This window comes from Spermophilus citellus (genome assembly GCF_964194105.1).
Source record: "Spermophilus citellus genome assembly, chromosome: 8".
Classification (NCBI taxonomy): domain Eukaryota; kingdom Metazoa; phylum Chordata; class Mammalia; order Rodentia; family Sciuridae; genus Spermophilus; species Spermophilus citellus.
In genome coordinates, this window is record NC_138189.1 from 72,156,814 (window position 1) to 72,228,902 (window position 72,089).

Below are 72,089 nucleotides of genomic sequence, written 5' to 3' on the forward strand. Positions count from 1 at the left end.
CACAATAAGCAGAATTTCAGATTTTTCCCTAGATGGTCACTATCTGGGAGGACAAAATTCTCTACATATGGTGAAGAGCACATTAGATTTATGAACTCTACCTAAGCCCTCCTTTTCTGGGGAAGTTGGGAATGTTCCAAAGAGCCAGGAAGGAGCCTCCTGATGCCTTGTTTTTGCTGTGGCAGCTCTGAACCCAGAACTTGACTAATCACCTGGGCAGTGAACAAGTAGGAGTAGATGAGAGCCTTGCTACTGGCTCACTCACCTGCTAGCTCTGTGACTTTGAGGTTATTTAGCCTCTCCATGCCTCAGTTTCCTTATGAGCAGACTGTCTCTGAGGCAAACAGACAACATCAGACATCCCTTGATAAGGTACTGAATCACTGAGTATTAAAGCTCCTTGACTTATAATGGATTTTCCAAAGTATTCATCAGAAGTTGAAAATATCACAAGTCAAAAATGCATATAAGATTCCTGATCTACAGAACAACATAGGTTAGCAATACACTGCCCTGTAGAGTGTGAGCTGTCTTCCCTCATGGCCTCATGGCCTCATGGCTGATGAGGCCCAGCACGACAGGAGAGAACTTGAGTGCAATACTAGCCAGGGAAAAAGCCAGAATCCAAAATTCAAAATATGGTTTCTATTCAATGCATTTTGCTATCACAACATCCTATAGCTGAAAATTAGAAAGTTGAATCATCAGGAGTTAGAGTCTGTAAATGTCTTGATATACAGACATGATAATATAAATTATGATTATTCCTGGTGAAGACCTTGTAATTGTGAAGGTAAAATTCATTTGCAGACATTAGAGATAGAAAAATGCAAAGGGATGAGCAGGCAGTGCTAAGCCCCACTCTAGTGTGGTTTGGACCATAGGGACCTCATCACAGTGGGATTAGAGACTGAGCTACAGGTTGGGCTGGAAACTCTTTTTTGTTCTACCCTCAGATAGAGTGGGGGAGGAGGGGCTGCACTTTTCAGATGACAGGGATATCCCAGAATGTTGGGGTCACCTCCTACAATGCCATACTGCTTCATGTTGTTTCTCTTTTAGGCTTGCATTAAATGGGTCATGACTCAGCTTGGTAAATATTTACTCATGTCCAAAGTACTTGCCAGGTATTTTTCTTGGCATTGAAGAGTACACAAAGGTGCTTCAGTGATTGTGCTCTCTAGTAGAGGAGGTGATAGAGGCTCCTCAACAGTGTGCAGGCTCTTATCTGCAGAAGTGATTAAGTGAAGGACAATGCCCCTTAGGATTCGAAGATGATTTAGTGGATGAGGCACTTATCCTGAGTTTTGGCCGTGGTGGAGGGATGTTTCAGTGACAGGGACAGAAAGGTTAGGGAGAAGGGAGTTCGCTGGGGCTGTCAAATCTGCTTTCGCAAGGAGAGAAGCTGTAGTAACCATCATCAGGGAGGCTCCCTTGGTGCTCAGCAAGATTCTGGTGCTCAGGAGTGTTGTCCTTGAAGCTACAAAGAACAAAACAAACAAACAAACAAACAAAACTATCCAAATCAGTGGGATTCTAGGAATTAGATGTCCAATCTCTTTGGGATGGATGAACATCAAGGCCTATCTGAATTGAGTGGTGGCAGAGCTGAATAAGTCCATGTATCTAGAGAATAGGAAAGGAGATCAGAGAGCTAGTAGTCCAAGAGCAGGAGCCAGGGGCCACAGACCTCTTGCACTGGCTTTGTGGTGTGTGGGTGGCAGGCATGGAGGACCAAAGGGGATCCTGACTGGCCATAGGCTGGGTGTGTCTAGAGAGAAAAAATAGGGAAGGCAATGGAAGGCTTGAGACCACAAGGGTGGCCTCGGTGGGACAAGAGGGGTATGATGTTGATGCTCCAACATCACCATGTGGGTAAGTCACTGAGAGGTAGAACATGACTGATGTAGTCCATTTTCTGATGCTATAACTGAATACACAGCTATCTTTCTTCCTCTTCTTTTAAAGCACTAACATCATCATGAGGGCCTCACCCTCGGGACATATGTAATCCTAATTACCTCCCAAATGCCCATTACCTAACACCTAATTACCTCCAACTACCATATGAATTTGGGGACTAAGTTTCCATCACAGAAACTTTAGGGAGGCACTTTCAAACCCTAGCAGGGACTGTGGCCAGGAGGATGATGGAAGAGAACAATCAGGAGCAGCATCCTGAGCACCAATCACAGGGCACTCTTTTCTTAGTTGCTCTTCTTCCCCAGCTCATAAAATCCCTGCTCCATCCTTTCTACAGTGGCTCCTGCTGACCCCTGTGCTTGGGAGCTACAGCTCCACTGTTTCCTTCTTACACTTTTTTTCCTTTCTCTGAGCAGCTGCAGGGTGTGGCTCTCTGCACAAAAAAATGCAGGCAGCATCTGACTGATCCTGCAGCAACCCCAAAGCATATGCTTGCCCCAAGCTGGGGCTCCTTTCCTTTGGGCCTTGTGCTGTTGGGAGGCCAGGGCTTTGTGTAAGCAACATCATTTGGCTCAAGCTGATCTGAGTCTGGTTTAATTCCTGATAGCATGTGAATTTATAATGTCCTCTGAGAGGGGTTCCACTGCACCCATCCCTTCTCAGTGAGTATCATTTCCCAGACAACTAAAAGGCAGAGAGGCTGAACTTCTAGTTCCCAATTTTCCAGCTCAGGATGCTTACCTAGATTTTACCTGAATCAAAACACTGACATTGTGTAACATTCCTGTTTGCCCATGTGCTGATGTCTTGGACTTGGAAGGGGGACCACTAATGATACATTTGTTGAAAACCCCATCCTGAAAGCTTCCAAGAGTGGATATAGGCTGATGGAGGCTGGGATCTCACCCAACATCCACATCTATCTTTTCCTTGTTATTTTCCCCTATCTTAAGTCATATATTTTATTTCAAGTTTTCTTCCTTTAGAATTCTTTTTCAGATATTTTACTCTGATAGGGTGCAAGAGGCTTTCATCACTAAGCAATTTATTTTTTCCGCTTATGAAGCTGGGAATCTTGTATCTTAGTGATTTCTTCCCTCAATAATCCTTGAATAGTTTTTTCATGGAATTTTTACACATGATGGTGCAGATAAGACATCAGATTTCTGTCCAATTCTGTTTTCCTCTTGAGCAAACTGTTCTTTCTTCTTTGCAACAGGGTTGGTTTTCTTTTCATTCTTTGGATTCAGGGGTTCAACCAGAATGCATCAGGGAATTGTTTTGTTTTATTTCATTCATTCTATCTGGTTGTGAAACCTTTTGATTTGAAGATTTGAGTCTTTCACTTTCAAAAAATTCATTTTTAAAATTAGTCTCTCTCTTTTTTTCTTCCTGGGAAACATTTAATTTCATGCCAGGTGTCTTGCATCTCTGCTCTAAAGTCTCTTATCTTTTAAACTGTGATTTAGGCATCTTATCTTTTTGAAAGTTTATTTTTAGTTAACCAATAAGAATTCTATTTATTTATGGGCTACAATGTGATATTTCAATATATGTATACATTGTGTTATGATTAAATCAGGTTAATTATCATATCTACCTCCTCAAGCATTTATTATTTCTTTCATTCATTTGTTCTCTCAACAGAAGTCATCTCTCTGTTTCCTTGGCTTAACCTCTCTATTCAAGGTACTGAGTTTCTTTGGGACATGGGTTGGAACATTTCTTTGCCTAACATGGTATATCTTTCCTTACCATCTATACCAGGGAGACTGTGCACTTCTCAGAGGCAGAATGAAGCATGCAACCAACTATTCAAAGAGGTCCACAATGTCTGGATCAGTGAGCTCAGAGGACTGGGGAGCCCAGGAAGGTCAGTATGGCCCTCTGTATGTCACTTGGGAGGAAGTATTTTCCCAGAATTTATAAAATGGAGAAACCCTGGGAGGAACATGGCTTCTCAGCAGACACTGTGGTAGCTAGTACCTATGAAGAAATTTTAAAGATATACTTTGGAAAAAATGAAATCCTTGCCTATAAGTTACACTGCTAAATCTTACTAATTTGCCATTTTTAGTACTCAAAATTTTTTATTTTTCTTTTCTTGTTTAAAACTTTGATTTTTTTTTGTTCTAGAAGAAAACAATACTGAAAACTATTAAGAGGGAACTTTCAAAATAGTATTATCTTTCATTTGTAATTGGATACCAAGTATAACAAAGAGATTCAGCTATGTAAGTTTTGAAAGAGAGGTGGCAAGATATGTCACCTCTTTGCACATTTTAGATGAGAATGATCACTCCTGATTGCAAGTGAAAACTTCTTGGATAGTATTGATTATTTTGAGCCATCTTAGCCAGGATGCTTAAAGCCACATCAAATACCCCAGCATTAAGCCAGGTGCAGTGAGTCATGCCTATAATCCTGGAAGCTCTGAATCCTGAGGCAGGAGGATTGGGAGTTCAAAGCCAGCCTCAGCAATTTAACAAGACCCTGGGCAACTCAGTGAGACTGTGTCTCTAAATAAAACATAAAAAATGGGCTGGAGATGTGGCTAAGTGGTTAAGGGCCCCTGGGTTCAATCCCTAGTACTAAAACAAACAAACAAAGCAACAACACAGCATTAGCTGCTTCCCTTACCTTGGTAGCTGGTCCAGGGATTGGTACATAACCAAAATTAGGCAGTAAAAATCATTGCCAGATCTCCCTACAGCCATCAGGAAAGTCAGTCCTTCTCCCACTGCGAACCAGAATTATCAGGAAGGAAAATGTCCACTTTTAGGTTCCTCTGGCCATCTCCTCTGTCTCAAATCATCATGGAGTTGTGGGAGACCTTCCAAAAAGTAAGGCTAACATAGAGGAGATGATAACAAGATGGAATCCTAACAACACCATTGTGTTAGGTAGTAGCTACAATGAGCAGTGAAATGCAGGCAAGGTCACAAGTATTCTTTAAAATACTTTAGGGTCTTCTTTAATCTATTTCAAAGTAGACAAAGCAAAGGATGGTAGTTAATTTATAGAAAATAAACAGAGGCAAAGGAGCTAATGGGAAAATATGTCAAAAGCAAAGGATTAGTGGGACTAACTCTTGACAGGGTCCATTGATGTTGATGTGAAGCTAGGAATAATGGCTAGAGGTGTTTCCACTTGTCTGGGAAGGAAGATTCCTTTAGCAGTGCAGGTGTACTATGGTCACTTCTGACCAACTATTGACCCCAGTGCCCTCATTAACATAGGATTGACTTGTAGAGGAAGCCCCCCTAAATGGGATGGCTACCATGAGAGTTCTGGAGTTGAACACCTGATTGGCAAACAGTACAGAAGGTGGTCCCCAGTTCTCCTGGTAAACACCGCACTAGTAAACAGTAAAGTAATAAATTTGGAGACAGCATTGTCTCCTTTGTTGCTCAGAGATGGCCCCTCTCTCTCTTGAGAGTGAGTGCTTTCTGCTTAAGCTTCACTTTGCTTTTACTTTACTTATACCTGTAATAAAGTTCCCTTGCCTGGCTTTTTGTGTCTGACTTTAAATCTTCATTCATGAGAATACAAGAACAGAGGTTTGGAGTTTCAACTCCCTGTTTTCCCATGACAATTGGACCTGCCCTGACTCCTGGACCTCTCAGATTTAATAACCAATATCCTTTCTCAACTCAAGTTAGTTTCCTCTCAATTTTTTTCACAAAAGAATCCAGGCTATTATAATGCAAGCTCAGGTGCACACACACATGCTCACTAACAACACATCCTACTACAGTAGCCCCTCTTATTTATGGTTTTATTCTCTATGGTTTTGGTTTTCTGAGGTCAACTGTGGCCCCAAAATATTAAATGAAATACTCCAGAAATAACTACAATCTTTAAGTTTAAGTACATTTCATTGCAGCAAATCTTTATTCTTATAATCTTACTGTGATTAATTTATAAATTAAGATTTTTCTTTGTAATTTTATACATATAGGAAAAAACAGAACATGTAAGATTTTGTACTATTTGTGGTTTCAGGTACCTAAGGGGGAACTATGGTAACTCATTACATATATATTATTTAAATCCATAGAATGATCATAGAGCAATGCTAGATGAAGAGGTGCAAAAAATTGTAAGATCTACCATTTCCTTTAAAATAAGGTTTTTTTCTTCTTTATGAAACAAGATATAATGCAGGTTATACAATAAAAGATTCAAGTAGCAGATCAATATGGAAGAGGAGATTAGTGCCAGAATGTAAGCCTTCAAGACCTTTCCATTTGGGTTTAAGATGAAAACAGTGACTAGTTTCATTGAGTAAAATCAAAGGTCATTTTTCATTTCAAGTACTTAACAGAGTTATAAAATATCCAGCATCAGGCCTCATATGATCTCATTTTCTGCAAAGGGAACAGAAGTTCAGGATAGAAAATTCTCCAGGGAATGTCCAAAGTAAATTGTTAGCAGATCTGGAACTTGCTTGTTTTCTTATTCTGACAGAATGTTGTGTCACTATTTTGCATTTTGTTGGTATGGATTTAATCAAAGGATCTGCTATGAACATGATGAAACCACTGCTAAAATTAATATCAGATTAACATCATCATTATGATCATTAACATCAAATTATTGCTAAGTACTATATTATCCAAATGGAAGTCTAATTTCTACTTTACTAAGGTACAGGACATTAAATTGAATATGGTCATTGTGTTTGTTTGCAAGGACAGCCATGACCACAGATTGGATGTCTTAAACAACAGAAGCTTACTGTCTCACAACTCAGGAGACAGAAAGTCTGAGATAAAGATGTCCACAGGGTAGATTTCTTTGGCAACCTCTCTTTTGCCTGAAGATGGCTGTCTTTCCTGTGTCCTTACATGGTCTTCTTCTGAGTGTGCTCATGTAATCTCCTCTTTTTATTAGGGCACATCATGTTGGCTTAGAGCTCATCCTAATGACTTCTTTTTGACTTAATTCCCTCTTTACAGGCCATATCTCTAAACACAGTGACATTCCTGAGTTAGTAGGTCTTAAGATTTTAATATATAAGTGGAAGAAGGGACATAATTCAGCCCATAACAGTCATTTAAAAATTTCAAAATAATATAGAAAATAATACAGACATTACCAGAAAAAAATTGACTCTAAATTGAAGGAAAAAATATGAATGACATCACATTGGGCCCATGTATTATACTTCATATGCTGAGGACTTTGTCTCTTTATCTCCTCTCATTTGGTTTTGTTGTTGTCAAGGAAATAGTAATGTATATGAAAATATACATAAACTAATATGCATATTGTACTCATACATGACATGTTAACCTATTAATTATATATAATATATATACATTAATCATTTATTTGGATATTTAAACACTCTATGTCCCCGAATGTCACAGTTAACAATGAGCATACAGTTGATGCTAAGCAAAACACTTCGCTTTTATGAGACTTTCTGAACCCTGTTCTATGTGTGTAAAATATGAACATTATCTATCTCCCTGTGAAAAAGAGCAGTGGTAGCCAGGCATGGTGGCACAGGCCTGTAATCCCAGTGGCTTGGGAGGTAGAGGCAGGATTATTGCAAGTTCAGCCTCAGCAACTTAGTAAGGCTTTTAGAAACTTAGAAAGACCCTGTCTCAAAAAAAAATTAAATTAAAAAGGGGGAGGCCTGGGAATGTGGCTCTGTGGTTAAGCTCCCCTGTGTTCAATCCCTGGTACTAAAAAGTTAAAAAAGAAGAGGAGTGGTGACAGTGATGGATGTGTCATGGGGTTGCAAACCATAAAATGCACATCACGTAATAATGAGAGTTTTCCTATCCAGTGAGTACTGACATGAATGCTGTAACAATGCCAGGGTTCCCTGGCTGCAGAGAAAACCATGGCTCCATTCTTTGCAAAGGAATCCCTACAGGAAAGACTAGCAGGTAGCATAAAATTTCTATAAAGAAAAAGTACATCTTGATTTAAATTGGGGGAAAAACTCATCTAGCCCATGACCCATATAAAACAATTATAAGTCATTTATGTTTTATTTGTATGTTCCTATGAAATATTGCTGGAAATATTTATTGCACAATGATGGAAGTAACCCAAAGTAGTTCGAGGGGATGGGGTGCAAATCAGAAGCTAGAGAATGGCTGGAAAAAAAATAGAGTGAGAGGGTATTTCAGCAAGAATTGGTAATTTCTTTGACAGACCACAGACAAGTGCTTCCAAGCCTGGATGTCTTCTTCCCTGAGGAAGTTTCAACAAAAGGTGCTCCAAATCTATTTGCCAACAGTGACACCAAATATATTAACTTTTAACAGAGAATGGAGAGGAAGAATACAAGTTTTAAAGGGCTACTAAAATGGAGATTGCTAAAAAAATGTATAAGAGTTGCCCATTATTGCATTATTTAATTATGATATGAATGTAGTTGAGGTCTGCATTGAACATGCACTGAGGAAATCCATTTCTTGTGCTGCTTTTAGTCCTGAAATTGCAGTTTCCATGCTGGGACAAGACCATTGAGCTCACAGTGTTTATACAGTTAACAGGATATCTCTGTTTCCCAGCAGCCACTTTGTGTCAGCTTGAAGAAAAGTTTAACTGGGAAGATACCCAAAGATCAGCAGGAAAGACTCTATTTTTCAGAGCTGATGAATTCTGATCTGAAAGTGGAAGCTGTTTGACCATGACTGACTCACCCTGGATCCATAGGTTGGGTAACAAAATACCCACAGATCTCCTTTTGTGCACCAGGCACGGGGCTAGATGTCTGATGATAGCAACACGTGGGTGACTATACATCCAAATTGCATATTTATACAGTCGAATAAAATGTTTGCAGGATATGCAATGGGATGATGAGCAGCCCTGGGAGAGACCTGTTGGATTGGCAGGTCACAGGTAAATAGACCCCAAGGGACAGTGATGTCAGGCAAGGAGGAAAAGGCAGCATCAGTGAGAGAATAGATGGACATGAAAACTGCTGAATAAGCTTGGAAACAATAATGTTGGGAATGAAGTGGGGTTGAGGTGCAGGGGAAGCCGGGATCCAATCTAAAAGGTGGAAGATGCCAGGCCAGTCCTGTGGACTTCCTATTAAGGATAGGGAACAGTTAGAGTAAGCTATTCAGATCATGTTAGTTAATCAAACAAAAACTGCAGCAGACATTACCTTCAGCTGCTACTTTTCATTGGTGATACTTATTCGAATGTAATTAGTGTTACAATGTTACTACTTTGTGTTTAAATAAAAAAGCAATAACTAAGTAAATGCTAGTTAGTATATTGTAGGTAAATGCATATTTGCCTATAAACACACATGGAAATACATGTACATGAATTTTTTTAAGTATTCAAAAATATTTTATTTTGCCAGCACAGTGGCACATGCCTATAATCCCACTGGCTTGGAGGCTGAGACAGGAGGATTGGGAGTTCAAAGCCAGCCTCAGCAACAGTGAGGCCCTAAGCAATTCAGTCAGACCCTGTCTCTAAATAAAAATACAAAAAAGGTCTGGGAATGTGCCTCAGTGGTTAAGTGCCCCTGAATTCAATCCCTAGTAGTAAAAAAAGAAAACTTTATTTTGCTCATAGATATTTTATAAAGCAGTCATAAAACAAAAGATGAAAAAATAGCATTCACCAGTTAACATTCACAACCTGTCCCAGATACCTTCCTGTACTCTCTTCTTGGTGGAGTTGATTGCAAAATGCATGGACCACACTGTTTGGGGGAAAGGAGAGAAGGAAGGTAAGCTTTCCCAAGCACCACTACCTGTGGCCAAAAAAGAAGTTTACCAAAATTTGGGAAATACTTTTGCTATATTGTCTTGCATATGAGTGAAGCATTAAATGAATTGCTTTTCTATCAATTTCTTCCCTCAAGAGTTTTCTCCTGCAGTGTGAAGCTTTGGCACAGCAAGTTTAGAGACAGAACTTCCGGGGCTGGATGTGATAAAGGTCTCTAGAGGGACACACTGTGAAGACAGCCAACTGTGAAACCTCAAGGAGTTCTAACAGCATCACTTGTCTTGAGAAAGGCTTAAGCCCTGCACCCCCAAAATGCTAATACTCCAAGGCTGTATGTATGTTTAGTTTCTCCTGGTAGAGAACTTCAAAAGAAGATTTATTTAGGGAAATCTTTCCCATATGAATGTATTCCTTCTGCTATGGAGAAACAAATATCAAATCCAGCCTAATGAAACTGCATTAAGGAAACAAAACATCAGGGAAAAGGAAAACCCAGGAAGAAGAATAGGTTAGGGGGCTGGGCTTCTTGGAGGCAAACAGGGGAGCCAGTCCCTTTCTTTAAGTGGTATGTATCTGGCACTTGCTTTACCTCATCCTCTTAGTGAGATCTGAAGGAATAAAAGGGTGATTTCATGCTAATAGGCTTGAACAGAAGTGCATTATCTAGAATGGCATTTTCCTCAGGTAGGCTCTGGGTGTTTCTCTTTGCAGTCAGTTCATTTATTTTTTAAACATCTGCAAGACTACAGTGAAATGAACTCCCTCTTAATCATCATTATAGAGAATGAATAAATACATGCATTTATCTTGTACACGGAAATTGGCTGTGAAGCATTCTGTGATCCTTTCATTAGGTTGATGAGACCCCAAAATAGATGCCAAGTATGTTTATTGGAAACAAATAGGCCCACCTGAGGTGTAAACAATTCCAGTAAATGCAGCAGTTTGAAGAGATGGATGTGCATGTGTGTGGGTGTGTGCACACTCATGTGAGATTGGGAGGGGGTGTGCTGCAGGAAGAAAAGAAGCATGAACTAGTTTATTCTTACACCTGCCCTACATTCTTCTTTGGAATAAAGATGAAGACAGTGTAATTGTCCCTCTTTGATATAATCCTTGAGAGGATCTCTCCATCCTTCCTTCTAATGTTCTGGTTTGGAATTGGGCTGAGTAGATCTAGTCTTTCTCTATTTCATGACCTGCCCTCTCTGTGTAGTCACAGGTTAGAATTTCATTAATTATCATTGGGTTTTCAGTATGAATTGCCAGTGTGATTGGCAGAACTTTGGTTTCTGTGGACTCCACCCCCACCCTACTTTGTTTCCTATGATGAGGAAGAAAAAAAGAGGAAGAAGAAGTGGCTGAGATCTCACATCCCCCTTGAGGGCACACCCCAAATGACCTAAAGACCTCCCGCTAGGCCTCATCTCTTAGAGGTTCTACCAAAGGCACCAAGCTAGGGGCCAAGTCTTCAACACATGTGCTTTAGGAGGACATTCCAGATCCAAACCATAACAGTATTCTTTGTGGATAAGAGGAAACTACTATGACATGACAGTCAGGAAATTGATATTGATATAATCCACATATATTATCTAGTATTATCAGTTTTAATATGTACTCATTTTTGTAAGTTTAAGCCTTGTATGTGTAGATTTATGGATTGATCTCTTCAATCAGAACAGTTCCATCCTTTTCCCCTTTTATAAAAAAAATAATAATCTGTTCCACCCCGCCCCAAGTTGATCTTGCATTACTAATCCTGACAAACACTAATTGGTTAGAGTGATTATAAATGGTATTGTGTTTTTAATTTTGGTTTCTACATATTCATATTTACTATAGAGAAATATGATTGATATTATTCTGTTGATATTGTGTTCTGAAACATTGTTGCACTTACTAGCTCTAGGCATTCATTTTTGTATATTATTTACTGTATCCTGTGAAGACATTCACATCTCCTGAATTAACTGGCTCATGTTGACCATGGTTTTTGTATATTTTATGGTAGCAATAAGATTCCTCCTTTAAGTAGAGATGGGGATCTGAGTTTCAGATTTCTGTTTTCTTGCTCATTCTCCAACTTCCCAGGACTTGGGGGGAACTCTGTTTTGCTCACCCCTAGCTGTCTGCCCAGAAGGATCTCTGTCCCTCTTTCTCTGTTTCACTTCACTTTTTATCCTGTTCCCAGCCTTTCATGCCCCACTCTGTACTTGAAATCAAATATCTGAGAAAAGAATTTGCAGGGTGTGTAGATCAATCAGCTTTGGGGGCTTTTCTGGATTTGGATCCATCGAGCTTGCCTACAGGATTCTTACAGGCTTACTTGGTTTCACTGCCAATTCTTGCTTGCTTTTGGAAAGGTTTTTCTTTTTTACTCTGTGCTCCAGAGATGAAAGCAGCTGAAGGTCTCTTATTAACTCGGAAGGGATCATCCTGCCCTGGAATGTAGTGCATTCACACTTCTTTGCATTTTCTTTCTAATGGGTGTCACAAATGATGGTTTGGGAATAAACTAGGTTTTCCTTATTATCATATTGTGAGCAAGAGCTTCTCACAACCTTTGATTTCCTAATAAGCAGCAGAAGTCCCACTACTATTTAACCAGGAGCAGCAGTCAGTGACTTCTCTGCCACCCATAGTAGTGGAGTTTGGAAGCTACTGGTTTGGTTTTCAATAAGTTTGGTGAAATATATCACATATCCCCCATTATTTTGTCACTAACCCTACTTCTTATCTTTCTAAGTGCTGCTTCTTGGAAAAGATTCTTATCTTCAACTCACACCATGAAATTATAGGTATTCAAGGCTGGAGTATGATGCCCAATAATATTAGAACTTCTTTTAAGTATTGTCTAAATTCTCATTTCTCTATCCATGAATAAGATCACAATGTTAATTGGTGTGTCTTACTTCCCAATTTGGGTTGTGTAGCACATCTTCTAGGTAAGATGCTCCACTGAACACTGTAGATATGTGGATTATTTGGGAATAAACCTTACTTTTCAACAACTGTATAAAGCAAGTACCATCATGAAGCCCATTTAAAGGTGAAGATACATTTAAAAACTTGCGTAAGGTCATATAGCCAGAAAGTATAGCATCTAAGACAGTCTTTTTTTTTTTTTGGTCATACATAGTTTTCCTCATTTTGCCATTAGGTCCATGACCACATGATCATGCCTAATTTAACACTGTTTTGAAGAATGTAGTCAGGTCAAATCAATCACAAAGAGAAAACCTCTGGTTTCTACTGTGTTTTATTTTATTCACTTTAATTCAGAAACCTGTTTAGATAATTGCTGTTACTATTATGCTGTTACTATTATGATTATTGCAGTCAGCCCTCTGTATGGGTTCTACACCCCCAGGTCCAATGAGGCGTGTCTATAAAATATTTGAAAAATAATTGTATCTGTTCAGAACACGTACAGACTATTTTCATTATTCCTAAACAAAACAATTATAGCAAAAGTTTACTCAGCATTTATATTGTATTAGGGTAAGTAATCTAAAAATGAGTTAAAATATAGCAGGGTATGCCTGCATTATATACAAACACTATGCCCTTTTATATAAGAGATCTGCATCCATGAATTTGAGGGGTTCCTGGAATAAAGCTCCTGCAGCTGCCAGGGATGATTGTGTTATTCCTATTACTAAAACAATGACCATAATCTCATTACATCTCCCTTTATACCATGAACTAACAACCACCTTGACATTGGTATATGGTAAGATAAACTTTTTGTGAAAAAAAAAATTTGCTGCCATTTCTCAGGTTGGATTACTTTCCCTATCTCACTGATATCAGGTGAGGCTGTGTAAGTTGCTTTGGCCAGGAAAAATGTGGGCATAAGTGACCATGTTCTTACAAGCCAGAGGTGGCTTCACTTTCTCTTTTTCATGTGCCATGAGCCTGGAAAAATCCCAGTGTCTGCCTCTATCTATCTGCATTCCAGATAGATAGGAGGAGGATGCGGCAGTAGTGCTGTGGATGATGGATGTGTAACACAGTTGGAAGTAAAGGTTGGCTGTAAGCCTACAGGATTTGTGGAATGTTTGTTATTGTAGCATGGTTTATCTCAGCCTTATACAGATTTTCCTCCCAGGACATGTTTCTTTTTATAATTTTACTAAATTTATTACATCTAAAGATATATCTAAATTATATGATACATTGATTTTTAAAGAATGACCCAAGGACCTCCTGGAGGGGACCCATAACCCTTTTGGGATGATAGTAAGACAAAACCAATTTTAATAATACATTTTTATTTTTTAACCCTCATGTTTTTTCTTGAAGGTACAGTGCAGTTTTTCAGAGACTTCAAAATGGATTATGCTGATACCCAAAGGGATTTAATACTTATGTTCTTGTGTTCAATTTTAATTTCTTATATCAATAAATATAATCTAAATGAAATAGAACTTTTGGGGCCTTAAATAATTATAAAATAATTACAAAACCAATAATTTGAGAAACACTGATATAGTGCATTTTTTAGCATATTTATAATTTTCATGCAAGTAGTATCCTGTAACTTGCTTTTGAAACTCAATATCTTCTTGCTAAGGTGTACACAAATTGATGCATGTAGATAGAGTTCTTTCCTTTAGTTTTTGTACTACTTCAAAATAGTTCTAAAAATAGGAAAATATTCTTTTTTAAAGTTTCCAGAGTACATGACTTTATAAAGCATATACATTTGATCATCTTTCCAATAACATTTATTTGCCTATGAATAGTACATAGTCATCCTCCATGTCTGTTGGTTCCATATCTGCATATTTGAGGGGTAAGTAATCCAGAAAGTTTCAAAAGGCAAAACTTGAATTTGGTGTACACCAGGTGCAATGCTAAATTCATGCCAGTGAAGTGCTATGTGGGCAAACCCTGCTTTAGCTCCCCAGCATTTCATGGATCCTGTCTCTTAACAGCACTCATTGTTTGAATATTGTTCCCCTGAGTTTCAGTCATATACTACATACTATGTAGTTAGACCTATGATGAAAACAGACATTTTTCTTGTCATTATACCCTAAACAATTCACTATAACAACAATTTATCTACCCAGAATTAATGTTGTATTAGGTATTATGAGTAATCTGAAGATGATTTAAAGTATATAGGAGGATGTGCATAGGCTCTATGCAAATAATATACCATTTTATATAAGGGACTGGATAATCCATGAATTTTGGTAGTGGGGGTTCCTGGAAACCAAACTCCTGAGGACACCAAAAAAAGACTGTATTTGGCTCTGATTAAGGTTATATACTTTCCACTTCTGCCTTCCTTCCATGACTCAATGGGCATTTTCATATTCTTTCTCCCAACCATGGCCTCTCAATTTTACAGACAAGCTCCATCTGCTCTCATTCTCTCACTGAGGATTCTATGTTCTCTCCAGAGTCAAAGCTCACTAAAGACTGGAAACCTGTAACCGGCACAAAATTTGGAGCACATGAGGCCTTTGTTCTTCTTCTACTGTAGACATCTCCAACTCCCAATGTCCTCTGAATGCCAATTGTGGGTCATGAGATTATGTGATAGACAATTCATAAGACGTTCAAAGTAGTATAACAAACTCCTATGTACTAATTCAGTTTCAAAATCAACAATTCATGGTTTTTATTGGTTTGATTCATTTCTCTACCCACTTCTGAGTTATTTTAGTCAATTAATATTATACATAATATTCAATAGTTATCACTAAAATATATAGATTCTTTTTTCAAGAAAAAAAAAAACATAGTATAATCATATGCCCAAAGGAATAAAATTCCTTAATATCACTAAGTATCCAGTCACTGTTCAAACTTCCACAATTGCCTCAAAAATATTTTATAGCTAGTTTGTTGCAATTAGGATCCATTAAAGGTTCAACATGACAAACATGGTGTGGCTCTGTCTCAAATCCATCAGTAGTTTTCCTCATCCATCTTTTTCATATCTTGCAATATATTTGCTAATGAAATTGGGTTGTTTTCCCTATACAGTTTCCATAGTATGCAGTTTTCTGATTGCAGCCCTTGGGTATTTAACATACCCTTCAGTTCCTTGTATTTCCTAAGTACAGTCTGCCCTTGTGGACTAAATTTAGTCTGGATTAGATTCAGCTTCAGTATTTTGGGCAAGAATGCCAGAGTGTATAGTATGGTATACTTTCTATTATGGTATACTTTCTATTACACACAGGAGTCCTCTATTGTCTGTCTCTTTTTTCATAATGTTAATAATGACATTGGATCAGGTATTATCAGAATGATCCATCCATTATAAATTTTTCTGTAAATTAATAGTTTTAACTGCCAATGATGACCATCACCTGCACTCATTGTTCCATTAGGGGGTGTGAAAATGTTAATATTCTATACTGTCATTTCTTCTGAATTCATTAGCTATAAAGAAGTGCATGTTCATCATTACTGGGTTACTGTGAGTTGTGAGTCAAAAGCAAAAGAGGTGAACCATCTGCATGCTTCCATCCACATTGTGTGCTCAGTTCAACAAAGACACCATTATCCTCCGACTTTTGCTTGTGTATGTCTCACAGGTGTCCTGGAATGGAATCAAAAGGAATGGTGGGAGTGGAGTTTACTTCCACTTCCTTTTCTGTATGAGTGTCTTCACCAGCTACATCCATTACATCTGTCTACATAGATTCTCTTCGCTCACTTCCAACACCACCCCTTTCTTTGCTCCTTCAAGTTTTGTGAGAATCATGGGCCTCTAATGTTATCCGGCCATGTTGTTTTCCTACATATACTCTGCCTGTACTTTTTTATACAGTTGCTTTGTTCAGTCTCCAGTGACACAGTTTGAACCATGTGTCTCACATCAGGAGGTAAATTACTTTGGGCTGTGATCTTAAAAGTCCCCCCCAAAGCTTGTGTGTTGAAAGCTTGGTCCCCTACTGATGACACAATTGGGAGATGTTAAAAACTTTTAAGTAGAGAGCCCTGGCTGGAGGAAATTAGTCATCAAGGGTGTGTTGTTAAAAGGCACATTGGGACCTCTGCTCCTCTCCACCCTCCTCTCTCTACCGCCCCCCTCTCTCCTTCCTTACCACCATGAGGTGGACAGTTTTGCTCTGTCATGTGCTCCCTGCCATGATGTTCTGTCTTACTACAGGTCCCCAAACTAGTGACCATGGACTGACAATCATAAGCCAAAATCAAACTTCCTCCTTAAAAGTTGAGATTCTCAGTTATTTTGTTACAGTTTTGGAAAATTGGCTAACATACCATGTTCTCCTCCTCTTCCTTCTTATTTCTTTATTTTTCTGTCTAACTTAAGTGACTGAGGAAAGAGAAATGTTCTTCATTATAACAGTTCTGTGAGCTGACATAAGACTGCTTTCATAGGTTGATACATGCTTTGTGTTTAAAAGTAGATGGATGGGGCTGGGGATGTGGCTCAAGCGGTAGCGTGCTCGCATGCCAGGCGAGGGCCCGGGTTCGATCCTCAGCACCACATACCAACGAAGATGTTGTGTCCACGGAGAACTAAAAAATAAATATTAAAAATTCTCTCTCTCTCTCTCTCTCTCTCTCTCTCCTCTCTCACTCTCTCTTAAAAAAATAAAATAAAAGTAGATGGATGGAGCACTTTCTTAATGTGTGGGTTAGATGAAGTTTATTTTTAATCACTATTTTATTCTTTTCATATTTTTTTGTTTTACTGTTGAGAAGCTCTGTTACCTTCAGAAAGAGGTATATCAAAATATTTTACTTTGATGATAGATTTTTCTTCTTTTTCATCCATTCTTAATTTTTGTACTCAATATTCTAAAGCTATTTTATTACTGTCCCTATAATATATAATATTATTATATCTACTCCTGCCTTTCAAATCAGTTTCATTTGTCTACTATTAATATAGTGTTTCTTACTTATCCTCTACTGACACATGTTTTGGAATTTTGATTCTTAGTCAAGTCTTGAAATCCTTTTTCAAAAACTGGAAGATTCTTTGTATTTAGGATTGATTTTTTCTATATTGGACTCACTTCTACAATATTATTTTGAAGTATTTATTCCCTCCCCATTATTCTACCCACCTCCTTTCTTGCAATTTTTAAAGTTCATTGAGATTTCCCCTCTTGCAAAATTTCCCTCATTTGAATCTGTTTCTGTTAAGTAGATACTTCAGAAGTCTTAAAAATGAATATTTAATGACCAAAGTATAAAATTAACCATTATCTTTATCCTACTGAACAACAAAAATACCTTAGAATTCTTTAGTTCTAATCAATTATCTCCTTTCTTAGTGGTTCGCAAATATTGTCTAATATTTTAGAATATCTTAATATTTTATCACCTCAATTTAAATGTTTTCCCTGGCCATCACTTCTTTCTTCTCTTTTGTTAAAATAACTTCTGGAGATATATCTAACTTTCAAAATTACCTTTGGTAATTTTGGTAGCAGATTATCTAACAAATTCTGAAATATGTTAAGCCTTTTTCACTTCTTCCTCTTCTATTTCTTTTTTTTTAATTTTGTATGTCTTTGTCTCTCTATGTTGCAATCTGGACTATTTATAGATTTTTTCCAATTCTCTGGCTTTTACTTCATCTGAGCTTAATCTGTTGCTTAAGTCATCCATAGGGTTTCTAATTTCTATTATTAGATTTTCATTTCTAGGAAATGGTTTGTTACTTTAAAATGGGCTCTATTTTTTTTTTTTACAGTTTCATCTTCCTTTATCCTACTTTCCACCCCTTTTTTATGTCTTTACATATATTAAACATGTATTTTATATTCTGAAGAATAATTCCAGTATCTCAGGCTTGATGAATCTGATTCTGAAGTTCATTGTTTCTATTTATATGCATTCATAATAGTTTTTACCCTGAGAGATTTACTAATTTTTGAGAATTTTTAGGCCTGTATTCAGGGCATATCAATGCAGAAAGGACTTGTAGAGATACCTTTTTTTTGGTAGTCTCTCCTGAGCTGAGCTTGAGAGAGCCACATTTCACCCATTCTGGTGCACATCAATGAGGTGGTTTTCAACCAGCCTCCCCCTCAGCCTTGTATGCAGGCTACCTCTATTCTTCTGCTCTGGAGTTGCATGTTAAAATTCTTGTTTTATGTCAATGATTTTATTTTTTTTAATTTTTTTTTTAGTTGTAGATGGACACAATACCTTTATTTTATTTATTTATTTTTATGTAATGCTGAGGATCAAACCCAGTACCTCACACATGCCAGGCAAGCACTCTATCACTGAGCCCCAGCCCCAGCCCAGGTCAATGCTTTTCAAATAGAGTGTTATACCTCCTTTAATTGCTCATATTTATTTTAATGGATTACAAAGATTATTTTAACAAATAGATCAGAATGATATATTGTAAAAACAAAACATTTGAACACATCACAGATAAAGTTGTTTTGTATCAATGTGTATGCATGAGTGTTTGTGCATGCATGCATATGTGGGTGTTTTTTTCTGTGTGTGTGTATGCACATTTGTATATACGTACATTAGATCAATGCATAAAAAGTTAGAAAGACACTGCTATAGACCAACATGGACCAGAATATAATCCCAGGAAAAATTTCAACTCCCTGCAGATTTGTTTTCTTATTTCTGACTATCCTGTATCACTTAAGAAATCTTTACTACCTTATGATTATAATATTAATTTCCTATACTTGCTCTTTAAATTTAATTGCTTTGCTTTTCACCTTAGGTTTATAATCCACTGGAAGATGATTTTTCAGTGGACTGTGAATTAGACATACAATATAATTTCCCTGCATACATATCTCCCTGTCCCAGCACCATTTATTAGAAAGTCCATACTCTTCCAACCATTCTGCAAAGCCATCTTCATCAGATAAATACACACACACACACACACACACACACACACTGCATTCTTAAGTGGCTGATTGTTTCCTTATGGTATCATCTAATGCTGTCATTTTTCTATTTTTATTGTGTCATTCCTTGCCTTTCTTCCTCCCTTTTACCTAATTTTCTGTAAACAGGCTTGATTTTGATTCCAGCTACTATGGCTTAGATGTGTTTTTTTCACCCAAAGGTTCACTTGCTGAAAGTGTGAATCCCAGTGTGGCAATCAAGGTGGTGGAAACTTTAAGAAGTGGGGGAGAGCGGGAATTAATTTGGTCATGTGGATGCCACACTCATGAAGGAACTTATGCTGTCTCACAAGAATGGGTAAAGTCTTGTAAGAATGGGTTGTTATTAAGTGAGTTTAACTTTCTTAGTTCACTTTCTTGCTATGTGAATTCCCTCCCATGCTCTTCTGCCATGTGATGCCATTTGTTATGTTGTGACTTAGTCAGAGGGCTTGCTCCAGATATTGGCACCATGCTATTTGGGCCTTCCAGCTGCCAGAATTATGAGCCAAATTAATATCTTTTCTTTATAAATCAGCAGTCTCCGTGTTTTTATTTTTATAGCAACACAAAATGGACTAAGAAACTAGCTTAACTTTTTGGGGAAGAACATGTCACAGGTACTGTGAACTTCACATAGGTACTGTCACGTCATGTCAGAGGGTTGTCCCATGTTTGATAATGCTAAGATTGATCTTTTAGAGATTATTCAGCTGATCCCTCTATTATGAAGTCCTCTGCCAATCGTTTACCTAAAATCTTTATTTTTGTTGTTGTGTTTTCAGGATTTACCATTTCCCAGTTCCATTATTTTATAGTGAATTATGAAATTTTTGTTGTTGTTTGTTTTTTGCATTTCTTCTCTGTTTTTTTTCCTGTGAAGAAGAATTTTCTTTCATCATCTACATAGTTAGCCTGAAAAACAATTCACACAAGAAAGGCAAGTTAAATGTGTGATTCATTTTGTTGTCAGTTTTAATAGTAAAGTGTTGGTACCCTTGTAATTTCTAATGGTAACTGGGTGTGTGTGGGGAGGTGTTAAAATGCTTTTATTTTAAAATTCTTAAGTGTTATAATAAAATCTTGAATATAGACATAGATAAAGTTATATCAAGAGCTGTTTTACTTTCTGTGAATCAGTTATTCTTCTTAGGCCTCAGGTTGGCTCCGATATCTTTTTGTTGTTGTTGTTGTTGTTCTGGGGCTTGAACCCAGGGGTGCTTTACCACTGAGCTACATTCCCAGTCTTTTTTATTTTTTATTTTGAGACAGGGTATGATTAAGTTGCTTAGAGTCTCGCTATATTGCTAAAGCTGGCCTTGAACTTCGATCCTCCTGCCTCACTGGCAATACAGGCATGTGCCACTGTGCCTGGCATCCAAAGTCCTTTTGGCATAGTCCTGTTAGTCTCTAATAGCTTACTTGCTTTCTGGAACATAAAGAAGCCCCAGGATTTCTGTTTCTGTTTTTTGTTTTTGTTTGTTTTTACAGTTTTTGTCCCAGCCCTGTAATCATCCAAAGTTTCTGGTTCTTCTTTTTTGATGGCAAATGACAATTTGTATTGCAAAGACAGCCTCAAGATCTCCCTCTGGTGGCCACCAGGGTCCCACACAGCCAAGCAAAAGCCCTGCTGAGGAACAAGTGGGGTTTCTGCCAGCGCTCTTCCCTGTCAGGGGCCAGTTAGTGGTCAACCCCAGGCCTCAGGCCATCACCATCGTGGGTCTGTTGCAACTCTTTAAGGACGAACTTGTCTATTCTTCCTTGCATGTTTTTTAATATTTATTTTTTAATTGTAGTTGAACACAATACCTTAATTTTATTTAGCTACTTTTATGTGGTTCTGAGGATTGAACATGCTAGACAAGCGCTCTACTGCTGAGCTACAACACTAGCCCCCCTTGCATATTCTTTTTTTTTTTTGAGAAAAAGGAAAAATAACTTTATTGCTTTGCTAGCTAAAGAGAAATACAGGGGACTCTGTCCCAGAGGCTGTGATTTTGACCATCAGAAGAACAGAGAGCTTTAAAAGAGGTGAGTGTAAGGTCACATTCGGGCTGTACCTTCTCAGGGGTCATGATTCACTTGTACACTTGAGAGATAGCCATTTCTTAGTCTTCAGGAACCATCCCCAAATCCAAATTACTTCAGTACGGTGTGTGTGTACATAAAGATAGATAACTGTATCTAGGATGGCAGGAAGGGTAATCTTGCTTTTCCCAAGGTTATGGAGGGGGAGAAGAATGGAAAGGAAAAAAAATTAAGTCAATTTTAAAATAAGTCTCGGTGGCAGAATAGCAAGAGTTATGTTCAAAGCATGAAATGGAGTCTATTACAAATACAAACTCTACTGAGTGATTGACAGGCAATATAAAGACTACCATCAATTAATAGTCCCATCTGATACAGAAAGAAAAAATAGATTCTAGTATTCCCCAAAATCCCAAATGCTAGTTTTGAAAGGTAATTTTCTGGTGGTTTTCCAGTCTTACTCTGGGCAGTTCTTCTTTCTCAGCTTCTGGATTCTTTGTTAGTCTGGAGGTAAGAAAATTCAATATAAAAATAGCCAGTAGTCCTGCGTGGTGGCACAATCCTGTAATTCCAGCAACTCAGGAGGCAGAGGCAGGAGGATCATGGGTTCAAAGTCAGCTTCAGTAATTTAGCCAGGTGCTTAGCAGCTCAGTGATACCCTGGCATGCGTAGGGCCGGGTTGGATCCTCAGCACCACATACAAACAAAGACGTTGGGTCTGCCTAGAAACACTAGGCAGCTGCAGCGGCGGCGCCCCGCGCCACTGGAACACGCCGTTCTTCCCCAGGCAGCGCAGGTAGAAGTCGCGGCCCGTGTAGGTCCGGGGCTGCGCCGGCTCGGGGGCTGCCGCCTGGGGGCGTGAAGATCTCCAGGTGGTGCCGCGAGATGGAGCTGGAGAGACCCATGCTCACGTCCACCGAGCCCTGCGATGAGTTGCGCCCGATGGTCACCGAGCGCTTCTTCATGAGGTACTCAAACTCCCGGCCCTCGAGTCGCGCCACCGCCCAGCCGCCCGGCGGGGACCCGCCTCCCCCGGGCCCGCCGCCCGCGGGAGGGGCGCCCGCGCCCGAGAGCGCCGCGGCGGCCGCCGTCGCTTGCGAGGCCCGCCCAATCCGCGCGGGCGCCCTGGCGAGGCCGAGGCCCGGACGCGGTCGTGGGCCGCGCGAGCTGAGGACGGGCACCGAGGCCGCAGGCCGGCGAGGAGACGCATATTCTTAATGTAAGCTTTATAATCACCTTGTCCAATTCATTCACACATAGTCTCACATTAAATTGGAAAAAATACCATAGAAGTGAGATCTTTATGATTCTGTGCTTTCCTGTTTAACAACCTGACATGTGTTTATATTTGTTCAAGTCAAATTTTGTATCTGTCTAAAGATTCTTGTTTTTCAAATAGTTTTCCTCACCTAGGTGTTGCTGTTTTTGAGTTAAGGCACTTTCTAGTACTTTATTTTATTTTTATACTGCAAAAGGCATATTATCTTTTATTTATAATCTAGCTGGCTATTTTTGTGTATATGAAAGCTAATATAAATTTTATTTTATAACTATGGTGGGTGAACAAAAATACAATTAAGATTTGTATGATTATAAATATAAATTTATTCCCTGTAAGAGTTTATCTTTAGATCCTTTTGAATTTTCTATTTACATAATAATCTGCAGGTAATGGCAGTTGCATCTGTTACTTTCTAATCACTCTATTTTTTTTTCTGGATAAAATATGCTAGTATAAGCAAAAATCCTTGTTTTACTTCTGATATCCAAGTGTAAGGTTTCAATATTTCTTCATTAAGTTTCCTTTTTGGTTTGTCATTTTTATAGTGCTGGTGATTTGAACCCAGGGCCTCTACTGAGCTACAGTCCCAGCCCTTTGATAAGTAAGTTTACTGATTCTTCCTTTCTATCTTCCTCGTTTTTGTTTGTTTGTTTTGGCACTGGGGATTGAACCCAGAGTGCTTTACCACTGAGCTACATCCAAGTATGTTTTATTTTTACTTTTTATTTTGAGACAGGGTCTTGCTTAGTTGCTGAGGGTCTTGTTAGGTTGTTGAGGCTGGCCTTGAACTTGCATCAGCTCCCCAAGTCACTGGAATTACTGGCATTTGCCACCACACCCAGATATTTGGTTCTTCATATAAGATCAATACTGAAATCCTGGGCTAAAACCAACTTGGTTTATAAAACTTTAAAAAAATTTGATTGATCTAAATTTCCCATATTTTAAAGAATATTTTACTTAAATGCATAAGGAAAATGGACTTTGAATCATCTTTTTCAATTTAGCCTTGGAAGGTTTTGGTATCTGGATTTTGCTAGCCTCATTATTTGTAGCAAATGGATATATATATAATATAAAATATATATATGTTTATTATATACATATATATATTTTTCTACATTTTCTTTGTAATTTTCTTTACACATATATACATATATGTATATATATACATATGTTTTTATATATACATATATATAAAAAATACTCTGTTATGGTTTAGATATGAAGTGTCCCCAAAAAGCTCATTGTGAGATAATGCAAGAAAGTTCAGAAGGGAAATTATTAGGTTTTGAGAATCTTAACCTAAGTAGTGCATTAATTCACTGATAGGGATTAACTGTGGGCAGGTAGGGTGAGGTGCATCATCTGGGGTGTGCCTTTGTGGTATATATTTGTCCATGGTAAAGGGAGTCTCTCTCTGCTTCCTAATGCAATGTTCTGAGCCACTTTGCTCTACCACATTCTTCTGCCATGATGTCCTGCCTTACTTTGAATCCTGAGGAATGGAATCAGCCATCTATGGACAATTGTAGGGAGACACCATCTCAAAAATTATATTTAAAAAGGGCATTGGGGGGATGGGGCTGTGCTTCAGTGGCAGAACACTTGCCTAGCATGTGTGAGAAATGGTTCAATCCTTAGCACTCCATACAAAAAAAAATAAATAAAACAAAGGCATACTGTCCATCTACCACTACAAAAAATTTAAAAACAAATGGCTAGTATGCACAAGGCCCTGGGTTCAATCCTTAGAATGGAAAAAAATGTTGGTATTATTTTTCCACAACTGTTTGATAACTTCCAGGGTTAAGAAATCAGGCCTGCATTGTTTTTATTGGAAGGCTAATTCATCTATATTTAAATGTTTGTAGGGCTCTTCATAGTTTCTTAGCCTATTTCAAGTGTGATAGTTGGCAATTTTTTAGTTCTGATTTTTTTGCTATTTTATTTACAATTAGTTTTATCAAGGATTTATCAATTTTTAACCTTGAAAGTTTTTGATATCTGAATTTTTATTGATTTTTTTAAAAAATAATGATAGTAAAATGCATTACAATTCTTATTACATATATACAGCACAGTTTTTCATATCCCTGGTTGTATATAAAGTATGTTCACATCAATTTGTATCTTCATACATGTACTTTGGATGATGATGTCCATCACATTCCACCATCCTTGCTAATCCCCTGCCCCCCCCTTTCCCTCCCACCCCTCTGCCCCCCAGAATTCATCTGTTCTTCCCATGCTTCCCCTCTCTACCCCATTATGAGTCAGCTTCCTTATATCAGAGAAAACATTTGATATTTGTTTTTTGGGGTTTGGCTAACTTTACTTAGCATTATCTTCTCCAATGCTATCCATTTACCTGCAAATGATTTTATTCTCTTTTATTGCTGAGTAAAATCCCATTGTGTATATATACCACTTTTTTTTTCTCCATTCATCCACTGACGGGCATCTAGGTTGGCTCCACAGTTTAGCTATTGTGAATTGTGCTGCTATAAACATTGATATGGCTGTGTCCCTGTAGTATGCTGTTTTTAAGTCTTTTGGGTAGAGACCCTGATAGCTGGGTCAAATGGGGGAATTTTGATAGCCTCATAAAATTATCTGGGGAGTGTAGATAATACTCTGACAAAGCTTCATAAAAACTGGTATTAAAAAAGTTAATTTCCCATATTTTATGTTTACTTTCTATTAATTTCTACTTTTTCTTTATAGCTTTCTGTTTTCCATTACATATGAAAAATATAAAGATATACTATGTTCATAGATTAGAAACAATATTGCAACATTATCCCAACTAAAATTTCAGCAAATTTGGTATGTTGTGAAATTTGACAAGTTGATTCTATGCTTTATGTGCTTAGTATGGCCAAACTAAAATAGAAATTACACACTGTGGAACATATGTACATGTTATATGACAGAAAAAAATATTAGTTTTTTAATGTTTTCAAATCAATGAGAAAAATATCAACAAACAAATTTTAAAACATGCAAAACACATAATAGTTGAGTCACAGATATGAGTAAATAAATGGGTTTTAAACATATATATGATGTTGAAATATTCACTTAAACCATGCAAATTGAGCATTATTAAAGTAAAAATGTATAGAATCCCTACAAAACTTGATATACCCTTAAGTTTGCAGAAAATTTAGTAATGATGAAGTAAATCAGACCAAAAATTAGTAAGGGTGAATAAACATTTGAAAAATACAATAAACAAGCTTGAATTATCATATTATAGCATAATTGCCACCACCATATTAACTTATATTAACGAATATTTTGTGTATCCTAATCTTGCACCAAAGAGAGATTATTAATAAATGATTTTAAGTAATACCAGCACATATTTTTTAAAAAGCTTCCCATGATTCTATTCTACTTTTTGAAAAAAAGTAGCATAAAATCTGCAATGATTATGCAGTGAAATACAATAATGAGTATACCTATGACTGCACTCAATTAGAGACCATATAATTTTTTTCCCAAAGTTCTATGGTACCAAACCTCAAAGCCAATCTCAAAGAATACCAAATAATCAATTTAATATACATAAGAAGATAGTCTTTAATGACTATTTAAAGATAAAAATCAATGGTAAAATATAGCTAAAAAGCCATATTCTTTTGGAAGTGAAAAAACACACTGCTAAATAATTTAAGGAGTTGTGGAATAACAATAGAAATAATGAAATATATATGAGTGAATGATAAATAATGACTACATATCAATACCTGAGTGATGTTGCAAAAATAATATAGAGGAAATTTTAAAACTTCAAGTGCATTCATTAGAAAAGAAGAAAGGTTGACCATTATTGAACTAATTTTTCAAATCAAAGTGTAGAAAAAAGATAAAAGAACCTCGATGAAAAAGAGAAAAACAGATAAAACACAGATATTAGTGAAATATGAAGAAAAGAAGTTGTGCAGATGTCAACCAAGCTGAGAACTAGTTTCTTAAACAGACTAGTTATTTACTAGACATCAGCAAGACTTATCAAAGAAAAGAAAGAAGGTGCCAATAAATCATATTAGAAGGACCATGTCATCAGATCAAGTAGTAGATGAAAAGTTATAAAAGATGAGACAATATAGTTTGTCATTACAGTGAAAAAATTAAATACATAATGCTCTAGAGCATATATATAAAGTGCAGTCCAATTAAAGTTACAGGAATTAAATTCTGAACCTCACCTACATTCTCTCATCAAATGGCAAACTTACAGTGTTTCATGTAAGGCTTTCTAATAATAAAGAGATTAGCATTTTAATCAAATTGTTTCATAGAATACATAGAGAAGCAAAGGTATTCAACTGATGTCGTGAGGCTAATAAAATCCTCATGCCAAAACCTTCAAAAGATAGACTATTTCATTTTAATTAAATATAGTAATGTGGGGGAAGTCACAATATGAAAATATAGGGTTCATCCCAAGAATAGTTTAACTGAAAAAATTTCTCAGTGTAACGTATAGCATTAACAAAATGACAAGAACAAAAGATTTGATTATTTCAATCATTCTTGGAAATGTTCATAAAGGCCATTTCTGATAAAAAGTTCATTATAATAGCAGAGAATTTAACCTGACTTATGCTATGATCATTTCTTTTTAACAATATCCTAGATCTCACCAAAAGCAATGAGAAAAGAGTCATATGAATTAGAAAGAAGCAGGAGAGTTGCCATTTATAGACAAATTTATTTTTTTACATAATTCCTCAAAGAATCTAAAGATAACACATTTAGAACTAACTATTCACTGAGCTCAAGTTGTCAATTGCTAGATTCAAGCTCAATCTACAAAAATCAACAAAGTACCAACATATTGACAATAATTATTAATTTTATCTTCATTTAATTCTTCCTGACTGGGCTTCTTTTATGTGGATCAGAGTTTCTAAACTATCATTTTTCTTCTCTCTTGTGAACTTATTTTAACATTCCTTGCAAGACAGGTCTATTCATGACAAATTTATTCAATTTTTGTTTTTCTAAGTAAGTCTTCACTTCTTTTTTGTGAAGAATGAATTTACTGAGTACAGAGTTCTAGGTTGGCTTTTTTTTTTCTTTCAACACTAAACACATCAATCCAGTCTTATTGCTTGAATGTTTTCTGAGGAGGTATCAGATATCAATCTTATCCTTGTTTCTCTATGGGTGATTTTCCTTTGTTTTGTTTTTGTTTGTCCTCTGATAACTTTTCAAGATTTCCTTCTTGTCTTCAGTTTTCTGCTATTTGAATATGACATACCTAAGTAAGGTCCTGTTCCCCACACCCCCTCCCCCACATTCATTGGGTGTGGTGCTCTTTGAGCTTCTTGGATTGGTGGTTGGTGATGTGGTGTTTGTTTTTAATTCTGGAAAATTCTCAGTCATTATTACCTCAAATAGTTTCTGTCTTCCTTTCTCTCTTTCTTATATTTCTGGCATTTTCATTATATATTTGTTATACTTTTTGTAATTGTCAAACACTTCTTGAGTATTTTGTTCTAACTTTCTTGTTAAAAAATGTTTGATTTTGGTTGTTGTTGTTTATGTTTGTATTTCAGCTTTGGAAGTTTTTGGTATTTCCTCAAGTTCACTGATTCTTTCCTCTACTGGGTCCAGTATACTTAGGAGCCTAGCAAAGATGCACTTTGTATCTATTATGGTATTTTTGATCTCTAGCATTTCTTTGTGATTCTCAGAGTTTCCAACTCCTTGGTTACATTATATATCTGTTCTTGCATATTGTCCACTTTTCAGTTAGAACCGTGACATATTACTCCTTGCTGATTTTGATTCCTGGTCTGATAATTTCCACAAATTTTTGAGTCTGGTTCTTATGCTTGCTCTGTCTCTTCAAACTGTGCTTTGTCTTTTATTATGACACATAGATTTTATTGAAAGTCAATGCTATAGTTTGAATCTGAAATGTTCCCTAAAGCTCCATGTGTTAAGTGCCACTATGTGGCATTATTGGGAAGTGGTAGAATATTTAAGAAGTGTGGCCTAATAGAAGGAAGACAGATCATTGATGATATGCCCATGAAAGGAATATTGGGACTCTGGCCCCATCCTGTCTCTCTCTTTGCTTCCCAGAGGAAACTTCCTCTCCCAGGCATACATGCAAAGAGAGAGACTGAAAGTTCTGAAACTATATATCAAAATAAACCTTTTCCCTTATTAAATTGTTTATCTCAGGTATTTTATCATAGCGACAGAAAACTATTAATACAGCCAGGCATGGAAAAGGTAACTGAGATAGATAAATGAAGCCTTTGTGTGAGGTTTTACATTTATCTGTCTATAAGTTAGGCTACATTTACTGTGTACTGTATTGTAGATGTCATAGGCTAGAATTTCTTCTTGTGTCCTTGTTTGTACCTCTCTCTCTTTCTCTCTCTCTCTCTCTCTCTCTCTCTCTCTCTCTTTCTCTCTCTCTCTTTCTCTCTTTGGTGGTGCGGAGAAAAGGTTTCCTAGAGACTCTTTTAAATAAGGCCTAGGGCATCCATTTCTTCAAGTAGTATTTCCATTTTAATACAGGAGCCTTATTAATGTACTGGTAAGATGTGGGTGGAAGGGAAACATTTTATAGTTCTATAGTTAGGTCCCAGTATTTTAGAGATCCTGTGCCCTTGGACTCTGACCTTCACAACTGCTTCTTAGGCTCCTCCTGGTTTAGGTGAGAGACTGGCTAGAGGGAAGTAGCACTGATATTTCCCTTTCCTCAGGACATTTAGTCTCTCATAAAGCCAAATCCCATCATTGGGCAGTTGGTAAATACTGTCTCATTAGGGCAGACCTTGTTAAGGTCAGAATTCTCTGAGAACATTTCAGAGTAGCTACTCTTCCTTTCCTGCTGTTGGGATTTAAGAGAATTTTTCTGTAACTTTCACCATGAGAACTTAGTAGGGCTCATGGAGGTAAAATTCAAGAAAGTGACATCTTCCCAAGACAAGGTTCCCTTTGGGTTTTTAACTTTTAAATTTGTCTCTAGTCATTTATCAATAACAGTGTGGCTTTTCCTACCCTGGTACTGGCCATAGGGGTAGTTTCTGCTTCAAGGTTTTTGCTCCAGTAATATTGCCTGTCCACCCCTTCAATTTTTTAGGGCAATGGTTTTCTCTGTGACCCCAATTCTCTTGTGGATTTAAGAAGAGGTGATTTTCAGTTTTCTTAACTGTGTTCTTTTATTTAGGACAGAAATGATGATTTCTAAGCTCCTAAATTCCTGACTAGAAACGGAAAGTCTGGCATTTTTGTTTAACAAAATAATTATTTAAAAATTTGTGCCATACCATGGTGGTGGAAGATGACATGAAGATCATGTGATATGTCAACCAAGAATAAAATTTAGCCTGGTTGAGAACAAAGAGAAATCACATTTATTTGGGGCTGATTAGGATTGCATTCTAGGAGACAGAAATGTAAGTAGTCTTGAATTGTGTCCTGAGGTTTCACAAAATAGTGGATGTATTTATAGATTTAAACTACAAGGGGGGTTGGCAATCATATCACTTGTACTTGTTAATCAGGAATTATGATTGGTACTGGCAAAAGTTAAGGTGTCTGGTAACAAAGGGGTTGGTCTCTGGGTAGTTTTGGGGGAGGAGCCTATTCTACAGAAGGCCAGCAGAGATTATTAATGTTTCAGGAAACCTATGGCTCAGTTTGGCCCAATCCAAAGATCAACTCACTTCCTGGGTAGATATGGCTGCTGCCCAGTTCAAATGTCAGCTCCCATGGAGACACTGAAACCTGATCCTCCAGTGGACTGTAGGTTTTTAGTCAAGTGCCCTGAACAAAAGTTACTCTATCTTGATTTTCTTCCTTGACACATATTATGCAGGCTGTTCTGTCTACATGTGCACATTTAGAATCTATCTCCAATGAATCTATCTACAATGAATTTCCAGCAAGGATTTTGGAATTCATATAGAAACAAACACATGAAAATAACAAGAAAAAGGGAGAAATATATAGTAAGAATTACTAAAAAACTTTAAAAACTAAGGCATTAGCATGTGCATAGATAGCCAGATCAGTGGACAAAAATGGGGAGACCAGAATGAAAACCATAAAAAAAATATGGTAACAGGCCAAATAAAAACAAATCTGGCCTTAGTGAGGTGACATTTTATTTTTTAAAAAATTATGGTAGGGGTGGGGATACAAGTTTTGGAAGAGAGTTGTTGGATGTCTATAACTCTGTGTTCCTAATCTGTATATTCAGTCAACTAAAGGTAGAAAGAGAGAAAGAAAGAAAATTATGCCTGTACTAAACATTATAGACGTTTCCACTTCATCATTATTCCCTAAATAATATAGCATGACAACTATTTACATAGCATTTGCTGTTTATAAGGTATTTTAAGTAGTCTAGAAATGATTTAGAGTGTAAGGGCCACAGGCTCTAGAAAATCATTTGGAGGAATTTGAAAGATCTACATCTGACCCTGTCATAGGTAAATAAGGGGACATCGCCTAATCTAACTCATTGGGAGAAGGTAGTTGTTTGTAGTAGGTGCTTTCTTAGAACAAAAGGTGAGAAAACTTTTTTGTAGCCCCCCCCCCCCCCGCCAGGATCACTGGTTTCGGGAAAATTCAACAATTGTGCAAGACAGAAAGGAAGGTAAAGTTTTGGAAAAAAAGGCTTACTATTCAAAAAAATAGTTCTGGAGCATTTGGCTTTATGCATAAAATTTTAAAAAATAATTTAAAAACATGTAATACCCTGGCACACCATAAATAAAACATGATTCCAGAATAATTAGAAACTTAAATGAGACTTCTATTTTCGGCAACTTGGCAGACTAGATAGTCTGGAAAATCTCTCATCATGAAACTTCTAGAAATGATGGGTAAAAAAATAGGAAGATACACAAAACAGGCTTAATAAGAGATACAGCATAATGAACACTATATACTCTATGGTGTTCATTATGCTGTATCTCTTATTAAGCCTGTTAATAACTATATATATATATATATATATATATATATATATATATATATATACACAAATATATATATATATATATATATATATATACTATATATATAGTATTTAAACTTTATATATTGTTAAATATGTTTAAGATATATGTATATATAAGTGTGTTGATTACATACATATCCAACTCCTATATCCATGGTGATACATTACAGGACTGTACCCCCGAATTGGATGCTTATAACTGAGGATAGCATTGAACCCCATAATATAATGCCTTTTCTATCTTAAATCATCATTTATCATGCATTGTGGATGTAACATTAGCAGTTTAAGGTGCAGTAGCAAAAGTAGCACACATTTTTCCTTCTTCACAATTTCACAGATAGATTTGTTCTTACTATAGAGCTTAGTAACCTAAGCATATATTTCTTCTTTCCTTATTAAGTCAAGAACTTTTATGTTTTCATTTAAAGGAAGCACTGTGAAGCTTGTCTTTGTCATATCTGAGTTGGAAAGAGCACTATTCTCAGGCTTTTAGGCTATTGTTAAGTAAAACAAGAATTACTTGGACACAAGCAATACTACAGTATTCAACCTGATAAGAGAGCTAACTACTAAGTGACAAGTTGGCAGGTACTATATATAGTGTGGATACACTGGACAAAAGAATAATTCATGTCCTGGAAGAAGAGTGGGACAGTACAAGATTTCACTATGCTACTTAGAATGATGTACAATTAAAACTTATAAATTGTTTATTTCTGAAAATATCTGTTTAATTTTTTCAGACCACAGTTGACCAGGGATAACTCAAACTGTGGAAAGTGAAATTACAGATAAGAAAGAATTGATGTATGTCTTCAAACTAGGTAAAATGAAGAGTCATATTACTTATAAGTTAATCATGACTAGAAACAATATAAAATCAGTAGATGTTAAGTACTGATAGAAAATAACTGGCAACTCTTCTAGTCTCTGAAACTGAGAATTTTGTAATCCCTGAAACTATCTTTGAAGACCTGTAGGCCTGTTTTTATTCTTTGTGATGGATTTTGAAAAGTAGTTTTTAGGGTATTACTTATTTTAGGACTATTCACATTTTCTACTGATCTTTAAGTCATTTTTTTTTGTAATTTGTATCTAGGAATTTGTGCATTCATCTGGATTATCTGCTCTTTTGGCAGAAAGGTGTTGGTGGTATTTCCTCATAGTCTTTTTATTTCTGTAAGCTCACCCATGATGTCTTCTCCTTTGTTCATGATTGTCTTTTCCTTTTCTTTTTCTTTTTTGTGGGGGAGGGGGATACCAGGGATTGACTCAATGGCACTTGACTACTGAGCCACATCCTCAACCCCAGTCTCCATAAACTTTCAGCACTATTGTTGACTTTTTAAAAAATTTCATTTCATTGATATTCTCTATTATTTTCTTTTGTCTAATTGGTGTCCTCTTTAATCTCAAAAATTTCCATTCTTCTGCTTATTGAAGATATAGTTTTCTCTTCTGTGCTAGTTATTTAAATGTTAGGAAAGTTAACATGTTTACTAGAAGTTTCTTCCATTTTAATAAAGCCACTTAAAGCTACAACTTTGCCTCTAAGCCCTGCTTTAGCTTCATTTCATTAATTTTGATATGCTCTTGTCATGTAGTCTGTTATTAGCCTAGTCACTTCAGATCTCTTAGAATTGCCATTTTCATGGGTATCTTTTTCCATTCTATTACTTTCAACTTATTTATATCTTGGGTCAAACATGTGTTTCTTAGGACTTATTATTTGTATCTAGTGCGAAAATCTCAGATTTTTTTTTTTTTAAATTGAGATGTTCAATCTATTTACACTTTTTGTGGTACAGGTGATTTAACCAGGGGCATTCTACCACTGAACTACACCCTTAGTCCATTTCTATTTTTATTTTGAGACAGGATCTTGCTAAGTTTCCCAGGCTGACCTTGAACTTGTGATTCTCCTGCCTCAGGCAATTACAGAATGTGTTCCTGCACCTGGCTCCATTAACCTATTTATGTGATGGAAGCTTGCATTTTAATATTTGATTTGTATGTCTTTCTAATCCCCCTGTGGCTTCTTTACTGTCTTTTTTGTGGTAAATATTTTTTCTTGCACCATTTGATTCCTTTGTTATAACTATTGTTTTTGCCTTACTTTAAAGGTGATTTTCTTAATGATTTATCTGAGAATTATAATATGTATCTTAATTTACGACAATCTATTTAATACTAATACTAACTTAATTCCAGTAAAATACACATATTTGGCTCTAATAGAGCTCTATTACTCTTCTTTTTCATGACATTTTTGCTATTATATATCTATCTGTTTGTGCTATTTTTGCCATTTGTATATTATCATCTATTGATAAATGATAATGCTAAAATGTTAATTTATCTACCTATCTATCCATGTATCATTTATCAATATGTGATAATCTACAGTAATAAATATAGTATTATAATCATTATGTACAATTTTCTTTAAGAGAAGAATATAATAAATGATACATTTAAACTGTTTTTATGTTTACCTATGTAATTTTTAAAAAAATATTGACTTAATTTCTCATGTGTCAAGTCACTGGTGTCATTTCTTTTCAGTGTTTGTTTATCTGGGAATGTCTTTATTTTTATCTTTATTTTGTTATTTTTTTTTAATCTTTATTTTTGAAGGATAGTTTTGTTGACTATAGAATACTAGGCTGACTTATTTCCTTTCAATACTTTGCTTTCTAGCTTCTATTGTTTATGACGGAAATTCTCATCAGAATAAAATCTTAATTTTATTGTGGCTTCTTGTACTTAAGGAGTCATTTTTCTCTTGCTGCTTTCAAATATTTGTCTTTAAACTGTTTATGTTTTTCAAGGTGTGAATTTCTTTGAAATTTTTTTTAACTTCTTACATGTGTAGATTAATTTTAAACAATTTGAGATGCTTTTTAGCTATTATGTCTTCAAGTATTTTTCACCTCTTTCTCTCTTCTCTGAGGGCCCTGTTCAATTTTTAAAAATATTCCTTTTGTTATTCAGATTAGATGATCTGTATTATCTCTCCTCTAGTTTCCCTATTATATCTTCTGCCAACACAAATATGTGGTTGAATTTTTCAACCCCAGAATTTTCATTTGTTTGTCTTTTTTTAAAAAAAATTCTAATTTTTTATTGGTATTCTCCATTTGATAAGCCATGGTCAACATACTTTCCTTGTAGTCTTTAAACACAATTTCCTTTAGTGTTTTAAACATATTTATAGTAGCTGCATTGATATTTTGTCTAATAAGTCCTCAACTGGGCCCCATTAGAAGTAGTTTCTAGAGTCCAATTTTTCTCCTGTTTTGTTGTTGTTATAAGTTGGAAAATTTAGATCACACCCGTATGACAACACCTCTAGATTCTGATTCCACCCCTACTACTTTCCTAAGTTATTGTTTCTGTCTTGGAATATTTTTGCTAACTTACAGACTTGTTGCATTAATTCTCTTGGTTGGTCTCCCCAAAGTATGCAACTAAAGAGTCCTGCTCATTTAAAAAAAAAAATCTTATGCTTATTTTTAAGTCTGGTTTCATAGGAGTTCTTCTGGGTCAGCATATCTTAGTGATTAGTCAGTAATTGTTTACAGTTTGTGCTTAACCATCTTGATCTTTTGAGGCTGATAGTTTGTGTTTGAGGTGAGAGATTGAACTTTAGATAGTTTACAGGTCTGCTCTGGCATCTGCTTCCTGTTTTCTGGACTGGTTTTCTGAATATGAAATACTCTTATCTCTCCTTTGAACATTGCATTAAGTTAGAGATGGGAGGTGTTTCAATCTGTTTTGTTTTGTTATAATAAAGTACTTAAAACTGGTAACTTATAAAGAAGAGATATCTATTCTCACAATTCTGGTGATTGGCATGTCTAAGATCAACGCACTGGCTTCTGGTCTCTGCTTCCAACCCTCTAGAGGAGGGTGTCCTCACACAGCAGAAGAGCAAAAGACAGTGAACAATGGTTTTTGTAGCAGCATTGATCTTGACCTAAGCACTTCTCATCAGGCCCCATATCCCAGCACTGCTGCATTAGATATAAGGTTTCCAACACATGAATTAGGAGAGACACATTCAGATCAGAGCAGGAAGGATGAGCAGCCTCCTCTTTAATCTGATGCATTTTTTGATATTAACAAATATTCTTTGAATACATAGCTACATAATCAGCCATAATAAATTCTTTCTAAAATCTCTCTGTTAACTCCAGTGTTTTTTGTTTTAAAATTTGTTCATATTTGCCTTCTTAAAAACCTGGATTCTAATACCACTGATTTGTTGTGGTCAATCTCAGAACTTACAACTCTAACAAAGCCCTCTCAGAATAAACCTCTTATACCCATAAAATAGGGAACCCAGTCCTTTATTCTCCAGGACTCCATAGTTCATATCTTTTTTTTGGCTTTTTGTTTGTTTGTTCGGTGTTGCTGGAGATCAAACCCAAGGTTTTGTACATGCTAGCAAAGTGCTCTACCACTATACTAGTTCTCCACCATTCCTTTGGTATCTTAAAACTATTCTTATAAACATTATATTTGCCCATATTTTAACCTCCTAAATACACTATAAATCCCATCATGTCTTAGATATATCTTGAAGCTTGTCCTATCCTCAGCACAAAGTCTGGCACACAGTATGTCCTCAATAATGTTAATTTAAGTGGAGTTTTACCTTACTGGAGAGATTATATCCCTTCTCACCTCCCATTCCTCACATGGACCAGTAGGCCCTTATCTCCAAGGCTCTTTGTGACTGATATTCTCCAGTTTATGCATGTGAACATTTGCGGGATATTAGTCATATTATGTAGAACAGGATATATCTGTCACTTCTCCCCTGTGAAACCCTCCCTTCAACAAGATATTTTAAGCACTGTGTGAAAAGAGACAATTTCACAGGCAACCCTGTGAAAAATCCAGTCATTTGTCAACATGTGAGATTAAATGCCCCAAGTTCCATCTGGCTGCCCGACCCTTCCCACCAGGGGGCGCTTTCTGAGAAGGCAGCTACCACAGGTCTGGATCCAGGATGCAGGTGTGACTTTGCCAAGAAGCAGCTTGTCCATCAGGGTCCACTGACCTGCATCTTGCCAAGGGAGAGGGAGTGCTGTGTTATCACTTTATCCTTCTTTGGCTATCAGAAATCTCTGACACGCTGGGCAAGTGATGGCCACTCTGGGCCTCAATATCACTCTCTGAACTGAAGTGGCTGGGCTCCATGAGCCCTCTACCTTTATCAAGATGAAATAGGGAAAGTTCTCTTTTTCCTTGAGTTGACAGAACAGAAAAGAAAGAGGGTGTCTTCCTCCTCCGCGCTCTGGGACAGCACACGTTGGGTAAGAAATGCTAGGGGCTTTATTCAGAGCTGCCATGGGCACTGCCCACGGCTCCCTACATCAGCTGGGAGGATTCACACCACATCCTCCACGCAATGGGAGTTTCTATAGCAACTTTCTGGGAGGAGTTTCCAGGGCTTACAGATTCTGTCACAGTAACCCAGTGAGGGAAGAAACTGCAGGTGTTGGGAGGGGGCAAAGGATCTGTATGGAGGAAAATTTGGAGGACCCAAACCTCTCAGCCAGGCAGCAGAGCACAGCAGGTGGCTTCCAGGAAATCCAGGCAGCCAAGGGAACAGGAATTCTGCCTAGGCCCAGGCCAGCTCCTTGACAAAAGGCAGCTAGCTCACAGGTGATAGTAGAGCAGTTTTCTGCAGATAATAAGATGTACCTAAAGAGTGGTTGTGAAGATTAAATGAGGGAACATCTGCAGCCATCTCATTGGATCTTTCCTGAGAAATAAGAATAGGACAAGCCAAGTTTGTTTCCAGTGGAGGGCTGCCCGTGGGTGTCTATAGAATAGAAACAAAATTATGCAAGCAGATGGCTTGATGAAGAGATGAAAATATGGATATAAAACACTCTATCCATGAAGATGCTAATTTCTGACTTTTAATAATGACATGGTTTTGAATATTATAGGTCTCTTCTAGCTTTTAAGTATCTCCCACCCGCAAAATAAAGCCTTTCAATGGCACATTCTTCCATATCACACATAAACATTCTGAATCTGAGGGTCAGCATGCCTGTTTTTTAACATCTATTAGCAATTTATTCCAGCAATTAATATAAATTTCAAACTTTCTGCACATCCCTCCCTCTGGAAGTAGGGAAATAAAATGCACAGAGGCTTTGCCCTGGAGTTGGTAGTAACATGCAGAGAGCATGTACCTAAAGAGTGGTTGTGAAGATTAAACATCTTATTAAATAAATATAGCATATTAACCACAGCAGCCACTGCAATGTGCATTCAAAAGATGACAGAAATGCCCCTGGGTGGGTTTCAGGAAGGCTCTGTGGTGATTATTTGAGTCTCTAGTGTATGCAGAGCTGAGGCTGCAGACAAACTCCATGTGGAGGGTAAATGGCAAGCAAGGACAGGCATGTGCAAGGTGAAGAGGACAGTGGAAGTGGAGGTTAAGCCACCCTGACCTCATTCTGAGCCTTCTCCAGTGAGCCCCTGATCTGCTTTCTCTCCAGTAGATGGTAATAATACTTCCTCTTTCAGATTCTGTTGAGGATTAAGTAAGTTAAGAACTCATTCCAGCTCCTGGCACACAGCAGGCACTTGAAAGATTATAAGAAAAAACAAATTTAAAAAGTAAAAAGCAGAACCCATGAAAGTTGGAAGCTAATCCTCTATTATAATGTCTGAGAAAAAAGCTTAAGGGTGTGGGGGATGATTGGATGACTAGACCACTTTGGGACACTTCTCTAAAAATTCTTTAATAAGACATAATTTGTCAACTCATTCTCAGTCAAAGCCGTACACTGAGAGCTGACCATTAGGACCAACACTGAAGCAAGCCTTCTTTCTCATAGTCAGAGGTGTTAGGTGAGAGACAAACTTTGAAGACAGAAGTCTTTTTAGTGGGATACATCTCTATCCTTTCAGGTGATGGTGGGTAATTTACATGGGAGTTGGGGAGGATGTGGGGAGAGGATCTGTTCTGCCTTCCAGAAGTTCAGATCAGATCAGAAATGAGGGTGTTGAACAGAGAAGGTGAAGAGTTTACATACTCTTGTGGGTGGGCCTGAGAACATAGGTGAGACCATAGGTGTTGCTGCCCCACCTACAAAGGTGCCTCAGATCCCTTTGGTCACTACTTGGCCACTCTTCTGACTTGCTTCTACCTCTGAAAACAGACACCTATGAGGCTTCTTTAGGTGACTTCCCTCAGGCTACTGTGCCCACTCTGTTCCAACATTCAGAGGACATTCTTCCCATGGCACCTTTAGCCCTGAAAACTTGTATATTTATGGCATATCTCTGTGGTATAATTTACCCTTCATACTTTATATAGGGTGTCCCTCACAATAGCTGTAGTGATTTTGCGATAGAGTTTTGCAGCTGGGGAGATAGTTTGAGCTCAATTTGGAATACAATAGGAAAAAAATGAGAATTTAGAACCAAAAGGAGGTGAGATAGAAAACCAGTATGATGAAACATCAGGGACAAGAAGGGTTCTGGCTAAGCAAACCTAATGGGATTCTTGCTGAAGACAGGCAAGAGAGATTAGATATCACCTGGGTAGGGGTGGAGAATGGAAAATGAGCCTCTAAGGCTTAAAAGAGCTCCACACAGCACTCCATGAAAGGAAAAGGGAAAAGATATTGCCGTGACACTCCAATCTGTACCATGACTCAGTGTAAACCACAAAGTCAAAGGGTTGAGGCTGTTATCTACCCACCCAGCCACAGATGTCTACAAGCTCTTTCTTTCTCTTCACATGACACTTAGGGTTTTTTCTTCTCCCCGAGAACAGATTTTTCACAGTACAGTTTACATCATCTAAACAGTACAGCTTACATCATCTAAATTTATGTATTCACCTATGTGTGCAATCATGGTCAAGCATAGCTTGAACCGGACCACCTCCCACTCTATCCTAATAGACCACAATAGATTGTGGTGCATGTGGTACGCTTCTAAACCAGGAACTCAAAGTACTTGAAGGGAACCTGGAAACATGTAAGTAAACCTCAACTTGGGACAAACTGCCCTCTGCTATTTTTTACAATATCAGTGTTCACCTTACTGTAGCTTTCAGGACAGTTTCACTCACAGACTCCAAATTCAGACTAATCCAGGGGTCTCTTTCATTTATTTATTTATTTTAGTCTAGGGGTTCTCAATGACAATACCATTGAAATTTGAGACAGACAACTCTTGGTGGTGTGTGTGATTGTATCATTGTGTTGTGTAGGGGGTATTTTGGATCATTTCTGTTCTCTACCCACTAGACTACATGCCAGCATACCACCATCCCAGTGTGTCAACAAAAATGTATTTTCAGTCACGAACAAATTGTCTCTGTGGGCATTGTCTCCACTTGTCGAGGACTATGGATGGACAGTTGGTACACCGACCCCAAGGCTGACCTTGCAAACAGCTCTTCAATCTATCCACAATCTCCTCTCCCAGTTCCTGGAAGGTACATTCAGAGTACCACTTATTTGCAGAAAAAAATAAATTAGGTGGAATCTTAAAATTTAAGAATCATTTGGATTCTGAATTAATCCATGACAAAAAATATGTTCATGTGTACATGTGTATTTATACAGACATACATATACACAGTAGTAGCCAAAGAATCCAACTAAGGATCAATCCTTTCACATATGTACTTTGATCAAGGTATCAGTCTCTTTTGATATCTTAAGCGTCTTAGAAGGGTTTTTGAATAGACACAATAAGAACTGTTAAAATTACTACAAATTACTGATGTTGTCAACATTCATGACTACTGTAGTTTCGCCACCTGGGGAATGGAACCAAATGAAAATGCTGTTCCCAGAGATTCTTCCTTTGGGGTCAGTATCTTAGGCAAGGGCTCATCCATGATAATCATATGAGGGAGCATCTTGATTTGCAAGAGTGACAGCTATTATGACAACTACAACATGTCCAAAAATTATAAAATGTCTCAAGATTTTATCCCCTGAATGTTAGCTTCAGAGTTAGCACACCTGACCATTGACATTATGTGCAGTATTTATTTGTCTGCCTCTTTATCCAAATTTAACCTTCATGAGATACCTTATTCAGAATTTGGTTCCATGTGTTCACTGCTGAACCTAGAAAACACTTCATAATGTCCATTCAGTGCATGGTGACACTGTTGTCCCATTATTGCAACATTGTTTTCTAATTTCAAAGAAAAAAGCTGTACCAAATAATTTTACTGTTTTCAAATAGAGAATAGGGAAAATTATGCCTTCTGTGAAAATGGAAGATAGATTTTCCCTAAAGAACACTCTGGAATTATCCTCAATTGGGCCACAAACATCAATGGGGAGGGGAATCTATGAGGGCCATTTATCAAATACTTAAGGACTACAAACTCATTTTTAGGTGTGGTGTGGTTTCCACTCTAAGGATGAGGAAAAGTAGCTCCAGGAAAAAAGGAAAGGTGTGAAAATAGAGGCACATCTTCATTTATGGGTAGATTGCATAGAAAGGCCTAAAGAAGCCAAAATTCTATACCTACAGGCCTCTAGAAGAACAAGTACTTGATGTGTCCTGGCTGGTTGGAAGATGGGAGAGGTGTGTGGAAAGGAACATGGACAACATCTAAGAGCTGAGATTGGTCTGCAGCTGACGGACAGCAAAGCATTGGGACCTGTGTGCTACTTCCATAAGGAAATGGCTTCTGCCATACCAAGAAGAGCCTGGAAGAGAACCACAAGCCTCTAGAAGAGATTGTGGCTTGCGTGACATCTTCATTTTTATTTCATGATGTCCTCAGAGCCCTGTGGTAACAACTATCTCACACAAAGAACTACACAAAAGCAGGAGTTGTCAGCTGCTACTTTTGCACTCTGTTAGAAAAGAAATAAAGCACAGCAATAACAAAAACAAACATGGACCCAATAATTCCTGCAAAATATTTTTGAAGTAGAGAGTATAACTTTGCCAGAAATTTGGGACAGTTCATGGCTAAGAACTACTTGAATGAACCCCCAACAAATATGAGTCAGGTCCACCTCTTCTGTTTGGTACCCAGGCAGCTGATAACTAAGTGTCTGCAAAGGCTGACTTACATGGTTAATCCCTCATCCATGCTTGCCATAATTCCTGCTGTTGACTTCCACTGATTCACAATATCATAGAAACAATCAATACCAATGAACGTTGTTTTTCCAACTTTTTTCAGAAAAAAGTAAATTCAGAACAGAAATATGAACAAAAAATAATTATTAGATTAAAAAGTAGACTTTTAAACTTCACTATGCACAAATAGAATAGAAGTTAATGAAATTCCTACATACCTGTCTCCACCTTCAATAAAGCTCCTCCCATCTTTCAAATCATCTGCTAGGCAACCTTTGTGGCCACAGTCAGTAATGACCAGGTTCTGTCCATGGGATGTACAACCACACACTGGATTCGAGTCAGGCATTGAACACATAAATATATATATATATATATATATATTTTTTTTTTTATTTCATCACACCTGTTTTTCCCACCATCGGACAGTATACAAACCACCTGGAAAGTAAGCGGACATCAATATCTTTAAGACTGAGTAACAATAAGAGAACTGAAAACCATCTCAAGGTGGAACACTGACAAACTAGTGTCTATTAAGTGACTACTGGAGTCTAAGAAAGCAGACGGTGTAGAATCACATTCCATCCCATAACTGTGAGGGGGTGAAAGAAAAAGGCTATAAGATTGTCTATTTGGCAATGTGCAACCAATGTTTAAGTGTGCAAAATCCTTTGTGCCAATGACTCAATTTCTAGGAAGTTAGTGTGAAGTTAACCAGGATAGTTTGAAAGTATTGACAGAAGGATACCAGGATTAGGACAGTCACCTTTTGAAGGATGACCTTTATATGTAGGGCACTTGCTAAATACTTTTCTTGACCCAATTTAGTCTTTTAGATACCCACTAGTAAGTACTATTGTCCCCATTTGAACTCTGGGCAAACAATCTTGGGAGTTCACAGAAACCACCTGACTTACAAGGTGCCCCACATTGCACATGACCTCTGGCAGGACACTAAGCAGTTAGGAAGTTGGGCTCCCACTTGGTCTGTTCCTGATTTAATGAGAAAGAAAAAAAACTCATTTTTTTTTTTACCATAAGGATAACTACAGGAAGTTTTGGGAAACATATTTTCTTATCAGATTAAAACTTAATTATATATTAAGTGAATTTTTCTTCCTTTCACTTGAAAGGATGTAAAATTTCAACTATATTGTTTAAATTGATCAAGATTAATAATTTTCCTGCTACTCATTACATTAGTTAAACATCATTCTTTTTTTAAGAAAAGTTAAGTTTTTCAGGTTTTAAATTACTGGCAAACAGTAGCTTGTGACGTTTTTTTAAAGTTTCATAAGAATGAATTCTACTTGACTCTCATATTCTTTTTCTCTTCCATCTTGACAATGTCAAATGCAATATTTTCAAAAAACCAGCCTTCAATTTGTTGTTTTCCTTTTGTTTGCAGTATTGAGGATCAAACCCAGAAGGTTATACTAGAGCCTCAACCTCAGCCTTTTGTATTTTAAGACAGGGTCTTGCCGAATTACCCTGGTGGCCTACAGAGTTGTGATGCATAGCACTTTCATGCTCTTTCAGTTTGAAGTTGTCTTTCGATTGAGTAGTTTAAAGTAATCTATAATATAGCTGTTCCTTGGAAGCCACCTAAGATTGCAGTTTTTTGAATAGCCTGGCCCTGTTGCCTCCTGAGAAGACAGAGCCAAGCTGGATCAAAGTACAAGATTGTGGGTGTTTAAGGCTCAATCCAATTTACAACCAGTAAAGAATCAAGGGCTAGGATAAGAGAGAATAGGGACTCAGAGAGATGATCTCAGCAAGTGAGGCTGTGATTTCCCAAGGTACCTCCCAATCCCAGTACATGTGGCTGGGAGAATTTAAAGAAACTGACACACCTCCTAGAGGAAGAAGTAGAGAAATTGAAGACCAGGACCTATCAAGGAAAGGCTGTTCAAGTTACATTTTGAATATTCACCACGTAGAACTAACCAGATTAATTACACTGAGTGCTGAAGATGACATTTGGCAACAGGAATTTTTAAGCTGATTGTGGATGTAAACACTGGTAGGTACAACTATTTTGGATACTGAAACACTGATTAATAGTATCTAGTGACCTTGAACATTCTACTCCCAGGTGTATCCCCAACAAAAACACATACTTGCGTGCATAGTAGACATTTGCACAAGAGTATCTATAGTGGAGCTATGAGTAATAGCAAGACTAGAAACATCCCAAATGTACACCTGCAATGGAACATGTTAAATTCACTACAATGAAATACTCAGCAAAGCAGGAAAGTGAATTCACTAAGGCTATGCCCAAAACTGAATTCAAAGATTGAGCAAAAGACAAAAAAGACTATGCAAATATGATTCTGAATAGGGAAAATTAAAAAAAAAAAAAAAACAAGCATCACCAAGGTATGGTGACAGAAATGGGGGTAATATTTTATTTGCAGGATAGTGACTGAGAGAAACAAAGTTAACAAGTACAATGAAAGAAAAATGGTATAATCCTTTTAGTATAAGAATTCATGTCTATGTAAGCAAATGAGAAAATAAAACATGAAGAATCCTAAAAAAAATTCCAATAAATACAGGAGGAAATTTGGGAGAAAAAAGATCATCAGTTGGTAAGAATTGTTATAATTAGTAGCAATTACTTCATGCAAGAATCAATGCATGCTGAAAAATGGGTGAAACTTAAATGAGAAACAAAAATTTGCATAGCCTTAAAGTATCTTCCCTCAAAAAACATCATAAGAAAAAAATCATAAAAGGAAAAAATATCCTCTCAACAAAGGGTCAAAATTAAAATTACCATTTAAATCAACAGCCTGTACTTGCATATAAAATGGATTGATAAAAACCCACAATCACATGTGTGGTATTCTGCAAGAATGCATGACTTGAATCTAATTAGGAGGAAATTCACATTGAGAGACTCTACAAAATAACTAGCTAGGGAGCTGGGGTTGTAGTTCAGAGGTGGGGCATGTGTGAGGCACTGGGCTTGATTCTCAGAACTGCATAAAAATACAGTAACTGTATTTTTGGGGTCCATCTACAATAGAAAAATTAAAAGATATGTCTGTCATTAATAAAATTGTTAAACAAATAACTGATTATGACAGTGTCATTCCAAAATATCAAAGCCATAAATCTTAAAGACAGACCGAAGATAATTTCCAGATGAAAAGAAGTAAAAGAAAGTGGAGCCAAGTAAAAAAACAGACACCACCAGGGAAGATCCTCCCTTTGTAGAAACATTATTCCGAACAACTATCCACACATGGAAACACCTTCAGGAATAGAATTTCAGTGGGTTAGACAAAGGAGGTGGACAGGAAGGGAGAGGGAATTGAAATGGGAAAGACAGTGGAATGAATCTAACATAACTCTACTATGCTCATATATGAATACACCACAGTGCATCTCACCATTGTAAACATCCTCAAGACTGGGATCCTAATTAGAGTAAAATATTTGTCATGTTTGTAGTAACATATTAAAATGGATTCAACTGTCATGTATAACTAAAGGGAATAAAAATTTTTAAAAAATTAAAAATTTAATTTGGAACCAAATATATTTTATAAACTGTTAAGTTTAATGTTCTTCTGTCTTACAACTAAATTCCTAAAATGCAAGCTATAAGATTTCATGTATGTGTTTATACAGGTGTACATGGTGTATGTTGTCTTCCTTCTTTTTAAGGAATTGTTTTCAAATTAGCGTATAGATAAGTGAATAGAAACATAAATTACAACTGTTAAGATTAATTAAACTTTTAAACTTAAATGACTTAAATAAACATTTGATAATTCAGCTGAAAAAAAAAAAACAAACCAACTTCATAAGAACTAAAAAAACCCCAGAGATCAGGGGAAATATTTGTAAATTATGTATAAGGAACTCAATAAACTAAACAAGAAACCCAATGGGAAAATGAACCAAAGACCTGAATAGACACATCCAAAAAGAAGACATACAAATGGCCAACATACATCTGTAAAAAAGTGCTCAGTGTTAGTAATCATCACGGAAATCATCACAGAAAGGCAGATGGAAGCCAAATGACAGCTAGGCTGGGTGGTACATGCCAGTGGCTCCAGAGGCTGAGATAAGTGGATTGGGAGTTCAAAGCCAGCCTCAGCAATGGTGAGGCACTAAGCAAGTCAGTGAGACCATGTGCCTAAGTGAAATACAAAATAGGGCTAGGGATGTGTCTCAGTAGTCAAGTGCCCCTGAGTTCAATACCCAGTAGCAAAAAACAAATCAAAACAAACAACAACAACAACAAAAATCCACATGAAGTATCACCTCACTCCAGTAAGAATGGCTGTGATCAAAAGTGTGGAGTAGGAAGCCGTTGCACACTACTGGTGAGACTGTCAACTAGTACAGCCTATCATATGAGACAGAGGGGAAGTTCCTGAAAACTAAAAGCAGGACTACCCTATGATCCTATGATCCCACTCTGGGTATACGTGTAAAGGAAAACAAGTCAGTTCATGAAAGAAGTATCTGTGCTCCTATGTTTACTCAGCACTATTCACAATAGCCAAGATAAGGCATCAACCAACACAGCCCAGAGATAAATGGAGAAAAAAGGTGGTTATACACATATGATGAATATCACTCATTATAAAAAGAAGGAAATATGGTCATTTGTGACACCATGGATGAAGCCAGAGGATAGTCCATTTAGTGAAATAAGCCAGGTACAGAAAGAAAAGCACCATATAAACCTCACTTGTTTATAATCTAAAATTGTCAATCTCAGAAGTGGAATGTAGGACAGTATGCACCACAGGTGGGGTTATTGGTGACAGAGAGCCTATAGGAGTATTGTCAAATAACACATAATTATAGTTAGTGACGAGGAACAAGTTCCAGGGATCTAGTGTGCAGCATGGCAACTATATTTAATGGTGCATATTATATTCTTGGAAAAATGTCACGAGAGTGGATGTAAAGTGTTCTTACCACAAACACAACTATGTGAGGTAATGCTTGTGAATTAGCCAGATTTAGCCATTCCACAATGGATATATACTTGAAAACATGTGGTAACCAATAAATATATGTTTCTTTATATGTTTTACCTTTTTTTTCTAAAGAGCAGAGATATTTCATTTGAAAATGAATATGGCTCAGAAAAGGTGTTTCCCAGTATAGCCTTCCAGGATTCCCTACAGGAACTAAGAGTAGAAAATCTAGGCTCCATGTAAAGGGAAGAAAAACACATTGGCTTCACAATTAAGAAAGCCTCCCAGGCCAAAGATCATCCTGGGGGCAAGAAGAGGATGCAGGATGAATTAAGGAAAAGTACTCAAGGAAGGGAGAAAGGTGGGATCTTTCTGTAGAAATTCAGACACCAGATAATGACAACTTGGTCTAAGAAAATAGATGGAAGGAAAGATCAAGAATTCCATTGAGCAAGGAGAAGTATTGAAGCAGAAGAAATAGGATATGTACTTAGATTATCACTGGGGATGAAAACAATGATGATTTCTATAACCCATTTTACAATAAATGTGTATGTGGTTTCACTTTTTAAAATAATTCCAAGTTCTCAAGCCTGAGAACATTAGCCTAAGATGATGATACTAAGGAAGCACTAAACCCTGACAATGTATATTTAGCTACACTACTTGGACTTCAGTTTCTGCCACACTTTCGCTCTTGCCTCCTGTCCTCAAAGATCAGGCCCTGAAAACTCTTGCACTTGGGCTTCTGTTTCATCTGGTGGGTTTTCTTTGGGCTCAAAGCAAACGACTCTTTCTGCCTCCCGTGGAAAGTCTTGTTCCCATACTCATGGCCTTTACCCTCATGGAATTCATAAGCCATCCACTGGCCCTTGGCCTCAGGGTCCTGTCCTAATGCTATACTGGAACTGAGAACTACTAAAAGAATACAAAACAAGGAAACTGAAATTCAGGAAGAAGCAAACAGGATCCAGATGAACGGTAAAAAACCAATAGCAGTGGTGAGAACTGCCAACTACCTGGGTGAATCTAAACAGGAAATGATTATATAAAGTAGTTATTATATTAGCAACTGCAACTTTCAGAGATTAAGAAATGAGAAGGAAATTAAATGCTAGAGACTATCAACAGACATGTAGGGTAGGAGAGGGTGCTAAGTTATTCTGAGTCATTCCCTATATTGCTGGGGAGGTGCTGATTAATGCTTGACTTTGTTAGGTCTAGAATATATACTAAAACCTTAAGGGTAAATCACATCAGAATTAAAGTAGAAGGAAAAAAAAAAGATGTAAAGGGGGAAAAGAAGAAAAAATAAAATAGGATTGGTCAATGAAGGGTCCAAAAAAAAATTAAGCTAAAACAGTAGACAGAATGAATAAAATCTTTAAAAATCCAAAAGTATCAATAACCAGTAAGTGCAAATGGGACTAAACACTCCAATTAAGATTCTCAAACTCGATGTAAGAAACTTCATTACATAAATCTAGCTATATTCTATTTATGCGGCACATATAGGACAAAAATAAGGGCACAGAAAACTCAAAATGAACATATAAAAATATGTACCTAAGAAAGTTAGCAGACCTGCTTCAGTGGTAGGAAAAATGAGCCTCAGGGGCAAAAGGCGTCACCAAGAGCCAAGAGCGTGGCCGCCCATGGTTGTTCCAGCCTTCCATTCAGGGCCCTGTCCTGTATACCAGGGTCATTGACCCGCTGGGGCATGGATTGTGGCTCAGTCAAGGGCAAAAGGCCAAGGCGCTGCCCTGCAGCCCGAGTCTCCTGGCTCTTCCTGCCCATGGGCCTTGGAGAAAGCCTGGGTGGGGGCAGAGCACCTCACAAACCCGCAGGGGGCCTCCAGCAGGTGCATCACATATTTCCCCCCTGCTCCTCCTCCTGCTCCTGCCCTTCTAGCAGCTGGCCACTCTGCCCTGAGCCAGGACGTGAAGATACTTTCCAGGAAGAAGTAGCATAAATGACCCTTTGGGGATTATAGTTAAATTCTCGTGACAAGAATATAAAGCTATATGTATCTTTGTACGATCTTTTTGCCACATCTCAGAAATGTCTGTGATCATATCTCTTTTTTTTTTCATCTCCATAAAGTCTTCTCACTCTCTTTCCTTTAATTAGTTTGGCTAAGGATTTGTAAATCTTATTTATGTTTTTGAAGAACAAATTCTTAGTTGAATCAATCTGAAATATTTTTCATTCTCAATTTCATTAATTTCTATTCTGATCTTCACTATTTCCTGTCTTCTACTAATTTTGGAATTACTTTTTCCTTCCTTTCCTAATACCTTGAGGTAGAATATAAGCTTATTTAATTGGGATCTATTTTCTTAATGTATGCACTCAATGATTTAATTTTTCCTCTTAGAACTACTTCATACTATGCCAGAGATTTTTATTAATACTTAATTTTTTAGTTATAGGTGGACACAATATTTTTATTTTGGTTTTTATGTGGTGCTGAGGACTGAACCCAGTGCCTCACCCACAATAGATGAACACTCTACCTCTGAGCCACAACCCCAGCCTGGCCCAGAGATTTTGATATGTTGCATCATTGGTCTTATTTGTTTCTCAGAATTTCTTGTTTCATTTTCTCAAGGCTTCTATGATTTGCTCTTCATTTAAAAGTGTATTCTTCAACCTCCATGTGTTTATGATTTCTATTTTTAGCTGTTGATTTCTAGTTTTATTCCATTATTATCTGATAGAATCCACATTATTATATAGTTTTTTTATGTTTGCTAAGACTCACCTAGAATAGGGTTTATTTTGGAAAACCTTCCATGGGCTGCTGAGAAGTAGGTAAATTCAGTTGTTTGGAGGCAAAATATTCTGAGGATATCTACTAGGTCTATTTGATTTATAGAATTATTTAGTTCAGAGATACCTCATTTGATTTTATGCTTTGATGACTTATCTATTGGTATTAGGGGTGTGTTGAAATCACCCAGTATTATTGTATTGTGATGTATCTGGGATTTCTTGAAGTATTTTTTGATGTAATTAGGCACACTACATTTGGAGTCTATTTATTTACTATTGTTTTATCTTCTTTGGGGTTGTCCCATTTACAAGTATGTAATTGCCTTCTTTGTCTCTTCTTCTTAAATTTTACTTGAAACATGCTTTGTTGGATAAGGGAATAGTTACTCCTGCTTGTTTTCAGACTTCATTCATATGGAATATTTTTTCTATCCCTTTACTTTTAGCCTGTGGATTTCTTTGCCAATGAGATGAGCCTCTTGCAAATAGCACACAGTTGAGTATTGGTTTTTGCTCCATGATGCTTATCAGTGTCTTTTTATTTCTTTTTTAAAATATTCTTTTAGTTGTAAATGAACAAAGTATTTTCATTTATTTTTATATGGTGCTTAGGATCAAACCCAATGCGTCACACATGTGAACCATGTGTTTCACCACTGAGTTACTGTCCTAGCCCTCATCTGTGTCTTTTCATTGGGGAATTGACACCATTTACATTCAGTGTTATTGTAGATATGTGTATGAAATGTATTGCCATTTTGATTTGTTTGCTATATTTAATTCTATCCTGGCCCTCATGTAATTCATTTAGTTCTCTTTTATTGATCTATATTCATCTGGTGGCTTTGGAGGTGTTTTGTAGTTTCGATGTGTGCAGTTTTTTTTATTTTTTATTTTTTTGAGTACTCTTTGTAGTGCTAGCTTAGTGGTCATAGATTCTTTTAGATTGTCCTTGTCATGGTTTTTCTTTCTTCATCAATTTTGAAAGACAACTTTGCTGAATATAGTAATCTTGGAAGAAATTGTTTTCTTTTATAACTTGAAGTATTTTGTTGCAGGACCGCCTCAATTTTAGGATCTGAGATGATAAGTCGGATGTTAACCTTATTAGTTTGCCTCTAAAAGTGACCTGATGTTTTTCTCTGTAACTTTTAATATTCTTTCCTTATTTTCTATATTGGGCATTTTGGTTACAATGTGTATTGAAAAGCATCTGATCTGATATTATCTATTTGGGGTCCTGTGTGATTCTTGTATGTTGATGTCTCTCATTTATGATATGAAGAAAGTTTTCTGTTACTATCTCATTGAAGCTGTTCTTAATGCTTTTAGCTTGTATGTCCATGTTCTCTTCTAACCTAATATTTCTTAGGTTTGTTCTCAAGAGGATGCTCTCCCAGAGTTCACATGTATATTCACCATGGTCTTTTATTTTTTTTCCTTTATTGTATACTGAGTATTTAAGTTCATATGTCATGTTTTAGAGACCTCCCATTTTGTTTTCTGCACAATCTAATCTGTTGGTGATGCTTTCAAATGAAGTTTCATTTTGATTCATTTTCTTTCATTTCTAGGAGTTCCAAAGGATTTCTTTTCATTATTTTTTTTAATTGAAATGGTCTTTCATCTCTTATATCTCTCTCTGAATTCACTCCTTAGATCTTCTTAGAATACTGAAGCAAGTGGGTGCTTTTCAGAGCATAGAGAGACAGGCCATGTTGTGTGTCTATTGATCTAGGAAGTAGGTGGAAGCAAGTGAGGAAGGGACTGGAAGAAATCCCCAGGGAATTCTCATAACATGCAGAAAATTGCAGTTTTCTGGCTCCAAAAACCTAGATCATGACCTTGTTAATTTTGTAACAATTTCCTTTCCCCAGCACCCCAGCTTGCTTCTGCACACCATGAACTTTCAATCAGGTTTGTAGGTTTAAGGCAATGACTTTGAGTTGTCATCCTGGCTTCAATAGCCACCAAGCTCAAAGTTGATAAGGCTGGTGGGTTGGCACTCTGGCCAGAATAGCATTCACTGAGCACATGTGACTTTCTAGAAAGAACTTCCACTTGACCAGCAGGCAAGTCTGTACAGTGATGAGGGACAGTGTAAGTTTCCTTCCCTCCAGGAATCATGGGTCAAACATGCATGATACTGATCAATGAATGAGAAGGGCAGTCAGGGCCATGAGATTTACCATGGTGACTCAAACCCCTACTATGTGCCAGGCATTGCACTAAGTCCCCTTTGGAGATGATCCCACTTAATTCCCACAACAACCTTGAAAGGGAGGAATGATTTTTCAAAAAAGATTCTCTGTTAGATCCAATTTAACACATCTTCTTGGAAGGAATTGGCAAAGGTCACATCATGGTTTTTATTATTAGAAAACATGGATAGTTAGTACCCTAGACCACTCCCTATTCTTAACTCTACAACCCATCTCCTAACTCCAGAAGGAATTAATGCTTTGCTGGTTTGTTCATCTCTAGAGACAGAATGTCCTATATGCTGTTACCAAGTCCCCATTTTGAAATAGGTAAACTGAGGTTCACAGAAGCCAAGTCATCCTCAGGTCTGAGTCAATAGGGCTGAGCATTATTTTTCATTTTGCTATAATTATTATACTTTGTGCAAAAGTTCAACAAAATCATGTATATCCTATACAACTTCCCCAAATGTTTGTGTTTTTGCCCATTTGCTTTATGTTTTCTGATTTTTTCCCCTAAGCCATTTTGAGAATCAGCTAAGTCCTATGCACTTTACCTCTGAATTACATTTTATTTCCTAAAATAAGAATAGTCTCTTGCACAACATGAATATCACTTTTTAATGAGAAGATTAATATTGGTAGAGACATTAGCATGATCTCATCTCTTGACTTCTTTCATATTTCACCATTTGACACCTAGTTCCAATACTGTACTTTACACTAAAATAATTATAAGGAAGAGAAAAGCAAAATAGAAGAAAGAAGAAAGAAAAAAGTAAAAGGAATGAGAAGAAGAGGAATGGCAAATTGCACCATGTATTCGATTGCCATGACTTTTGAGTGTCTGCTCATCTGGAAGAGTCCTCTGACTCACATTTGTTGGATGTTGTGACAGCTTTGAAGAGCACAGGCTGGTTATTTGGTAGAATGTTTTCAATGTAGATTCCTCACACAGTATTTCTGCTATGCACATTGTTGTTTTAAATTTTTGGTATTGAGCATTGAACCCAGAGGCACTTAACTATTGACCCATATCCCCAGCCCTTTCTATATTTTACTTAGCAACAGAGTCTCATTTGGTTGCTCAGGGCTTTCTTCATTTGCTGAGGCTGGCTTTGAACTTGTGATTTTTCTGCCTCTGCCTCCCATGCTGCTGGCATTACAGTCATGCGTCCCATTCAGTGCATTGTATCAGGAGGCATGGTCAGCACTGTGATTGCTCAGGGAGCTTTGACCCTACCATTCAGGTGGTTCCTGCATGCTCGTCCACTGCAAAGTGATTATTTTTTCCCTGTGTAATTAAGTTGCTTTTGGGTATATATTGGAACTATGAGAACACAAGACTTGGGACTTGACATTTTGAGTGCAAAATCCAGCACCATCTGCTACATTCACCATTTCCCTCTATAGCTGGCATTTTTTTCAGGATTCACCTGGCACTGAGCAAAGTACCTTAACATATCATTTCTTTTATCTCTCACTAATTTCCAGAGGGATGGATGTCCCATCTATCACACTTGGCTTCCCACCTATGTCACACAAATATATTCAGGATCCAGAAGAGTTAGTTAATCACTCCATGCTAAAAGAATTCTGAGAAAGGTCACCCCCAGTTCCATCAGCCATAGAACTGAAACCAGCAGCTGAAATGGTTCTCACAGATTTTCAAGGAGCAGATGTCCTGGTATAATCCAAAGAAAACTCCTGCCAGAGATGTGAACCAACAGTGGGAAACCCATGTGTGTTCAGCTCAGACAGGGCCTAAATGGACTGCTGCAATGGCTTTTATGAGACTTAATATTCCCCTTACTGGAGCCACATTACTATCAATAATAAACAGCAGCGTCTGTAGTGTTGATCTTTAAAGTAAATTCTATTGCTATTAGCTTACCTGCCCAACTATCAAAAAGAATAAAAAAACATTCTAACTGCAATATTCTCCTCTATGATGGTTGGTGTTCTTTCTTTCTTTATTAGCAATTTCCTTATTTCCTGCTTATCACTGAACTATCTGGAAGATTTTCGTATGTTTGAATGATGGTGTTCAATTGATGGTGTTCAGATTTCTATTTCTTCCTCTCACTATTGAAATTCTCTCTCTCTCTCTCTCTCTCTCTCTCTCTCTCTCTCTCTCTCTCTCTCCCCTACTTGTAGCTGCTCAACTTCCACAGTGTACCATGCCAGCAGGCAGAAATGACTTTCTTTATTAAAATCATCTCCTTTGGGGCATTGGGAGGAGGGAGAGAGAGAGAGAGAGAGAGAGAGAGAGAGAGAGAGAGAGAGAGAGAGAGAGAGAAATCACTACTTCCAATTAACAGGGAACCTCCAATACTCAGTCTCACTTCATTTGATGTGTAGTCTCTGAGGAACTGAAGTCACAACAGAAGTTTATGGAAAAATCAACAAATAAGAAAAATACAGGAGAATTTTCTGCTTGCACATGGGTGAGCCTGTAGAGAGATAGCATAATCTGCGTAGAGGACAGGCATCCCTGAGTCTCCCTCAGGAGACTTCTTAAAGAGCAGCAACTCTTCTCTCAGTAATCCCAGCAGATACAGTTTTATTTGCCCATTTTCTGTATTTGAGAACCAGAAAAATTGGCTGCATGTGTTTCACACGCACATTGCATGCAAAACAAATATATTAGACACCAGAATAAAGTTTGATGTGGTGGATGGTCACACATCAGGCCTTTCTGGAATTAGTTCTGACTGAGTGAGGACCAAATTCATCTTCCCATCTCACACTGACTCTGGGGCCTGTATTGCTGCCTGTAGAAAGGCAGGCTGGGTTGTTCCAGCTCTTTCTCCTTTCTCCTCTGTCCCAGAGCATAGAGATGGATTTTCTTATATTATATTTTCTTATATATGAAACCACTGTACTTAATTTTCTAACACCCAGATCTCAGTGGGCCACTGACTTTACAGCTTCCTTCAGTTGATCTTCTGGCTTTGGACTTATGAACAACATGAATCCTAAAAGGTAGACAACTGGGCAAGAGACTGTTTTCCTGTCTCAGGGATCTTGTCCCATCTCTAGCCTCTAGTATGGCAATGTCTATTAGTGTTCAAAGAAGCACAGTATCAATGACCATTAACTGATTGGATGGAATTTGACACACTGAAAAAACTGCATAGGACTCACACCCTCTGTCTTCTTCCTAAGGTGGTGGACTTGTGTGTATCTACATCTCAATGAGGTGAGAAATATATTATTCAGGCAAGAAGAAAGATGTGTTTAGGAAGAGTTTTAATTTGGTCTGAGTCTTTTAGTATTTTCAAAGGTCTTTTCTCCACATCCTGCCCCCACCCAAGTATAAAAGAAACACATATTCATTCCAGAAAACATGAACAAAGCAGCTTCTCTGTTAGGGGGTTTGACTGTTAAGAAAGATAAGCCACATCCAACTGGTTTAAGCAAAATTTAATTTATTTAATGCATAGCCTATATGTCCCAGAATTGGAAGGAGGTTTTGCAAACTAGGTTTAGAAAGTGAAAATGAATTGTAGAAGCCATAGGAGGTGGTGGAGCTGGAGCCTTAGCTACAGTGGGAGGAGTTTCTGCTCAGCTTCTGTTTTCTGTGGCCCATAGCTTGGAACTCTTCTTTTGTTTGCACCGTTAACTCATCAGGATGTGGAATCTTGTGAGAGGGTATCTGACTGGCTGGACTGAGGACATATGATTATTTCCTGCTTATTTATATTTCTTAATTCCAGTAGAGAAAGGAAGACAACTGAAATTACCTGGTCACCCATGCATAAGGTAAGGACTTGAAATCAAATTTGGGTGTGGCAACCACACTCCTTGAGGATACCCATGAGTCATGATTTTTACCTCCAGGTATTTAGGCTATTAACATAGGTCACTCTAACACTGAGCCAGAACTCATTTGCACAACCAATGGATGATGGCACAGTAAAGGTTATGTGGCTTCTGAAGGCACTGTTCTTCTTCTTTGATCTCTCTTGTTACCCACTCTTGAAGAAGTAGCTGTACTCTTACAAGATGTTCCAGCCAGATGTGGAGAAGCCCATGGCAGAATAAACTGGGGCCACCTCCAGCAAGGACCTACTAGCCGTGTGAGAGTCATCACTGTGGAAATACATGCCCAAGCCCTGGTAACCTCTAAATAGCATCTCTCACTCTCTAGATGGCCCACATTCTCTCTTGAATGCTTAATTCTTGGTTTACTCCCCAAAGCATCTCTATCTTGTGATTGTCTTTATTCTCCCTTGAATATGTATTTAATTTCCTAAATATCCCCCATCTATGCCTCTGATTGTGAAGTCCTAAAATTCTTTTCTATTTCATAAGCCAAGAACCCTGCTTTGCTGAATTGAGTTGCCCCTTCTCTCCAGGAACACTTGGGACCACGCTTCTTTGGAGATACCTCTTCACTCATGCCAGGACTGCTGAATATATTTTTGTAAATCCCATGAAAGCAATTTGGAAATTAAAGACTTTGAATTCTTGTGAGATGTTAAGTATCAATTTAGCTCTTCCACCTTCCAATTCCTCCTTTCTTTCCTTTTTTCCTACAGATACAGAATCTGAGCTTCATGTTTCTTAACAGGTGCTTTTGGCAGGAAGAAAGAGTAGACATCATCTGCATGCCACTCTCCTTAAGTGGCATTTCTTTCCTAAAACCAAAATCCACTGATAAAATCAGTCTTCCCTGGAGGAGGAAGAGACTGAAGAGAACATGAACAGAAGGTATTACTTTCAAGCTAAAAAAGGGAATTAGGAGCCTGGAGAATATGGATTGGGGTGCAGTCCTGTGGTTAGGACTAGGGCCCTTTAATGTGCTCGGTTGAGGTTTCCCAAAGAAGTATTAGGAACTCCTAGTAATAAGATCACATGGTTCCCAGCCTTGGCAAAGATTTTGAGGCAGAGGGCAGGCGGGCAGAGGGAACTGAGGTAACCATGTGAAATGAACTTGTAAGTTTCTTAAGGGAGCCGATGACCCTTGTTGATCAAAACCAGGTGCACAGGCCTTTGTTTTGCTTTGCTTTGTTGCTGCTGCCCACAGGCTTCCTTGAAATTTCTACCTGACAAATAGGAAGTCGACACACAAGTAAAATCCTAATTTTGTATTTAATTACATTGAAATTAAAATGAGTTATCTCTTGCTTATAGAAAGTGAGTTTGCTCTTATACTTTCATATAAAATATAGTCTCTACCTGTGGTTTCAGTAAGTTAAAAGGTAAGTGAGTACAATATCACTTAGGTCAAAAATTATTTGCCCTCATGCTCTCTGCTGGAGGGAAAGCTAATGAGGGACTCCAGGCCTTGGAGACATGACCTGCAATGGGGCTTTGACAAGCCCATGCTGAACTGTGGAGAAGCCATTCATACTTCGTTTGCATGGTTTGGATTTACCTATGACTTTACTCAAGTTCAGTGAAGCCCTTTCATAACACGTGGATGGTATCCTTCATGTGCTTTTCTGTGTCTTTAGTACACATTTATTAAAATGCATTTTTACTGAAGTATGACTGACATACAATAATACTGTACACATTTAAGTGGACAATTTGATAAGCATTGACATAGATATATATGTGTGTTAACTCATCAAAAAAATGTAGAGAATGAGCTGTCCTAAGTTTCTATCATTGTCCTATGTTTCTTCCTTCCCCCTTGTAAGCCCCCTCTCCTGCTTTGTGTACCACCCATGAGTGCCCTCCACTCCAAGTAACCATGGTTTTCTTTACCCACAATAGGTCACTTTGAATTTTCCAGGATTAATAGAAAAGTGGCCTTAAAATATATACCTTCCCCATTCCTCAGATATCTTTCCTCCAGCAAAATCATTTTTAAATTCATCTATTTTGTTTTATCAATAATTTAATTTTGAGGGGTAAGTAATAATTTATTTTATAGCTATAACAATATACTTTTATTTATTTACCTGTAAATAGATGTGTAGGTTATTTCCAACTTTTGTTCATTAAAAAAAAAAGAGACTATGCGCATTCATGTGCAAATCTGTGTATACATATTTTATTTTAACTTCCCTGGGGTAAAATGGATACATTCTATGGTAGGTGTATGTTTAACATTTTTTAAAAACTATACAAATATTTCCTAAAATGACTCTAATATTTTACGGTCTCACTGGGTTTATATGAAAATTCCAGTTTTCATCTTTGTAAACACTAAGTAAAGATACTCTCTTTAATATTAATCATCATAATGGGAATATGGGCCCATCTCATTATTTCAAATAATATTTTTTTCCTGTGTTTATTTACCATCTATGCATTGGCTTGGAAAAGCATCCATTTCTATGCCACTTAAATATTGCTTTTTTTATTCTTTGAGTTTTTAAAGTTTATTTTATATACTATATACAAGTTCTTTATCAGATACATGATTTTCAAATGTGCCTTTTGGATGTATTTGAGTTATATTTCACCCAGAGGTTTTCAAAGAGGAGAAGATTTAAATTTAATAAATTATAATGATTAACTTGTTCTTAGTAGATCATGAAGTAGAAAACAAAAAAAAAATCAGAAAAATTAAAATGAAAAGTTGTTTCTCTGACATGAATAAATTGGTAATTATCTAGACAAAATATTTAGAAAAAGAGAAGATATGAATTACGTATAGTAGGAATGGTAGAAAGAACATGCCTACAGATTCCAAAGATCTTAAAAGCAATATTATAAATAACATAATTATCCAATTAGCATTTGTGATGAATGGAACAAATTCCATGAATACACAAGCTACCAAGCAAGGTTTCCTAAAGTGTTGTAGGGACAATCAAGGCAAGGCACCAAAGATAGCAGGAAATGGCTTTATTTGGCTGCAGCCAGGTTCAGAGGGCACAGCTTTTGCTGTAATAATTAATCCCCTGAACCCTGAGTTCAGGTAGTTTCAGAATTTTATAACCAGCATGTAAGGGGAGGGGCTCAGAAGTTCACAGTCTGCAGAAGTTCACATAAAAGCACCTTTTTCTTTCACTGTTTTGGGCAAGTTAACCGGTCAAGGACAACACCTGAGAAGGGGAGAGCTTCTTCTCCCCTTTCTTTCCTCCCCCTGCCAGCTGTTACCATGGAGCCCAGTTGGTAACTTCTCTTATCTTAGAAATGTAGACATCTCTGTGAAGCTCCATCTCAAGGTCAGAGGCCTTGTTTACACATTTCTACAAACTACTATACTGGATACATGGTTGTGAAACTAGTAAGGGGGTGTCCAGCACCTGGAGTGCTGATTTCTTCCAGGTTGGTGGCCAAGTAAGATAGGGCAACACAAAAATAAGAAGTTTGTTTTTTCGGTGCTTAGCTTTTTGAGTTCTTTATATACCCTAGGGATTAGTGCTCTATCTGATATGTGAGGGGTAAAAAATTGCTCCCAGAATGTAGGCTCTCTGTTTACCTCACAGATTGTTTCTTTGGCTGAGAAGAAACTTTTTAGTTTGATTCCATCCCATTTATTGATTCTTAGTTTTAATTCTTGCACTATAAGAGTCTTATTAAGGAAGTTGGGGCCTAATCCCACATGATGAAGATTGGGGCCTCCTTCTTCTTTTATTAGATGCAGAGTCTCTGGTTTAATTCCTAGGTCCTTGATCCATTTTGAGATAAGTTTTGTGCATGGTGAGAGATAGGGATTCAATTTCATTTTGTTGTACATGGATTTCCAGTTTTCCCAGCACCATTTGTTGAAGATGCTATCTTTTCTCCAGCACATGTTTTTGGCCCAGTCAACAAATTGGCCAAGGACCTGAACAGACCCTTCTCAGAAGAGGATATACAATCAATCAACAAATACATGAAAAAATGCTCATCATCTCTAGCAATCATCGAAATGCAAATTAAAACTATTTTAATATATCATCTCACTCCAGTCAGAATGGCAGCTATTATGAAGATGAACAACAATAAGTGTTTGCAAGGATGTGGGGGAAATGTTACACTCATACATTGCTGGTGGGACTGCAAATAGGTGCAGCCAATATAAAAGGCAGTATGGAGATTCCTTGGAAAACTGGGAATGGAACCACCATTTGACCCAGCTATCCCTCTCCTCAGACTATACCCAAAGGACTTAAAAATAGCATACTACAGGGACACAGCCACATCAATTTTATAGCAGCACAATTCACAATAGCTAAACTGGGGAGCCAACCTTGATGCCCTTCAATGGATGAATGGATAAAAAAAATGTGGCATATATACACAATGGAATTTTACTCAGCAATAAAAGAGAATAAAATCATGGCATTTGCAGGTAAATGGATGGCATCAGAGAAGATAATGCTAAGTGAAGTTAACCAATCCTAAAAAAACAAATGCCAAATGTATTCTCTGATATAAGGAGGCTGACTCATAGTGGAGTAGGGAGGGGGAATATGGGAAGAATATATAAATTCTAGATAGGGAAGAGGGAAGGGAGGGAGCGGGAGGAGGCAGGGGATTAGCAAGGATGGTGGAATGTGATGGATATAATAATTCAAAGTACATGTATGAAGACACAAATTGGGTGTCAACCTACTTTATATACAAATAGAGATATGAAAAATTGTGATGTATATGTGTAATAAGAATTGTAATGCATTCCACAGTTGTGTATTTTAAAAAAATCAATTAAATTTTTTAAAAAAATGAAAATAGGAAGTTTATCTACATTGAACTCTTTTGTAGAGACTCTTTTGCTGACAGTCCTAATATCAGCCATGGTGAAGATTTCTGGAGAAGCCCAGTTAAGACTTTTCTGTGGAGAAAGGGGGTGTCACTACAAAAGAAGACACAATATGAATAACCTTAAATCTATCAAGACAGCAATATTTGTAGGGCCTGAGTTCAATCCTCAGCACCACATACAAATAAAGATGTTGTGTCTGCCAAAAAACAAAAATATAAATATTAAAATTCTCTCTCTTTCTCTCTCTCTCTCTTAAAACAAAAAAAAAACCTAACACTTGGATGGCTGCCTTCATATTTTCTACAAATATTTAAAGAGACTAATCCAATTTTATACAATTTTTCAGAAAATTAAAGAGCATACTTTTTAATTCATCCTATCAGGATAAGCATTAACTTGATACCCATACTGGAAAAATACCAATAAAATTATGGAACAATATTCTTTATGCACTTAAGTGCAAAAATTAGAAATGAAATTTAGCCAATCAAATGTAACTGTAGGTATAAATATAATATCTCTTGACTAAGTGGCAATTAATCTGAGCAATTCAAGTTGGTCTCACCTTCAAGAATCAATAGATACAATTCACCATATTAACAAACTAAAAATTAAAATCCAATTTTGTTTATTAAGATGACAGATGTAGAAAATTATTTGACAAAGCCCAACATACCTACTAAAAATTTTTAGCAAAATCAAGAATAAATGGAAAACTTTATTGCCCCATGGCTCATATATGTGTTTTTAATGTTTAAAAATTCTTTTTTTCCTCTTTCTGTTTCTTTTTCAATCATTTTTATATTTAATAAATTTCATTCTTTTTTCTCTTATAATTTCTTTTTTAAAAATATTTTTTAGTTGTACATGGACACAATATCTTTATTTATTTATTTTTATATGTAGTGCTGAGGATAGAACCCAGTGCCTCACACATGCTAGGCAAGTGCTCTACCACTGAGCTACAACACCAGCCCATCTTTTGCAATTTCTAATCTGTCATTAGTTCCATCTATCATCTGTTAATCTCAGACCATTTAGTTTCCTTCTCCAAAGGTATTTTATGCCACTATTTAACTTTTTGAACTCACAGAACTCAGTTTTAATAACTGTTTTAGAAGGTCCTTTTCTACTAATTCTTAAATGTGTCACAATTCTTAGTTGAATTCAGACGTTTGATATTTCTTCTCATTGTGGATCCTATTTTCTTGTTCCTTGAGCTTTGTTCTGATATGCAATTAAATTATTTCAAAACAGTTTGATCTTTAAATTCTTTCTTTTAAGGTTTTTAAGCTAGGAACAGAGAGCAGTTTGGGCTTAGGGATAATTATTCTCCAGTGCAAAGATAAGATTTTTCTTAGTATTCTATCCAATAATTATAAGTAATAGGATTTTTCAAGCTAGCTGGTCGGGACAGGCACTATATTCCCTGCTCTTTGTGCAAACTACTCCCTCTAAACATTTCTGCTCTGGCCTCCTGTAATTTTTTTCATACAACTATGTTAATCAATAACGAATACTAGGAGGGGGAGGGAAAGAGATACTTGTACATGTCTTTGCAGCTTTCTGTCTATTCAGACCCCTCCCTGAAAGTACTATCTCCCTCCCTCTCTCCTTTAATTTCTCTCTTCCTCCCCACTTTTTTTATTTTTATTTTTCCAGACATTTTACTGTTATTCCTTACACAGAGGTATTTCTTATATATTTAGCATATATTTTTGTTTCTGTGTTTTCTAAAACAATATACAATATATAGATATAGATATTGGTTTCCATCCCTGGTTTCTTTTTTTTTTCTGGTGCTTGTTTGTTTTTGTTTCTTGTTTCTGTTACTCAGGACAGTGTTTATGAGATCCAGCCATGCTCTATGCTCTGATAGTTGTGTGCTCATTCCTTGCTTCTAAATGCTATTTGGAGTGTATTTGCTACATTTCTCCATCTGCTTTTTAAGTGAGGGGCACCCAGAGTGCCTGTAATTCTTTACTACTTCATGACACTGTGTATTAAACATCCTAATAAATGCCCCCTTCTAGAGCTGTATAAGAAATTCTGCATTATATATTCCCAAGAGCAGAATTGCCAGGATAATATGTATGCATGAGAGTTGTTTGGCAGTGCTAGCTGGGTTGCTCTTCAGTAAGGATTCTGTAGCCTGCAGTGACACCACCAGTACTTGAAAACCATTGTGCCCTGACAATCTTGATCATGCTTAAAATATCCAGCTATTAAAGTTTTGCCAAGAAAATAATTTTAAGCTCATATCTCATTGTTTATTTCCATTCTTATGTTTCTGATGTTTAGTGACCTTGTGCCTATCTGAATATTCTTAATAACATTTTAGTATTTATGTTCTGTAAATTACATGTTATAGCCTCTCTGTTGGAGTTGCTGTATAATTGTATTGATTTGCAGGACCTTGTATCTCATATGGTATTTGTGGAAAAAAATGAGAAATATTATCTTTCTCATTTACTCTACCTTAATTTGCTCCTGATCACAGTTTAAATATCATCTAAACTCTTTCTCCCAACAGATGTAACACATTTTTTCAATTCCTTTTTTCTGATATTTATTTTTTAGTTGTAGTTGGACATAATATCTTTGTTTTATTTATTTATTTTTATGTGGTGCTGAAGATTGAACCCAGGAATATGCACAAGTTAGACAAGTGCTCTACCACTGAGCCACAACCCCAGCCCCCCATTTTTCCAATTCTGACTTTATTTTGCATCATGCTAGCTATTGGGTTAACATCAGAAGTATAGGAAAATAGAGGACTGCCCCTACTACTCCTGATGAAGATGAAGTTCTCATACTAAAATTCAGGATCATTTAATTATATTATGAATATCTGGATGTCCCAATATATGTTTAAAAAGCATTGCATGCTGATAGGAATTTCTGTTCTACTGTTGAATGTCATATACATTATTTATAATGGATGGCAGTAAAGCTGAATAATTAATAACTCAATATTACTGATAATCCACCCTCCCTTTCCAAATGCCAATACACAATTTGGAAATTCTTTTTGATGCATGCCCAGAGCACATATCCCACTGTGCAAGGGCTTTGCATTCTAAAAGATATATGCATGCACTATAAATCTGAGACGTAGCTATTGTGAGTTGTATAACTCAGCAATTACTTCTTCCAAAATCCATAAATAAAAATGAGAAAGTTTACTTATGTATATTTGTGAAAAGTTGATAGAACTCTCGTAAACTATTCATTTTGAAAGAATGTTTATTGAACTTAATGCATAGCTCAGTATATGTGCAGAAATTTACCCTCTCAACAATACAATTTTAAACTGACTTTTTACAGAATTAGACTGTCAAAGAATCATGAGATGGGATTTTTTTTCAGTGCGGGATAGAGCTCCCAGACCTTACATGACTCTATGAGAATTAATATGTTAAAAAAGGAAGGGACTTTATTCTTTCCTAAGAAGATTTTGGTAGTTCATTATTAATTATTATATAAAAATCTAAAATTTAATTGAAAAGATATTGTCTGGGGGCTGGGGATGTGGCTCAAGCGGTAGCGCGCTCTCCTGGCATGCGTGCGGCCTGGGTTCGATCCTCAGCACCACATACAAACAAAGATGTTGTGTCCGCCGAAAACTAAAAAAATAAATATTAAAAAATTCTCTCTCTCTCTCTCTCTCTCTCTCTCTCCCCCTCTCTCACTCTCTCTTTAAAAAAAAAAAAGAAAAGATATTGTCTGATCACTTTTATATAGTATTATCATTTATCTTCCCTTAGTAGTTCCATCACTATTGATTAATAATTATTTAATAGATGAGGTATCTATGCCACTGAAGTAAAATAATCAAAAATCAGTATACCGCAATCTGGTATGCCTGTTTTTCTTATATCTAGTGGCGAGTACAATAGAAATTAAAGAGACAGGAACACAAGGCATAGAAAGGGAGTAAAAATGGAATCCAAAAATAGCACTCCTGTAGAAGTGACTGCAAATTAGGGTGACAGGCAAGAAATATAAAAATAGATATATGGAAATAGCCAAGTTGATTAAAAATTGGTTTGCGAATTAGTGCCATTTGGAAGTTAATGCCAAATCCTGATTCTGTTCTGACATTGGGAAATGTGTCCTATCCTCACCCCTGGCCATTTAGGTGTCCTTTATCTAATGGCACCCAGGTTTCTCAGGGAGGCATTTTTATTCCTGTTGAGAGTCCAGTAGCCTGCAGCATAAAGACCCACATCTACTCTTAATAGAAATTCATTCCCAATATGACCAAGACATGATTATTTCAATGCGTATGTACAGAAGGACTCCCTGCTGCTCTCAGTATTGTGAGAGTCATTGTTGCTCACTCTCCCTGAAGTTGCAGAGTTTATTTTTTTCCCCCATTAACAAGAGAACATTTCAATTCAGCTGGTGTTCCTTTAGTCACTGAAGTGGCATTACTACTAACTTTAGCACTTTGAAATGGTTACAGCCAAGTTTTAGATCACAATCCTCATACCAATACTAACAGTAATGGTTTTCAAACAATACAACTCTAAGATCGAGACTGGGAATTATGTGGGAAAGGGAAGGTGGGAAAGTAGCTCTACTGAAAGGCAAGGTTCTCCTGTGACTGAAAAACCTCCTTTATGCACTGACTGAACCCCAAATGGACCTTTCCTATTGACAAGCTAAAGGTATTTCAGAGAACAGGACAATCAAGCAACAAAAACTCATTTCCTCCAAATTGAAGTGAATTGCTAAAGCTACTGCTTTAAAGAATGACCTCTTTAGAAGACAGGGCAGAAGAGTTTAGCTTTGTTCCTCCTCCAACTCTGTGTAGTTAGCAGAACTGCCATCCATTCCTGGCCCCAGTAGGAAGGGCCCCTATGAGCAAGAAGGGGAGAATATGTCTCATATGGTAATGATTCCACAGAGAGGGCTAATTCTTATCTGGGATCACATGATTAAATAAACTCTTGGTTATGCATTCCTAATTCTCCAAATAATTTACATCTTTGTAAAGACATAATAAATGAATACCTGCTTGAATTTCATTTACCATTGAGCCTTTAGCATCTGCATAAACCTTAAGTGTCAGTGCCCACAGTGATTCCCCATGGGGCTCTAAATACATTTATCAATGCATGAACTAAGCCACAGTCTGATGGACAGTGTCTCTAAGTTGACATTTCTTCCTACTGCTTTGTACAGGTTAGCTGAAAAAGGTTAAAAAATGTGACAGTTAAGCATTTCAGTATTCCTTGATCCCACTCAGGGCAATGCTTAGAATTTTATTCACATTTTTTTCCATTGTATGAATGTGGATGCTCTGTCATTAATAATGTTTTTTTGTTATCCTCCAAGGGTCATTATCTCTGTTTTGTTTAAAAAGAAAAAAAAGTAATTAGATAAAATTGTTTAATAAAATAACCAAGTTTCTTATACATAAATCTTCCAGAATAACACCATTATGTTTACCTAATCTTTGTGCCTATGCCTGCAGTTTTGCACTGAATTAGTATGTCTTGGTGGGTTTGACGATATTTTCTCTATTTTATAATTGTTTCTCAGTCATCAGACATAATATATAAGTGCTCTCAAACTACCAGAATATGGGATTCTACTTTGTGAAAATATTTAGGAGACATGTAAAATCATTCACCTGGAATTATGGTAAACAACCAATCAACAAGTATTAATGTGCATTGGGACACTTTGGTTTGGGCTGGCTACATCCACAACCAGCTAATATAAGTGTATCTAGAAACTGGACTTTAATCCTGTCTATCTGCTAAACAACTGGGATAAATTGTAACATATTCACAATTATCACTATGGATTTTTACAAATGTTCTCCTCTTTTTGTTTTATTACATTAATAAGCGTAGATACTATTGCCAAATCCTAATTAGATACTTTCCCACGCAAGATATTCGCCAAATCTATTAGTCGCTTAATGCCTGCATGTTGGTCACACAATGCCACAGTGAGCTTACCTATTCTTTTTGCTAAGATCCCATCCACATTTAAAATTCTATGAGAATGCCATTAGCAAAAGTAAACTGAAGTGATATTAGGAACATTTGTCTTCTTCTAATCACTGTGCTTCCATAGAGAAGGTCACCTCAATGACATTTAATGTGGAAATGAAAGTTTAACTTTTAGGTGTGAGAATAGTATTGTCGACAGAGATCTAGGACTCAAGAGGAAAGTTTTCATCACAGTGGAAAGTAAGCAAGGGAAATCAGTCTTATTCATGCCTTTTTCTTCCGGAGGTTGAGTGAAGCATATGATGGCAAGTAGCATGTGAGTTTGATCTTGAGTTCTCCTGACATGTTTTTTGAGACAAATTATCAGTAACCTGGTAGGGTCAGGAGAAAGGCATCAAGGAGAACAGGGAGAGCTAATTTAATTGCCTTTGTTCCTCAGTGACATAACTTAAACTGAGCTTGCATTTCTGAGAGCACAGGGATATTTGCATGCTTGGATTTTCATAAGTGGAAAATGAACTCAGAGCACTTGGCCTACAGATAACATATCGCTTTACATTTGAAGGAAAAAAAAATAAAACATCAGGGAATCAAGGAATTCTGAAAAATTGTCTATCATTTTCTCTTGACTGTTTTTTTTTCAGGGGGAGCAGTATTAATGCTCAGTTTAAATGCAAAATAATAATAAATATAGTAAAAGTGTTAAAAAAAGGAGAATCAAATACATACCTCAAATATATATTCTTAAATCATTGCTATAGGTAAGAGAATTCAATATGAATCATCCCAGATGATTCATTTATTCATATATTAAACAGGTATACTGAAAATCATTTGAATGTGATTCATATATATCCACGCAAAATCTGTCACTAATATGTCACGTAGATATTTTTTTAATTACAAAGGATTAGGGAAATACCAGGATAATGATCCTAAGCCATTCTAGAAAAAAATAAAAATAAAAATTTGAGAATCTCCATTAATATACAAGGGTTGAAAAATTGCAACTATTTTACTAAAAATCTGGTGGTACTTTGATTTCCTGGAGGTAGACACACACACAAAAAGGAAATTTACTTGCTTTGCCTCCTAAGCCTCCAGTAAATTTAGGTTTTGTTTGAGTTGATTTCTGCATTTCTGGTTTTTTTTGTCACTGAATCTCCTAGCTATGATCATTGTTTGAGATTTTATTAATGTTCAATTGCATCTAAGTAATGAAAAGTTAATAAAGCTATTATAAATATAATGAAAACTATAAATTTGTTACTGAGGTAAATAATTAAGTGTTTGTGAAACACTGAGTCATAATTCAATGGTGTTTATGAGCAACATTAATTTATAAAATTCAAATAAATGAAACATCTATAAATTTGAGATATCATTCAGATAAAAGGAGGAAACAATTCATTTTTTTTTCCTCAAGTAGGGAATCAGGAGACACAGGGATCAGACATATAAGGATCAAAAGAGAACTAAGAATAGTGATAACACTTACAATAGAAAATACATCTTTTATTCTGTTAGCCATGTGGTCTTACAACCTAAAATTGAACTTGCCTACCCAGTTTTAAGTGTCACTGGGAGGTTTCTAAACATTCTCATACTTAGAATTGGGTAAAAAAAATATTTTCATTTTCAACTATGTAATCTCAGTTTGGTAGTGTAAATAAAGAAAGTGTAATCACTTGTTCATAGTACTTTCTCACATGAGTATTTTTTCATCTTTACTACAAAATGAGATGAAAATTGGTAAATGTGTTATTCATTTCTAATAAATGCTCAATAGCTAGTCCTGAAAGTCGAGATTCCCTTGTCTGCTATTCAGAGAACATGCCAAAAAAGGATTGGGGTGTGCAAACTAGATGTCCAGAGCCTGACCTCATGAGGTTTTGCTCATCTCAAGTGTTTTAAAAGCTGAGGGAAAAAAATCAGAAAAGAGTTTAGAAGGCAAAGCCAGCAGTGCTTCACTAAGAAAAGTTGTAATGAAATGACATTTATTCCTTAGTTAAGATTATGAATAGAGCTTAGTTACTACTGCCAAATCCTAATTCAATACTTTTGTACACAAAGTAAAATAAAATCTGAATTCTTTTAAAAATGCTACTGGTATAGAAGACGTTTTTTAATAGGTGGAGGAGATGAGTTTCAAATGTACTCAATATGCATAAAACAGAACACAAAGGTATTCATGTTATCTTGTTAAAGTACAGAAGCAAGACAGATAACAGTCACCTTTTATGTTGTATGTAAAGCTTATGAAAACAAAACAGATGTGACCTTCACATTGCTTGAGTAGACTTCCAGGGCAAAATAAATGTGCTATACAGGCAATCTAATATATAAGACATTGACTATGATAGTTGAAAAATGGATACAACGTTGAAGTTGAAGGGAAGCTGCATTGTTGTGTCACACTTTTTTGGTGGTAAAATATTTGAGACAAAATTGTAGCTCTCATTTTATTGATTACCAAGATGCTGCTCTACTTCTTTGTAAGAAAAAAAAATCACTATGTTCATGCTTTAGGTCATATATTAGACATTTCAGAATTTCTATTAATGGAGGTAAGATTTAGAAGGGTTACAGTCAGAGGACTAAAGGACTCTTCATCCCCACCTCCCCTAGAAATGAGGTGGTATTCTCTCTCTCTCTCTCTCTCTCTCTCTCTCTCTCTCTCTCTCTCTCTCTCTCTCTCTCCATCTTTCTCTTCTGTTTTAGATTCATTTTTAAAATTTGACCAAAGAAGAGAAACATTATTAAGGTATTAGAATACCTTAGAAGGCTGGGGATATGGCTCAAGTAGTAGCACACTCGCTTGGCATGCTTGGGGCACTGGGTTCCATCCTCAGCACCACATAAAAATAAAATAACAATATTGTGTCCACCTAAAGCTAAAAAATAAATATGAAAAAAAAGAATACCTTAGAGACTCAGTTATCCGTCTCTGTGTCCTAGTGACATAACAACATTCCAGTTAATGACAGATGGCATATATAAGTTGATGCTGTATTACCCTGTCAACTGTCCATCTTTGTTTGCTGTAGACATCTTAGTTTATGTACGTACCCTCTATGATGTTTACTCAACCACAAAACTACCTATGAGCTCACTTCTCAGAACATCTCTGTCAATAAGCAGCACATTATTGTACATTTCAATATATACTGCCTTTCCTAATGATAGTCATCAAATCACATATACAAATATGTACATACTTGCACATGCTTTTTACAGACATTTAAAGTTTTTTGATTAATATTTTAAAAGTATATATATTTTTGGTCATTTATTATTTGTAAATAATCAAATGCTACTTTTTTCCCAGTAATCAATACAAGAGAATCAAACAACCAAAATTAATGACACAGGAATAGATTAAAATTGTTTTTATTGTTTTTTTAAATTTTAATTTTACATAATACTGTGACATGTTAAAACCAAGATTTTTTTCTTGAAAACTCTTCTTTTTAATATTATTGCAATGGGGGTTTATTCTTTAAAAGTTTGTCTATCTCACATCCTAACTCTTGAAGCTCAGAAGATTTGGGATAATCACGGACATTAAAATGATTAATTATTGTCTTTGTGTTTTTGGTTATTGTCTTCATTTTTAAGGAAATTATTAATGTCTTGTTCAAATTTTGACTAGTTGCTAATCAACTGTTTAAAAAGGATAATTTTATGTAATTTTGTGATTTTAGCTTTCATTATGCCTCTTCACATATTTCTTTGATATCTTACATTATTACCTCCCAGAAAGCACTATAGCAAAAATAAATCAAATATAACTCCCAGCTGTGGCCCTCTTCTCATGCTCCACATATGAAAGAGAAATGTTATTATTTCAATTTCTTGAGGCTATCCTACTCTTGGATCTTGATCTTGAGTCCTTTCCATAGTTTATTACATTAGTTTGGGTTTTCCAGTGAAACAGAACTGATAAAATATAAGAGATTTATTTTGAAGATTTGGCTCACATAATTATAGTTACTGAGAAATACCAGAATCTAACTTTTGTTAGCCATAAGGAGACCTTTGACAATTGGTGGATTTATTACTATGGAGTTCAAAGACCTGAGAATCAGCAGAGCCAATCAGGTGAATTGAATTCTAGAACAGAGGAAGACTGATGCACTTCCCAGTAGTCTGGTACTCTGGCAGAAGAAGGGGCAGATGCTTTGTAATACAACTTTTTTTCTGTTTAGGCCCTCAGAGATTTGGATGCTGCCCATTCACATTTGAAGGGCAGTCTCTGTTACTTTGTCTACTGATTCAAATATTAATTTCATCTAAAAAACCCTCACAGAGTCACATAATCTGACATAATATTCAGTCAAAGTTCTGGGTTCCCTAATAATTTAGTCAAGTTGATGCACAAAATTCATCATCACACTTATTAACTTCAATTGTATTGAGTTTTGATTTTTGAGGCAGTTCTACTTCATCCAGTATAACTATCCAACAGAACCAAGTCCAAATATAGAAACAATTATGGGGTGAGCATACAATGTCATTGGAATTTCTAGGGAAATATCCAGAGCTAACAAGTATCTATTCATTTTTCTCATGACTTAAAATGGCACAAAATTAGTAGAATCTCTCCTAAATGTTGTGCAAAGTGCTTAGGGAATAATCTACATTTAAATATTATATATAATATAAACTACTATACCAAAGAATTTATTAGAATGTAATACGAAATTGAAGACATATGTTCAAACCCTGGACTATCTGGACTCTTTATATAAGCCTTGAGAGTTATTTAAATTCTTTTTTTGGATAAGGTAATTCATTTACAAAAAACTTAGGTTACTATTAACAGCTGCCATTTATTATTTGATATAGAAAGAGTTCTCTATATTATTTATATTTGTTATGCTATTTATTCCTAACAATGATTGTATGATGTATGGAATTATCTCATTTTACATTTGAAAAAAACTTAGTCATACAGAATGCTAAAACATTCTCATGAGTATATAGTTGATCAATGGTGGACACAAAACACAAATTTAGATATGTCTTCAAAATTAGCTACAGGGATAAAGTTCTGGTTCATATGAGCATTCTATTATTATTATTTGTTATTTCAATGGTATGTGTTCTCAACAAGAAGCAATAAAACATCTTTTCATGCAAGGTGACCTAGAATCTCTTGTAACACAGACATTGTCAAGGAAGTGGACTAACATTTGCTTTTCAACAAGGTACAAGCGCTCTCTCTCTTTCCTCTCTCTCTCTCTCTCTCTCTCTCTCTCTCTCTATATATATATATATATATATATATATATATATATATATATATATATATATATCTTCAGTGACATCCTTTAGACTGGAAGCATGCTGCACTTGTGTTTCTGTAATAAATATGGTAGAGGACTTAGTACATTACCTTGAGTGAATATAATTTGGGGATAATTGAAAAAGGCAAGGAAATCATCTCTGATTAAATTTGTAAATGGCTGTCTGGAGAACCATTATAATTTATGAGGATTTGTTGCTCAGAGAGTAAATAATACCAGTGACAGCATTTCCTCAGAGAACAGAAGATCAAATCTGTTGCAAAGTAAGTGCCAATACTTCCTCTCAAAA

General features: G+C 36.6%; 1 protein-coding gene across 2 annotated transcripts; it reads left to right on the top strand.

Annotated features, from left to right (window-relative positions):
* The first annotated feature begins 22,420 nt into the window (after window positions 1–22,420).
* LOC308655043 (uncharacterized protein) lies at window positions 22,421–55,887 on the top strand. 2 transcript variants are annotated; one of them, XM_081304819.1, is made up of 3 exons: window positions 22,421–22,767; window positions 23,376–23,431; window positions 55,854–55,887. In XM_081304819.1, exon 1 carries the CDS (start codon window positions 22,434–22,436, stop codon window positions 22,764–22,766), a length of 333 nt encoding a protein of 110 aa, XP_081160945.1. In that variant the 5' UTR covers window positions 22,421–22,433; the 3' UTR covers window position 22,767; window positions 23,376–23,431; window positions 55,854–55,887. The 2 variants fall into 2 exon arrangements, with proteins under 2 accessions (XP_081160945.1, XP_081160944.1); XM_081304818.1 differs by lacking the exon at window positions 55,854–55,887 and adding an exon at window positions 41,375–41,732.
* The last annotated feature ends 16,202 nt before the right edge of the window (window positions 55,888–72,089 follow it).

Excerpts from the sequence above, each read along its gene's own strand:
- LOC308655043 (XM_081304819.1), top strand. The coding sequence starts at position 22,434 with ATGGAGCTGGAGAGACCCATGCTCACGTCCACCGAGCCCTGCGATGAG.